Source organism: Brassica napus, chromosome C9, assembly GCF_020379485.1.
Source record: "Brassica napus cultivar Da-Ae chromosome C9, Da-Ae, whole genome shotgun sequence".
NCBI classification, from domain to species: Eukaryota; Viridiplantae; Streptophyta; class Magnoliopsida; order Brassicales; family Brassicaceae; genus Brassica; species Brassica napus.
In genome coordinates, this window is record NC_063452.1 from 24,061,625 (window position 1) to 24,133,713 (window position 72,089).

At 33.2% G+C, this 72,089-nt stretch overlaps 4 protein-coding genes and 1 long non-coding RNA gene across 6 annotated transcripts; 3 read left to right on the forward strand and 2 right to left on the reverse strand.

Moving 5' to 3' along the window:
* Positions 1–5,306: 5,306 nt before the first annotated feature.
* Positions 5,307–6,638, reverse strand: LOC106345212 (protein C2-DOMAIN ABA-RELATED 10). Its single transcript, XM_013784443.3, has 3 exons — positions 6,191–6,638; positions 5,895–5,990; positions 5,307–5,776 (listed from the first exon to the last, which is right to left on the reverse strand). Exons 1-3 carry the CDS (start codon positions 6,302–6,304, stop codon positions 5,444–5,446), a joined length of 543 nt encoding a protein of 180 aa, XP_013639897.1. The 5' UTR covers positions 6,305–6,638; the 3' UTR covers positions 5,307–5,443.
* A 10,170-nt stretch (positions 6,639–16,808) lies between these two features.
* LOC111207065 lies at positions 16,809–23,839 on the reverse strand. Its single transcript, XR_007328627.1, has 5 exons — positions 23,463–23,839; positions 23,257–23,316; positions 22,805–22,901; positions 18,661–19,099; positions 16,809–18,561 (listed from the first exon to the last, which is right to left on the reverse strand). It is a non-coding gene; the product is annotated as an uncharacterized LOC111207065 (long non-coding RNA).
* A 12,173-nt stretch (positions 23,840–36,012) lies between these two features.
* On the forward strand, positions 36,013–38,937 carry LOC111212366 (calmodulin-1-like). 2 transcript variants are annotated; one of them, XM_048768505.1, is made up of 4 exons: positions 36,013–36,644; positions 36,967–37,532; positions 37,711–37,779; positions 38,171–38,937. In XM_048768505.1, exon 4 carries the CDS (start codon positions 38,278–38,280, stop codon positions 38,572–38,574), a length of 297 nt encoding a protein of 98 aa, XP_048624462.1. In that variant the 5' UTR covers positions 36,013–36,644; positions 36,967–37,532; positions 37,711–37,779; positions 38,171–38,277; the 3' UTR covers positions 38,575–38,937. The 2 variants fall into 2 exon arrangements, with proteins under 2 accessions (XP_048624462.1, XP_048624461.1); XM_048768504.1 differs by having other exon boundaries at positions 36,015–36,644; positions 38,164–38,937.
* A 4,338-nt stretch (positions 38,938–43,275) lies between these two features.
* On the forward strand, positions 43,276–49,509 carry LOC106404403 (FBD-associated F-box protein At4g10400-like). The gene is made up of 3 exons (XM_048768506.1): positions 43,276–44,112; positions 44,185–44,325; positions 44,416–49,509. The coding sequence occupies exons 1-3, from the start codon at positions 43,276–43,278 to the stop codon at positions 44,680–44,682; spliced, it is 1,245 nt and encodes a 414-aa protein (XP_048624463.1). The 3' UTR covers positions 44,683–49,509.
* A 6,818-nt stretch (positions 49,510–56,327) lies between these two features.
* LOC111203123 lies at positions 56,328–56,814 on the forward strand. The gene is made up of 2 exons (XM_022696580.2): positions 56,328–56,559; positions 56,642–56,814. The coding sequence occupies exons 1-2, from the start codon at positions 56,328–56,330 to the stop codon at positions 56,812–56,814; spliced, it is 405 nt and encodes a 134-aa protein (XP_022552301.1).
* The last annotated feature ends 15,275 nt before the right edge of the window (positions 56,815–72,089 follow it).

Below are 72,089 nucleotides of genomic sequence, written 5' to 3' on the forward strand. Positions count from 1 at the left end.
TGTTATATCAATAAATGTGAATTAGTATAAATATGTGATAAAATATATTTTAATTTGTTTAAAGCACTCACATAAGTAAACATCCATCCAGTAAATTCTCTCTGCTTCATTTCTTCTAGTTCGTCCTCTGTGGCGTATCTATACTCGAACCGCTTTTCTGCCATGAAAATCCTGTATATGATGACAATAATGTAATTAATTAAGATTTAAATTTCAACTTGTTAAAATAAAAATTTGTAAGCTCATTTATTTACCTCTCATATTGTAGAACGTCTTCGCAGTTGGTGAGCAAATATGTTTGCAAATGACTGCGCTCCTGCTCAGTAAGTCGACGGTCCTTTGGTTTTCCGCTAAGTCGTCCAACGTCTGTGAAAATGTCTGGAACCGTAACATGATATGTTGCCCGTTCGCCTCTATCATCATGCCGAGCAGGTCTTCTGTTTTTGGTCTGAACTTCTGCTGGAAAGTAGTACTCGGCAAAGTTTGAAGTTTCTTCATTGATCATCTGTGCGACTATAGAACCTTCCACCCTACTTAAATTTTTCACCATCTTCTTCAAATGGAACATATACCGCTCATACAGATACATCCATCTATACTGCACAGGACCACCAAGTTCCAATTCTCTTGCCAGGTGAATAACAAGATGCTCCATAACATCAAAAAATGAGGGAGGAAATATCTTCTCAAGGTTGCACTGAATCACGGCTATGTTAGTCTTCAAATTTTCAATACCTTCAAGAGTCACTGATCTCGTGCATAAATCGCGGAAGAAACCACTTATCCCTGCAATTGCTTCATGAACATTTCGTGGTAATAGTTCCTTGAAGGCGAACGGAAGGAGGCGCTGCATCATTACATGGCAATCGTGGCTTTTCAAGCCAGTAAACTTTCCTTCCTTTTTGTCGATACAGTTACGCAAATTTGATGCGTAACCGTCTGGAAATTCCACATCGTTTGAAATCCAATCAAAGAACGCATCTTTTCCCGCTGCATCAAGTCGGTATATGGGAAAAGGAGCCCTACCATTCTCATCAACATGAAGTTCTGAACGAGCACATATATCGACTAAATCCAGTCTTGACTTCAAATTATCCTTTGTTTTACCTTGAACATTAAGGATCGTGTTCATGAGATTGTCAAAAAAGTTCTTCTCAATATGCATGACATCTAAATTATGCCTTAGCAGATGATCCTCCCAGTATGGCAGATCCCAGAAAATACTTTTTTGTGCCAGTTATGTAGTTCTCCAACAGCATCTACCGGAAAACGCTCATGTCCACCGACGTCTGGCGTCCTTTCTGCACCAAAATCTCTTAGTTGTATCTTCAAATCTTTCCCACAAATTTCCGGAGGTGGACTGTCAAACACCCTCTTGTTCTTCGTAAACAAATTCCTACTCCTACGATATGGATGATCAGGTGGTAGGAATCTCCTGTGACAGTCAAACCAACACGTTTTCCTTCCGTGTTTTAGTTGGAAAGCATCAGTGTTATCTTGACAATATGGACATGATAGCCTTCCATGCGTTGTCCATCCAGACAACATACCATATGCTGGAAAATCACTTATTGTCCACATTAGTACTGCCCGCATTTGAAAGTTTTCTTTACACGAAACATCGTATGTTTCAGCACCTTGAGCCCATAGTTGTTGCAACTCATATATTAGTGGCTGAAGAAACACATCAAGTGATCTCTTAGGATGCTCTGGTCCGGGAACGAGAATCGAGAGAAACAAAAACTCTCGTCGCAAGCACAAGTTTGGGGGTAGGTTGTATGGTGTAAGAATGACGGGCCATAGAGAATACTGTCTTCCACTCTTGCCAAACGGACTGAAACCATCAGTACATAATCCAAGGTAGACATTTCTTCTCTCATACGCAAAGTCGGGATACTTTGATTGGAAATGCTTCCACGCTTTTGCATCTGAAGGATGTCTGATCTCACCATCTGTTGAGTGCTCCGCATGCCATCTCATTGGTTGCGCTGTGCGTTCAGACAGATACAACCTCTGCAACCTTTCCGTCAAAGGTAAATACCACATCCTTTTATATGGCACTGGAACTCTTCCACTCGTATCTTTATAACGAGGCTTTCCACAAAATTTGCATGTAACCCGCTGTTCATCCGCCCTCCAATAAATCATGCAGTTGTCGCTGCATACATCTATTACCTGATACGATAAACCAAGACCAGCTACGAGTTTCTGAACCTCGTAGTATGAACCAGGAGCTACATTATCCTCGGGTAGAATACCTTTTACAAAATCAGCAATCGCATCCACACAGTCTTCAGCCAAATTATAATCTGTTTTAATGCCCATCAATCTTGTAGCAGATGATAAAGCTGAATGACCATCTCTGCAACCTTCGTACAATGGTTGCTTTCCAGCATCCAACATATCATAAAATCTCCTAGCTTCTGCATTGGGTAAATCTTCCCCTCTAAAATGATCATTTACCATCTGCTCAGTACCTACACCATAATCTACATCCGTTCTAATTGGTTCTTCTAATCTAACCGCTGGCTGAGGTTCGCTAGTACTACCATGTTCATAATCAGTTTCCCCATGATGATACCAAATTTTGTAACTTCGTGTAAACCCACTCAAATATAGATGAGTCTAAACATCTCACTCTTTAATAACCTTTCTATTTTTACAATTAGAGCAAGGACATCTTAACATACCTGTTTTTTCTTCCGGTTGTCGGTGAACTAACCCCATGAATTCGGTTATACCTCGTTGGTATTCTTCCGTAAGCAATCTCGTGTTCGGATCCAAATGAGGTCGATCGATCCAAGAACGAAAATAATTTGAAGAAGACATATTTTTTATGAATCAAATTCGTGTGTAAATAGAGTAAGAGGGAGGATGAAGATATGGAGTGAATGAAGAGGAAGAGGAGTGTTTGTATTTATAGTTTAAATCATGCCGATAGACCGAGGAAATTCCGACGGAATTCCGACGGAAAAGGCTAGTTCGTCGGAATTTCCTCGGAATTTTGTAAAATCCCCCAACGGCTCTCCAACGGCTATAATATTTCCTCGGAATTCATCGGTTTTTTCCGAGAAACCCATTTTTCCTCGGAATTTCATCGGAATATTCCGACGGATTGATATTTCCTCGAAATTCCGTCGGTATATTCCGAGGAAATTCCGAGGAAACCCAATTTTGTGTTTCCTCGGAATGTCCGTCAGAATACCGCTGTTTTCTTGTAGTGGGATATTTTGCCAGTTTTTATATAATATCTCTATAATATTATTTGAGAAGTCAATTTCCTATGTGTCGCTCTCACGTTGGTTGATTACACTGATACCCTTAATGAATTAATTTACATTTGAAATACTATTATTTATTTTTTTTATTTAGTTTCCTTCAAAAAAAATCCGAAAAACATTTACACATATAATAAAAAAGGAATTTTTTTATAAATTAAAAAAAAAGAATTGAAAAATGAAAATATATGTATATATAATATGATTTCATAAAAAAGGGAAAGTTCACAAAATAGTAATATTACAATCAAAAAAATATTTTTAAATAACATAAATTATAATTTTGAAGTAATAAAATACTTTCTTTATATCTATATAAAAAAAATATATTATTTCAATCACAGATAATCTTGATATTAAAAAAATATATTATTTCTTTTAAAACATAATTTTAAACGATACAAAAAAATTCAAAGTAATAAAAATATTTTTATATATCTATATATTTTCTTAGATGATTACATAAAATAATTAAGTAACATAAACTGATATATGTTTAATTGTCTAAAAATAGTTTATAATTAGTAATATTGAAATGTTTTATTTTTTTCATATATTTAGTTGACTATAATATCTTTCAATTACAGCAAAAAATATCGATAAATTATATTTTACTTATATAATATTATTTTTAAATACAATCACAATTTTGTTTACTGATTATTTTTAAGAGATATTAAAAAAAAACTAAAAAGTAAAATTTTAAAATAAACATCGTTTGATCAAATAGTTACAAAATAGTTTAATGAGGTAGATATATTATATTTTATCATTATTAACGTTATTTTGTTTCTTAATATTAAATTTGCTTTTAAATTTTATGTTTTTATGTTTGTGGCACTTAATAGAACCATAATCAAAATACCAAAACAAATCTGAATTTTCAATTTTTAAGATTATTTAAAATAAATTTTAGTTTCCATTGAATAAATCAAAGGCATAAAGTTATTTAGAATTTATAAAAAAAAATTAATTATTGTAAATATTGATATGTGTTCAAGAGCTTTCAAAAATGTATCAGCTACTTACGCATGTAACTTCCTATTGATCGTTTTCTAATATTTTTTTAAAAAAAAACATCAACATATATTTTATAAATATTATGAAAATACATGCACATTTGACTTAATTATAATAAAAAATAATTATACTTCATTTTGAATTTAAAAGAATATATGTAACTCAATATACTCACAACATGAGTGATTCGACTAATCCAACTTATATCTAAAATCATAGATTTAACTACGATAAGAATATATAATTTTATAAGAATAGTAATTTATTTTATAAATATAAATCATAGGACAACTCAAAACATATTAGAAATGAAAATAAAATATTAACCAACTGTTACAATTTAGTTCTTTTGTAAAATTTATATATATGCATGAGACTTCAGAATATTATCGTTTCATTATATTAATTTATGTAATTTAGAATCAGACACTTTAGTTTATTTTTTTATTTCATTCTAAGCACAATATATCTTAAGTTATACATAATATTTATAAAATATATTTACATATCTAAGACAACAACCACCTAAATGTAAATAAGAAATTAATCAAAATTTTAATATATAGAATAAAAAATACTACAGTTGAATTCATATATGCAATCCAATTTACCTAAATGATAACTAAATCGACTGAAAACCAATAAAACCGATTAGATATAACATATATAAAATCATATGTATAATTAAAGTAATATAATATTATTAATATAAATGATGCATACAAATTATAAATTAATTTAAAATTAAAAGTAAGTAGCAATCAATTATTGTAATATATTTACTTTAGAAATATTTATATATGTGTATGAACACGGAAAAATCACCTAGTATAACATATTACATCACCTAAGATGCTATAACCATTTACTCAATTATATTTTTTTAGGTCATAAGATGTAATTTTCCTAATTTGTAATAGGATAATAAATTAGTCTAAAAACAAAACTAAAAGATACCAAAACAGAATCTAGAAAACTTAAAAGACATTCAAATAAACACATACAAAAAGACTCAATCCTCCAAATTTTCTTATTGAATGAAAAGGTCATAAAAAAACATGCTTTATGTCTCTTATACATATCCAAACAACAACATATCTTTCATCCGGTATACAACAACAACAACAACAACAAACAAACATTTCTTAGGTAGAGGAAGAGACTCCTCCTTGGGAAGAGGAAGTTACACCTCTGCAACCAGCACCTTCATGCCATTCAAGCATGATCTCAATCTCCCCGCACTCGACATTGTTAAGCCTCAGGATCATGTCTTGCGTGATCTTACCATTGTTCCAAACAATACTACTTTCATCTGATAAACAATTCAGCCTCGATGGCTGAACCCTCTTGATAGCACATCCAATAGGAAGCCTAAGAAGCTCCATCCCCATTTTGAGAGCATCTAAGTATGGTTGAATGTCTATGTTTGCATCTCCCATTTTGTCGTCTCCAGTGAACTTGTCCCAGTCAAACACTGTCTGAACAAAATTCAATAACACTAACGCTTTGAACATCAGATGAACAAGAATGATCTTGTGTCTGAATCAAGAATGTGAAAAAGAAGAAGTCAATGAGTTAGGTTTTTTTCAGTATTACCAAGCGGATAGGGACATTGGGATCTTTGATTGCAACACTCATTTCTTCATTCCATACTGGATTGCAGTTTTTCTTTATCACACGTGTTTTCAATGTCTGAAAGATTTCATTTTTACTTTTGTGATGGAAAAAATATCATTTGAGAAAATAACAGGAAATAAACCGAGGCTGATTCATATGGTAGTAACAGAGAATATGTAATGATTATTTGTCTTCAAATTTTATAATGATAATAATGAGAATCTTGGTGACAAAAATGAATTAATGTTTTCGAAACAAGATGGAAGGAAAGGAACCTGATCGGCGACGGTGACGACAACATAAGGATCGCTGCTTCTGTGGTCGCGAATGGCGAGATTGATACCTCTTTTGACGTTAATCGTTAGCAATCCGAGAGGCTTTTGATCCATGGCGATGACAAGATTGGAGAAAGTTGACCGAGTTTGGAGACAACGAGGAAGAATTAATAGAAAAGGAAAGAAAGTGCTTATATTCTCCTCCCCAACTATTCAACACGTTCTCTCCCACCGTTGCTCGGAAATTTAAAAGAACTAAACCAGAGACTTTTTATTTACTTTTTCAACGATATATCAACTTTCATTTGTCAAATGTTGAACCGAATTTCTTGATCCCAAATAATTTTAGCATTTATTTTCTGTACTTTTAAAGAATGTGTGGTTTAACTAACCTTGTATATAATGAATATTTAATGCTAAAAAGAATATTCCATTTTTCTGGGAAACTATAGACAAGTTCACTCTTGTGGATGGAAAGATATTTTAATTCACACTGTTCCAAAATAAAAATTACGACTCCGAAGATTAATCCAATGGATCTACTTTTCATGTTACCTGCCCCATGCTTCTTGCATTCCATCAAAGAATTCCAGTGTATCCCACCTTGTATTATGAAATGAATGAAATTTAGTGATATCGAAGTGATATCAAAAAATTCCACGTTGTATCTTAGGCCTGGGCATAAAATCCGGAACCCGAAATCCGAACCGAATCCGAACCAAAAAACCCAACCCGTTATCCGACCCGAAACGTAAAAATACCCGAACGGGTCTTGTAGGGTGATACAAAAAATATCCGAACCCGAAGTGTTATTAACCGAACCCGAACGGGTAACCCGAAAAATCCGAAATTAATAGTCAATATAAATATTTTGAAATATATATAAGTATTCCAATTATTAAATTCAATATTTGTGGTAATATTATATATAATAATAAATATTAAAATTCTAATAAATGCTTTAAGTACACAATTGGTTATAAATAAGTATTTTATAATTTGCTCATTGAAATAAAAAGTCTACTCTCTATAAGGTAATACATATTTTTTATAAATGATGTTTGTTTTCATGCTTGATTTAACATTTTATTGTTATTTTATCAATTTTATATGTGATAGATTAATTTTTATTTAATTTAGATGTTTTTCTTTATGTTTTACTTCAAAAAATTTATTTTTTACTTTGGTTATATCCGAACCGAATCGATATAACCCGAATCCGTACGATATATGATTACTTTATGGGTTTTATGATGCAATACAATTTTGAACCGAATCCGAAGTGTTATTATCCGAACCCGACCCGTACTAATAAAATTTTAGTATGGGACCTAGAAGCTTAAACCCGAAAATCCGAAAACCCGAAAAACTCGACCCGAATGCCAACGGGTATCCGAATGCCCAGGCCTATTGTATCTCATCTTTTACAGCCCACTTATTATAGAACCATAATAATGGGTTTGGTGATATCGTTAACAGGCTTATTTTTGTCGTGTCCACTAAAATATGTATGTTATAAATCAATTGGTGGATGTCCATAACCGGCCCGGTCCATAATCGGTCCATACATTTAGAGAGAGAGACGGCCCAACCCTAGAGAGAGAGGCGGCCGCGAGACTTGGAGAAGAGAGAGAGGCGGCTACAACTTGCCTATTTCCTAATTCGTTTATGTTTATGATTTGTAATATTTCCTATTATTATATTTCCAATTATCTCTCTTGTAACTCCTATATAAAGGGAACACTTATTCATTAATAATATACAGAAACTTACAGTTCTAAATCCTTAAGTTTACAACATGTTATCAGCACGATAGCCTCTAACACCCTGAGCCTAAAACCAAATCGCTAAAACCCTAAAACCCTAAATGAAAAGGAATCTGCCTCGGAACTTCGAAGAGGCCATTCACCCAAACCGTGAGGACCAAGAAAACGATCAAGATATCAAATCGAAGCCCTGGCCGAGACGAATCAGTCAGTGCAAACCGTTTGTCGATCTGACCACCGACGCGCCCTCACGCACAGATACAGTGCACGCCGATTTGCTTTGGAACCCTAATCCGAACCCGACGATACCGACGAACCCTAATCCGTTCACGACTCCGTTCCAGCTCGTGTTCACCTGATCAACTCCAGCCCCAAGGCGTTCCTGATCCTAGACGAACTCAGCTCCATCCTACATCAAGGACAGCTCGCGATCCGACAGCAACAGCTCCTGTTCGCATCAGAGCCGCTCGCGATCCGCTAGAAGCAGCTCGCGTCCCAGCCAGCTCACGTCCCGATCGTGTCTAAGCTTGAGGTTCATTCTTGGTGGTCCGGTTTCTACAAACAACTAAACTAAAGGTATTTCGAATTCTAAGAACATAATGAATCGAATTTGGTTGATTGTAAAGAATGAAACCCTAAAATATAATCTCTAAGATGAAAGCCATAGGATAATAGATCAATCCCAAAGCGAGTAAATCAAAGCTCTATAAGTTCGATCCCCAAACCCTAAAAATCGAGATTGATCCATTGATCAATTAAAATCAGAACCTTAAAAGGTTTTGAATCTCAAATCAAATCCCTTTGATCTAAGATCAAATTTTCGAAATCCCTAAACCCTAATTTGAAAACTATTGATTAATTAAAACTGATTGATTGATTGATTGATTGAGATTGAATTTGATCATCCTGAAATTGAAATTGCTTGTTAATAAAATCGAAACACTAAAACCCTAATTCTGAAAATCGATTGTTTGAAATTGAACATTGATTGGTTGATTTGATCACCTAGAACTATTGTTAGGATTGTTCAAACTCAAATCTGATTGTTTGGCTTGTTTAAACTAAAACCCTAATGACCTAGTTTAGATTATTTTAAAATCGAAATCTGAAACTACATATTAGGTTAAACTGTTCTAGACTTGATCATACTCGTGGCCGTGTGGCCTTGTTGCATTCACATAACTTAATCACATTGATTGATTGCAATTACACTTAGAATTATTCTAGGAATGGTGTTGAATAGAATCAAATAGCCGTGTGGCTTGATCTTTGCTTAGCCGATAGGTTTGCTTGTTTTGATTGCATCATGAACTGATAGAAACAAACCATGTTAGGATTGCAATTACACGACAAACTAAATGCATAAAAACGAACTATTTTGCATCCATGGTCGTGCGGCTTGCTCATTGGCCGTGAGGCATAGATCTTGGTTGTGAAGGCTTGTTTGATTGTTTGAACATAAAACCCTAATCGTTTAAACATTAAAAACTATTCCTAAAAGATCTAAAAATATTAATCTATAACTTCAGATGTCGAAAATCAACAACTTTGATTTCGCTGCCCTAAATCTATCTGGAGACAATTACCTTCAGTGGGCGCTCGATGCTAAGATCATTCTGAAATCCAAGGGACTCGGTGAGTGTATCACTGAGAACAATAATGCCAATGAAAAAGATTGTTACAGAGCCATCTTGATCATTCGTCATCATCTAGCTGAGAGCCTCAAGGATCAATACCTAACCATTGAGAATCCACTAGATCTTTGGAATGAATTGAAATCGAGATATGATCACCAGAGAACGGTGATCTTATCAAAAGCTCGGTTTTATTGGACGAATCTGAGGATCCAAGACTATAAGTCTGTGGACGAATATAACTCTGCATTGTTTAAGATTGTTTCTAAAATGAAATTGTGTGGTGAAAGTATTACGGAACAGGATATGCTTGAGAAAACATTTTTCACTTTCCATGCAAGCAATGTGATGTTACAACAACAGTACCGAGAGAAAGGTTTCAAAACCTATGCTAATCTTATTTCTTGTCTCTTGCTCGTTGAGCAGAACAATGAATTACTAATGAGAAACAGACCACTTGGATCAGCTCCACTACCTGATGCACACGCTACAGAGGACAATAAAGAGTCCAACCACGTCCAAGGAAACGACCAGCATGGCCGTGGTCGAGACAAATCGAACGGACGTGGCCGCGGTCGAAGATCCTTTGGCCGCGGGCGAGGAAATGGTCGAGACCATGGACGGGACCGTGGCTCATTTGGACGAGCCCATGGTCGTGGATCTTCTTTCAAACCCCGACATTCGACTAAATCAGAGAAATATGTGTGCCATAGATGTGGAATGAGCAATCATTGGGCAAAGACTTGTAGGACTCCCAAGCATCTAGTTGACCTCTATCAAGAGAGCTTGAAAGGGAAGAATCCTGAAGCCCACATGACTTACCAAGATGATGAAAACGACTTCAATCATGAGAAGGACGATCTTATGGATTATGAAACTTCAGATTTTCTATAAAAAAAAACCGAAGATTGATTTCGACATTTGTAATCTAAATTCTATGTTCTTTGTTTTGATGTTTTTTATTTCTATGCTTTTCATTTTTATGAACTTGTTTTATTAAAACTTAATAAAAGGAATGAATGATTTTTGAAAACGCCAATATGATTTGCGGGTATGGTACACATTAAGGGCTATGGCCAGATATGTATAAGGGATATATAGAGATATAAGAATGAATGGTTTCCGTATTGAAACAATGGGCGAAGGAAACAAAGAGTTCCTTCAGATATATGTATAAAATCGCCCAAGGCCATAATGAGTCCTAAAACAAAAAAAAAATTATACATGCATTCTCTATTGATCTAGACTATGCCAAGATCAGTATGATAGAGGCAATAGTCATGGTAACAAGAATGGTTTACCCAAGAAATTAAACACTTTATGGTAAGACCGGATTGGCCATCCTGGTCCAAAACATGATGCGAAATTGATATTGGAAAGGGCACAAAGAATTATCCCATAGAATCTCACGTGTGTAGCATGAACACAAGGGAAGCTCATTAGGCCATGATGTCCCAAAGCACTTAAAGATTATAGTATGTCCATGAGGGGGCAGTGAGGACAAATCCGCACATGTCCATACTATATATAGCTTGGCTGAATCCTTTTATAAATCTGTATTGGCCATTACCCATAGGTCCAAACTCTCAGTCCAAGGCTTGGGGACACACAAATTTACATGCATCTTAACTAATAAGCATCAGACCATTAAGTGAGCATAGATATTCCCATCTCAAATTTATTACGGGTCATGAGCCGGACATATAACATCTTTAGATATTTGGATAAGCCACCACAAATATATGTGCCGTCTAAGATGGATCCTTAGAAGAGGATGAGGATGGGGATATATGTTGGATATGAATCTCCCACAAATAATGAAGTACCTTGAGCCAAATATGGGTGATCAATTTAGTGGCCAAGAACACGGATTGCAAAGTTTAATGGATCCGACTATCCAACATTAGGGGGAGAAAATAATAAGCTGGTAAGAGAAACAGAATGGCATCGACCATCATTGTCTTGGCAAGATCTTCGGACTAAAGAATGTGAAATAGACGATTATACATTTACAAAGCTAGCTAATCAAATGCCAGACACATTTGCTGACCCGAAAAAGAATGACTAAGTCATATATAAACCAGCTTGTAAAGCACCAACTAAATTGATGTCCAAGAGAGACACAGTCAAGTTGCTACAGAGTGTATACAAGATAGACCAATAAGTTCCAAAAGATAAGAATCCTCGGAAACAAAAGAGAAAGGTGCATAGAATGATAAAACAAATCTGAGGTCAAGGAAACCATCCCAGACATAGAGATAAGGCCGGCCGGCTCTAAGGTACAGGTTCCAAACAATGTAGCTTGGGACGCCAAGCTGCAAAGTATTAAAGGTCCTGATAATAATGAATCTCAATCGATTATATCATGTCTGGAACATAATGGAACACAATAAGGAATGTCGGCATAAGATGATACAAGGTAGCACTTGAATTTATGAATATAAGCGAGGATCATGAACCCACGTCAATATAAGAGTGTGCACTCGTAGAACAGATTGAATGGAAACGTGGGGTTAAATAGTTTAAAGAAGAAAGGTGTATTTGGCTATATGATTAAGACGCCATATGATGTTAAAACCAGTGGATATAAATGGGTCTTGTGAAGAATAGAAATCGTGAGATATAAAGCTAATGTTGCACAAGGATTCTCACAAAGACCAGTAATAGATTATGAGGAGATATACTCCCATGTGGTGGATGCAACTACTTTTAAGATTTCTCATAAGTTTGGCAATATAAGAGAGAAAATTAGACTTGCAGCAAACTGATGTAGTGACTGCATATTTATATGGTCCACTGGATAATGAAAGTACTAGAGGGTATTGAGATGAATGTACAGCAAGTTCTCGAGAACAATATTGATAATCATCGAAATATATGATCTGAATATCCTAGGAACCTCTGGATACAATTTCCCAAACGGTTGAATACCTTAAGAAAGAATTCGAGATGAAAGATCTCGAGAAAACAAAATTCTGTTTGGGATTACAACTTGAGTACATAAATGATGGGATCCTTGTGCATCAGATGGCATACACTGAAAAGGTACTCAAGAGATTCAAAATGGCCGATTGCCATTCTCTGACCAGTCCCATGGTCGTGAGGTCCCGGCCTGGACACTGACCCATTCCGTCCCAAGATGGACGATGAAGATGACCTAGGTCCCGAAATGCCATATCTCAGTGCCATAGGAGCTTTAATGTACTTGGCAACTCACACACGGCCTGATATAAGCTTTGCCGTGAACCTACTATCTAGGTTTAGCTTCTGTCCGACCCAGAGGCATTGGAATGGAATCAAACATGTTCTTCGTTACCTGCAAGGAACGAAAGACTTGGGTCTATATTATACTAACCATAACAAAGATGGTTTAGTTGGCTTTGCTGATGCTGGTTATTTATCAGATCCACATCAAGCTCGATCAAAGACAGGATATGTCTTTACACATGGAGGTACGGCCATATCATGGCGTTCCATGAAACAAACCATCGCGGCCACTTCATCTAATCACTCGGAAATCTTGGCCATACATGAGGCCAGCCGCGAGTGTGTTTGGTTGAGGTCGATGACCCAACACGCCCGAGCTGATTGCGGGATGGCCGAGTGCAAAAAGCCAATCGTGATGTATGAGGACAATGCTGCGTGCATTGCTCAGCTCAAGGACGGTTACATAAAAGGTGATAGGACGAAGCACATATTGCATAAGTTCTTCTTTACTCACGAGCTTCAGAAAGCCGGTGAGGTCCATGCCGTCCAAGTACGATCCAGTGACAATTCAGCTGACCTATTCACCAAGGCACTTCCTACCTGCACGTTCAGGAAGCTCACGCATCAGATTGGGATGCGTAGGCTGAAGGACCCCCACTGAGGTTCACATCAGGGGAAGTAGTACGTGTTGTACTCTTTTTCCTTATCATGGTTTTGTCCCACTGGATTTTCCTGATAAGGTTAATTTTAATCTTAATTAGGCAACATTAAGTGTATTACAATCTCTGTATGGTTATGGCATCCAAGGGGGAGTGTTATAAATCAATTGGTGGATATCCATAACCGGTCCGGTCCATAACCGGCCCGGTCCATACACTTAGAGAGAGAGACGGCCCAACCCTAGAGAGAGAGAGGCGGCCGCGAGACTTGGAGAGAAGAGAGAGGCGGCTACAACTTGCCTATTTCCTAATTTGTTTATGTTTATGATTTGTAATCTTTCCTATTATTGTATTTCCATTTATCTCTCTTGTAACCCCTCTATAAAGGGAACACTTCATTAATAATATACAGAAACTTACAGTTCTAAATCCTTAAGTTTACAAAATCTATATTATTATTTGAGAATTTAGTTTTCTACGTGTCATGTTCACATTAATTTTAAAAATAGTTAACTATAATTAACTATAGTGATATTTATGTTTATCAAATATATATAATTATCATTATCAAAAATTCAATTTTTTCTTTTTTTTTTATTTATGTTTCATTTTCTTTATATTTTCAGATCTATATTGTTATTCGCGAAGTGATTTTTCGCAACCGAACTCTCACTTTAAAAGTTAGATTGGTTAATGTCGTTGTTAAACTTAATGATTTTATATATATAAAAAAAATCTAATTAAAACGAATTTATAGTAATAATATTAAATTTCTAAAAAATAATTCTTATACATTTTGTTATTATGTTAAAATAATATTTTAAATTTCTAAAAAATAAAATAAATCTTATGTATTGTGTCGCTATCTTGAAATAATATTTTTATTAATAGTAAAATATTTTAGATTATGCAATACAATATATCAATAAATTAATATAATTTGGCGTTATATATTTTCTAATTTTATAATAATATTTGTGTGGCATATAATATTATTATTATAAAATTTATTTTTTTTTATTTTTTTAACAAAATTTATTTTGAAAACACTATTATGTAACAATACTGATTTACATAATTTTTGTTTTGTTTCTAAATTTAAAATATATGTGGAACCTAAATTAAGTTAAACCTACATAATAGAGAATTTGGTATATAGTTATTAATTAAACCAATTTAGTATATTTTTTTAAATAACAAACCTAATTGTTTTTTTTAACTTAGGGGAATACACAGACGTTAATAATAGTAGAGTATAATTTTATATATACGATATGAAGGTGTAAATTAGTTGTATTACATGGTAAAACATTTAAAGGTGAGAATTCTAAGTGGTCTAAATTAAAAAATCAATGAAATAAATCATAATTTTTTGTGCTAAATAGATAAGAATTTTTATTTTTAAATAAGAAATATAAATGAATATTTCTTTTTAAAAACATCTTTTAAAATACTTCTTAAATTTAATTTTGAAAATTAAATCAATTTAAAATCGTTATTATCATTAAAATGTTATTAAAAGTATTTTATATAATTATTAAAAAAATTACAATCAAAACTAAAATTAAGTTTTTAATTATACTTTGTGATAATTAAAATATTAATTAATTAATTTCGAAAATATATTTTAAAAAGATTCTATAATATATTTGAAATTTTTTGTTAGACATTTCTTTAACATATTTATTAGTATTTCAAATAAAAATAAAGATATTAAAAGATATTATAATTAAGTTATGTAAGATTTAATAAAATTTTCAAAGATGGTCCAAATAAAAAAATCACATATGAAAGAAGTCATGACTTCTATTTGTATAGATATATAAAACAACATATAATTAAGTATTAATCTAGCAAAAACATTTGTACAAAAATGTATTCTAAAATATTTCTAATATATAAAATATATAAATTAGCTAAAAACGAATTTATAATTTATTCGATTAGATAAGTTATTTAAATTAATAACAATAAGAATTATCCAAAATCTAAAAAAATATAGTTTACTTTAAAAAATATAATTCCAATATATATATATAAAGAAAATATTTATAAATTTTAAAAAGAAAAATATTTTTATGCATAATGTAATTTCATACAAAGTAAATTTAAAAAATAATCTTGATATTAAATTAAAGAAATAATCTTCCATTTAAAAATTATCAGTTATTTTTTTTATGAAACTTCATACCGATCACTAATTTGAAAATTAACATATACCAAATTATTTTAAAAAAAAAAACAAAAAATATATTTACAAATCTAAGATGGAGAATCAGATTAATACAAAGAATACAATCCCCTAAACTATATTTACGAAGTGATTTTGCTACATGTCCTTTCTACAATCAATTTTACAAAACAAATATGACATGGCTACTGAAATTGATGACATAACTTCCGAAAAATATGACATGGATAATTTTATTTAATGTTGATTTATATTTTGGCAAACTTATTAGAATATGGTAATAATTCATATATTACATATAATATTGATATTTCTTTTTGGTAAACTTTTTAAAAATATGGTAATAACTCATACATTATCTATAAAATAAATATATTCATATATATCATTTTAAATTTCGAAATATTATTATTTTTGTATAATTATACAATTTGTATTACTAAAACTTTCAAAAATTTCTACAATTTTTTAAAAATTTAAATATCTAATCGTAAGATTATTAGTTTCTTATATATCTGCAAATTTTATAAATATTGTTTAGGCTAATTTTTTTGATAATTATATAATTTTATATTATTTTTATTAGTTTTATACAAATTGATTTAATATATATCAAATCTATAAAATCTATAATATTTAATAAAAATTATTTTTAAATATAAGTTAAGTTTAAAAAGTTACTTACTGCACATGGTGCAGGAAAACGCCTAGTTAATTTGATTTAGCTGAATGACATTAAAAATAGTTGTACTTTAATTTGAAGGAGTATATTTGTAGGGAATTAGATCTTTTCTTTGAATGGACTGGGTTTGCTTTGCCTGCGGATGAAGAATCGGGTCAACCGATCGATTTTGTTTCTCTGATCATCGATTCTTTTTTATCTCTATGTAGGTTATATGACTCGGAGAGTGTCTTGAATGGTAGAAACAACTCCTATTACCAGAGATTTTATGCTCTCCCATTGCACAACCGCAAGGGCGAGCTCTATCTTCCCTGTCTCCACCCCATCTTGGTACTTCTGTTGCATCGGTGTCGACCCTTGAAGAACTAAAAAAAACTCCATCAGAGTGTCTGATTCCTTTGTTTTTTGGTATTTGTGAAATTTTATTACAAAGACTAGGTATAGATTAGGATACACGTACATGAATACTATTCTCAATAAATTTTATATTTTCTTATCACACCAACCATTACAAGAGTTTAAGATGAAAAATGGTTATCATCCGACCACACCGAGGATATCATGATAAAAAATAATCTTAACAGAGAATGACCAAAATGGTCGTATAAGCAAACAAATGTGTTCACATGAAAAAACTTGTAATCTTAACACAAAGCCAAAAAATATATAAATCATTGTTTATTAACAAAACTCATGCTGAGATTAAATTGCCCATTTTGGCAAACAGCAGTAAACATTACTTAAAAAAGATTCAAGTAGAAAAAAACATAGAGACAATGAACTCTGTTTTGAGAAAGAAACCAAGTTCCAATCAACTATATATGTTAAGACAAAGTGAGAGATACTAGTCTAATACCATAACTGAAAATATTTCCAAGCATTATATTATCAAAGTCAAGTCAACGGATACACATTTTAAAGAGAAAAAATTACACAATAATCACAAATGTAAGAATCATGATGCATATTTCTAACATTACTCAAATAACAACCAGTTAGATTTTGAGGATCATGTCATTGTAATATTTTGGAATAATCACCAAGGATTTCAAGCATGACGCAAAGCAAGTACATACCAGATTCAAGGAAAATTCTACCAGAATATACATGAGTCATACTTGCACCCAAAGTAGATATCTGTAAGAGACTCCAAAGATACATCCATTTCATAAATGAACACAAGCACCAAAACATAGATAATAGGTATTGTTAGTCAAAAGAGATAAATATTTATATAAACTCCAAGATATATCTATTTATAAAATGAGAGATGTTATAATGTACAAACATAGAATATATAGATAATAACTACTTTCCAAACGATATTTATTGCTGTCAACATAAGCACAAAATATAAATGTACCAGTATAAAAAATAAAATCAGCTGGTTATCGATGGATATCAGCAATAAGTTTCCACAGAACGACAGACACAAGATCAAAGATGGAAAAAAGAAGAAGCTTGTAAGGAATCGCAAAAGAATATATATAAACAACCAGGTACGCAAAAACACATCCAAATAGGAACAAAAACAAAACATAAGGAAGCAAGGAAGAGAAAACACACAAGGAAGGAAAGAAGCACACAAGGAACAAGGAAGGAAAGAAGCACACAAGGAACAAATAAACAACAAATCAATAAAGCAAGTAAATAAGGCTTTGAATGGTGACCAAGGAACGAAAGGGAACACTGAATTCCTTATCATTCCCAAAAAAAATCACCATTCACAAGGAATAGTTTTTCCTTCTTGTTCCTCCCAATTCCTTTTTTGTAGAGAAATATAGAACAAAAACATTCCTTGTTAAATTTGATAAGGAACAAACATTATTTTTCATTCCTGCAATTTTATTCCTATACGTTCCTTTCCTATTCGTTCCTCGTGTTCCCGAAAAGGTCACCAGTCGGAGCCTAAGTGAAACAATGAATCAGGGAAGTCAATAAAGAAGCAGGACATCAAGAAAGCAAGCAAGCGGAGAAGTATGAATGAAAGGGTAAATAAAGAAGCAAGTAAGTTAGCAGAAGAATCAAACAAAAAATCAAGAAAGCAAATAAACAATGACGTATGGAAGAAATTATGCATGTATACAGTATGAAAGTAGGTATATATGAATGCATGTATGTATTTATGTATGTATGTTTTGTATTTTTAAGTGATTGCGCAGAACCCATGTATGGAGGTTTGAGATACACCACATTAGAATTTGAAATCGGTTGATGCAGAAGAAAATAGACCTACAAGATAAAAATAAATGAGTAAGCCAACACCAAAATCAGACTTGGAACTTGGAGAATCAAAACAGACTAACAGAGACATGAAAGGAAACCACCAACCTGCAGAATTTCAAGTGACCAGTGTTTTCTTCATGAAACAGAGATGTGGTTACTCTGAAACATTGATTCAAATCCAAAGTTATACAATATAAAGAGGGTGATAAATCCATACTTCACCAAAGAATTGTAAACATTAGAAAAATCTTTTTTGGGAATCCATAAGAGAAGCACATACCTGAGAAAATCAATATTGGCATATATACTTCAAGCTCTCACATAAGTATAAAGGCTAAGACATAAATATGTTAAGATTTTGGATGCTTATTCAAGCACGTGTCTAGTGGAAATGAAATTAATCTTGATTTCACATATGTTTGAATTTCAGAAACTAATTACAAGCAAGTTTGAAAAGCACATACCTGCCACAAAAGTCCGCTACACTTGAAATCTCCTCAAAATCTTGAACAATTTGGTTTTGAACACCTTCTGAAGCACATACCTGAAAAACAAAAAAATCAGAATCATAGTTCTCAGTTCAAAGTTCAGAGTATTTATCTTAAGACATCTTTAAGAGTATTTATCTTAAGACATCTTTGTGGTTATCGCGAAGATAATTCTCAGTTCAGAACCTTTTCGTGTCACGACATCTTTTAAGCTGTTGGTCGTTTTTTGTCCGATCCAACAAGTCTAATTTAAGTCATCAGTAATTTTTATCCATCTAAGGACTTTTCGAAGCCTGTCTTAAGACATCGTTAAGCCGTTGGCTGCTTTTTTTCCCCATCCAACAAGCCTTATTTAAGAATCTCTTGATCCTTGTTAAGTATCTTTGTCTTAAGACATCTTTAAGCCATTGGTAGTCTTTGTCGCTGTGTGACTTTCCAAATCCGTGAGTTGTTTTCGTATCGTATTAGCCTATGTCTTAAGAGATTTCAGACATGGTCTTTGTCTTAAGAGCTTTTTCATTCTGTCTTAAGAGCTTTTTCATTCTCTGTCTTAAGTGGTTGGTCGTTTCTTTTTCCCATCCAACAAAACGTAAACCAAACCATGGTCTTTGTCTTAAGAGCTTTTCATTCTCTGTCTTAAGTGGTTGGTCGTTTCTTTTTCCCATCCAACAAAACGTAAACCAAACCATTGTCTTTGTGTAAAAGACTTTTAATTCAGACTTTGTCTTAAGCTTATTTCAGCTGTTGGTCGTTTTTCTTTCCATCCAACAAATCGTAAACCAACTCCATCAAACTCAGTCTTTTTGTAATTTTTGTACTTTTAAGCCTTTGTGTTTGAGAGGGAAAGACATAGTTCTTAAAGCCTTGTGGTTCAGACTCTTTGTCTTAAGACATGTTGGTCGTTTTTTCCAATCCAACGAGTCTTATGTAAGCCATTAGTCGTTTTTCATCTAATGTCTTTTACTAAGCCGTGGGTCTCTTTTTTCCTCATCCCCATAGAGTCTTTGTCTTAAGACTTTTAAGTCATGCACTACAAACCCATCCAACTCAGCCGTAAGCCATTAGTCGTTTTTCATCTAATGTCTTTTACTAAGCCGTGGGTCTCTTTTTTCCTCATCCCCATAGAGTATTTGTCTTAAGACTTTTAAGTCATGCACTACAAACCCATCCAACTCAGTCTTTATACTTTCAAGCCTTGTGGTTTAGAGGCAAAGACATAGTTCTTTTTTCCTCATCCCCATAGAGTATTTGTCTTAAGACTTTTAAGTCATGCACTACAAACCCATCCAACTCAGTCTTTATACTTTCAAGCCTTGTGGTTTAGAGGCAAAGACATAGTTCTTTTTTCCTCATCCCCATAGAGTATTTGTCTTAAGACTTTTAAGTCATGCACTTACAAACCCATCCAACTCAGTCTTTATACTTTCAAGCCTTGTGGTTTAGAGGCAAAGACATAGTTCTTTAAGCCTTGTAGTTCATCTAATGTCTTTTTATAAGCCGTGAGTCTCTTTTCTCCTCATCCCCATATAGTCTTTGTCTGTCTTAAGACTTTTTAAGTCATGCACTACCAACCCATCCAACTCATAGTCTTTTTGTACTTTTAAGCCTTTGTGGTTTAGAGGCAAAGACATAGTTCTTTAAGCCTTGTGGTTCAGACTCTTTGTTTTAAGACATGTTGGTCGTTTTATCCAATCCAACGAGTCTTATTTAAGCCATTAGTCATTGTTTCATCATCTAATGACTTTTTCTAAGATGTGGGTCATTTTTCTCATCCCCATATAGTCTTTGTCTTAAAACTTTTTAAGTCATGCACTACCAACCCATCCAACTCATAGTCTTTTTGTACTTTTAAGCCTTTGTGGGTTAGAGGCAAAGACATAGTTCTTTAAGCCTTGTGGTTCAGACTCTTTGCTTTAAGACATGTTGGTCGTTTTATCCAATCCAACGAGTCTTATTTAAGCCATTAGTCATTGTTTCATCATCTAATGACTTTTTCTAAGCTGTGGGTCATTTTTCTCATCCCCATATAGTCTCTGTCTTAAGACTTTTTAAGTCATGCACTACCAACCCATCAAACTCATAGTCTTTATACTTTCGAGCCTTGTGGGTTAGAGGCAAAGACATAGTTCTTTAAGCCTTGTGGTTCAGACTCTTTGTTTTAAGACATGTTGGTCGTTTTATCCAATCCAACGAGTCTTATTTAAGTCATTAGTCATTGTTTCATCATCTAATGACTTTTCTAAGCTGTGGGTCATTTTTCTCATCCCATATAGTTCTTTAAGCCTTGTGGTTCAGACTCTTTGTTTTAAGACATGTTGGTCGTTTTATCCAATCCAACGAGTCTTATTTAAGCCATTAGTCATTGTTTCATCATCTAATGACTTTTTCTAAGCTGTGGGTCATTTTACTCATCCCCATATAGTCTTTGTCTTGAGACTTTTTAAGTCATGCACTACCAACCCATCCAACTCATAGTCTTTTTGTACTTTTAAGCCTTTGTGGGTTAGAGGCAAAGACATAGTTCTTTAAGCCTTGTGGTTCAGACTCTTTGTTTTAAGACATGTTGGTCGTTTTATCCAATCCAACGAGTCTTATTTAAGCCATTAGTCATTGTTTCATCATCTAATGATTTTTTCTAAGCTGTGGGTCATTTTTCTCATCCCCGTATAGTCTTTGTCTTAAGACTTTTTAAGTCATGCACTACCAACCCATCCAACTCATAGTCTTTTTGTACTTTTAAGCCTTTGTGGGTTAGAGGCAAAGACATAGTTCTTTAAGCCTTGTGGTTCAGAGTCTTTGTCTTAAGACATGGTGGTCGTTTCTTTCCCATCCAAACGAGTCCTATGTAAAAGCCATTAGTCGTTGTTTCATCATCTAATGACTTTTTCTAAGCCGTGGGTCTCTTTTTTCCTCATCCCCATAGAGTCTTTGTCTTAAGACTTTTAAGTCATGCACTACCAACCCATCCAACTCATAGTCTTTTTGTACTTTTAAGCCTGTGGTTTAGAGGCAAAGACATAGTTCTTTAAGCCTTGTGGTTCAGAGTCTTTGTCTTAAGACATGTTGGTCGTTTTATCCAATCCAACGAGTCTTATGTAAAAGCCATTAGTCGTTGTTTCATCATCTAATGACTTTTTCTAAGCCGTGGGTCTCATTTTTTCCTCATCCCCATAGAGTCTTTGTCTTAAGACTTTTTAAGTCATGCACTACCAACCCATCCAACTCATAGTCTTTATACTTTCGAGCCTTATGGGTTTAGAGGCAAAGACATAGTTCTTTAAGCCTTGCGGTTCAGAGTCTTTGTCTTAAGACATGTTGGTCGTTTATTTCCCATCCAACGAGTCTTATGTAAAAGCCATTAGTCGTTGTTTCATCTAATGACTTTTTCTAAGCCGTGGGTCATTGTTTTATCATCCCCTCCAGTTATAGTCTTTGTCTTAAGACACTATTAAGCATGCACTACCAACCAATAGATTCCGAGTCTTATTTTCCATCCCCATAACATACCTCTTTAGACATGCATGCACTACCAACCAAAAGATTTCTTACGGGACCAATGTTACCCAAATAAAAATCTGACAGAACACTATTAAGATTAGTGCTTGCCAATGATCTTTTTGGGATTTCAGAATGCTATAACATCGATTAGAACTGGTCAAATGGGGTTTGACTTTGTCCTCGTTTGAATTCCATCCTCAAAAGACAGAATGTTTTTGTTAAAAAGAAAACTTTCATTTTTAGTTCATAGACAGAGAAATTACCTTGGTGACGATGGTTTCATGCGGAGTAAGCTTCGAGGTATGTAAAGCAGCAACTAAAAGGCCGGTGGGTTTCCTCCTCCAAGCGATAATATATCATCTGTTCAAACAAAAACCGTGTTCAGAGACTAAACCACGCTGACTTATACAAGAGAGAATGAATTTGACAGATTGTACACTCACATTTAAGCCAAACCAACCATTTGGGATTCCTGAAATCTATGATTTAACACACAAAAGTATATGCATGTAGTGAAGATACACGGATCATTTTAGAGACAAGAGAATTAAAAGAGTGTATGCATAAGATGGTTTCTAAACTAATCGCAAATCTCAGAGTGCAAAGATGACTAAACAAAAAGATCATTGTAAAAGTAACAAATTGGTAAATTGAAATCGCGAAATTAACACAAACCTTACAAAACCCTAATTAATTAACATATACAGAGACGTACCTCAACGATGACGAGTGAGAGGAGCCCAAACAATCACATCGGGTTTTAGGCGGAATCAACCTTCAAAATAAAACCAAAAACAAAATCTAATCAACAAGAAAAGATTGAACAATTCAGAAAATTTGAAACAAAATCGCGATCAAAGAATATTCCAAACTTCGAAATCCTCAAACCAATTCACGATTTACAGAGAGCGAAACACTTACTAATCTAAGATTGCAATCGGATTTTTTTCCAGTTTTGCAAATTTTGGAAGAATCGATCGAGAGAATCCTTCCCAGAAAGAGGAACTGTGAACAATGTGGAAATAAATTGACACGCACACGATTATTCTTAACGCGTCTATACTTGATTAACGGAGGCGTTTACTGAAGACACGTTTTCTAACGGTTATATTTTAAAACTTGGTTCGATTTTTTCGAATTTGAACCGCTCATCCTGCATTTTCTAACGGTTATATTTTTCCACTTAAACCAAACCGGCCTTTAATATTTAACGATGTCTACTACTTATACGGTGTCGTTTGTGTGTCTCTTAAACCAAACCGGTCTTGTATTTCTTTGTCGTTCAAGTAATGAAATTTTCTTGCTTTTCTTTTAGTTTTCACTAGTATTCTCTCCCGTGCTTTGATGTTATGAACCGATCTGTGAATGTCATAACCAAATAGGCATATTTTCTTTCTACTTAGACAGTTTTCTTTTCTTTGTATGCTTAAGATTTCGTTTTCCTAATCACTTTAGGATTTGTATACTTTCCATTTATCTATAACGGTCTATTGTAATCCCCTAGACTATATTTGCGAAGTGATTTTGCCACGTGTACTTTCTACAATCAATTTCACAAAACAAATATGACATGACTACTGAAATTGATGACATGTCTTATAGCTTAATATGACATGGACAATTGCATTTAATGTTAATTTATATTTTTGGTAAACTTTTTAAAATATAGTAATAATTCATATGTTACATTTAATGTCAATTTATATTTTTGGAATTTTTTTTATAATATGGGAATAACTCATAAATCATCATTAAAATAAATATATTCAAATATGGCATTATAAATTTCGAAATATAATATAATTATATATTTTTAAATTATACAATTTTATTACTAAAATTTTTAAAAATGTATACAATTTTTTTAGAAAATTATAAAAATTTAATCGTAAAATCATTATTTTCTTATATATCTACAAATTTTATAAATATTGTTTAATTTTAATTTTTGGTAATTATGCAACTTTTACAAACTTATTTAATATATCTAATTAAAATAAATAGATAGAAAAATATATCTAAGATTATAATTTCAAATATATAATGCATATTCTTAAATATAATTTTTATGTTTAATTAAATCAATTTATATTAAAATATTGATACGAAAAGAAAATTTACAATATTAATAAAATTTTATTTTAAAATATAATTTATATTTATCTGTTAAAAAATATTTTAAATTTTTTTACTCCACATGGTGCAGGAAGACACCTAGTTTCCTATATATATAAATGGTTCCATAATTATGAGATATAGACAAATTTCTTTCTCCCATTAATTTATAACACGTTATCAGCACGAAGCTCCCTAATTCCATGAGTTCTAAAATCGACCAGAAACCCTATTTTCCTTTTCTTTCTCGTTTTGAAACTTTGATAATCATAAACTCTAATTTTTCTTTCTCTCTCGGCGGTTACCCTCTCATCCGATAAAGCCTTTTGATACGACCAGTCAATCCAACGACCCGATAGAAGCTCAGTCGATCCGACGATCCGATAAGTACCCGACTAGACGACATGTACGCATCCTGACGTACCGACGACCAGGCGATCCCGATAGCGCATCCGATAGACGATCCGACTGACGATCCCGACTGCTCTTCGCGACCCGACGATCCGATCCGGCACGTACCAGCTTGCAAAGTTCTTCTCGATTCTCGGTGGTCCGTTCAACCCGTTAGGAGGTTAAGGTAAACATCTAAACCCTAAAACCTTAAAACTCCAAATCGAGAATCCGATAAACCCTAAATCATGTTCCTACATGATTAAAACCCCAAATCGGATTTTACAAGTTAAAATCCGATAAACCCTAACCCTATATCTATAAACACTAAATAATATAAGTATCAGAATTAATTATACTATAATTATCAAATCACATATTAAAACCCTAATCAAATATTTTTGAAATCAAAACTGTTTTCGGTTTTGATCATTGAGGTTTTAAATCTGATTGAATCTGATGCTATGTTGCTAGAATTGTTTAACCGTTAAGTTGCTAGATTTGTTATTCTCATCATGCTAGTTTAATAATTCTGATCTGTTTAAGTCTTGATTAAATCTGACCTGCTTGTTTTTATTAATGCTTTAATCACAGTTAGGATTGATAAATTTATTTTCTCATCCTACTTGGTTAATTGTTCATCTGATTTAAAATTGTTTAAACCGACCAGCCTGTTAAAACATTGATTGAATCCGATAGGTTGATAGATTGATTGAGGTTTACTTGTTTAAAATCTGAATGATCTTATTGCATGATTCTTAAGGTTTAATATCATCTGCTAGGATTGATAGTTTTGTAATCTGATCTGTTATAAATAGAAACCCTAAATAATCCGTATAATAGGTTATATTGATCTGATTTGGATGTCTTTGAAAATAGAGAATCCAAATCCAACACAACACAATTTGCTACCTTATTGTAAATAATTCACAGTAAGTTCATTGTAACATCACTTTTGCAAACAGAGCATACAACACCTTAAAATCCTGAGAAATTGCATCATAGAAGCTTGTTAATGGCACAATGTTATCGAATTGAAGAATTGGAGCAGAGGATGCTAATGCTCCGATTGCTATGTGGGGATACTTGAGCCTGAACCACGCTGCAAGCGCGAAGAACTGTCTTAAGACATAACATACAACAGAACATAGCTTATGAATAATGATTTGTTATTCCATTGAGAGAGGTGGGTGTGAGCTTACTTTCACCATAAGAGCCACCAAATACAACCACAGGTGATGCCTCGGATGATAGATTCTGCTTCAAGCTTCTAATCAGGATTGCACAATCAGCCAATGCCTGCTGAGAGTTCAGGTAACCCAATATCTCAGTCGTCTTATGCGACTTCTTACCAAATGGTGTTGATTCTCCATAGAACCGGCGCTGCAATGATAAGCAACCAACGCACAAAACACTATTATAAATGTTTTGAGTCTCATTCTTGAAACTAGACTTGAGATTATGTGGTCTGCAAAAGTTCTTACTTCAATGAAGAACAGGAACAGTAGACAGAAACAAGCAAACATGTTTTCTCTCTCTCTCAAAACAAGAGTAACTCAAATACAAAGCATGGAGACACAAGAAAAAGTGGCTTTGGTCTTATGCTCATTCGTTCAAGTTTTGGTTTCCAAAGTAAACTGTTTTGGATCCACTACAAGAAAACATATTTTTTACGAGGGCGGTATTCGTTGTAAATTCCTCGTAATAGGGGCTTTACGACGAATTAACATCGATACGCGTTTCGTTGTTAAACGCTCGTCGTAACGGAGGTTTCGTCGTAAAGTCCTAGTTACGTTTACGAGGAAGTCAATTCCTCGTAAAGCGGAAGGAAACTATTTGTCGTAATGCCCTCGTAAACGACGATGTAAATACCTCGTAATAGTTCGTTGTAAAAGCCACGTAAGGCTTCCACGTAAAGTCGATGTAAATTTTACGAGGACTTTACAACGACTTCATGTAAATTCCTCGTAAACGTTACGAGGACTTAACGTGTAATTTTACAACGAATTTACATCTCCATATTTAAAATATTAATTAATTATAATAATTATATAAATTTTATAAAACAATAATTTTAAAATTTAAAATATTTGAAATAAAATTAAATATGAAACCAAATAATTTTTTTTTTAAAACTATAAATTCATTAATTAAATAGAATTTAATTTTTTATACAAAACAAAAGAAATTAAAAAAGGAAACTAAAGGCCAACATCATGGTCATCGAAGTAGTTGGCTGAGGGGTTCGGGTCTGTAGACGTTCCTGCTTCGGGATCCGGCTGGCTCATCCCGAGAGCTGCTCGTCTCTCCGCCAAAGCTCTCTGCAAAGTTGGATTTCCCACCGCCATCACATCCAGCAAACCCTCGAGAGAGTCCAAACGCTGCTGCTGGGTATCCATGCGAGCCTGCATCCGGTCGTTGTCCTGGTCCCGTCTCGAATAGTATGACGAAGTCGCCCTTGCAACTTCGTTAACGGAACCTATTCCAACCGTCCTTCCCTTCTTTCTAGGAGCCACCTATATGTATATATATAAAACCGTATTTAGAGTTAATAATAAAATAAAGAAAAAAAATTAAAATTATTAAATTTTACCTCCTCGAAGATCCGGTCGACCTCTACAGTTGACAACTTGACGGGTAATCCATCTGCAGACTGTTGGGTAAGTTGCGTCTCTTGCTCTTCAACCCGAGACGCCACAGCGTTGAAGAGTTTCTCGGATGCAGGATCCACAAAAACCCCATCTGGTGAGGCGTGAGTCATCTTGAATAAGTCCGAGAGAGATGGCAAAACTCCCGTCTTCTCCAACTAATAAACAACAATAATAAATAAATTAAATATAATTAATAAATACAAGTTTAAAATAATGAAAATTATAAATTTAAATAAAACTTACAGCTTCGAGACGAATTCCGGCATGGGGTTTTTGGCCGGATCTATGAACCATGGGCAAATGGCCATCTTTATCCCTCGTTCTTCGGGAAGCGGAGCAGGAGTTGGCTTTGCGGATGGAGCTGGGTTCGTTCCAATAGGTGATGAGGCCATCCCATGCTTCCTTTGTGACCCCGCTCGGCTTCCCCTCATAGCCGTAAATCTCCCACTTGTCCTTCCAATCGGAGACGGTGTTGCAAAGACGAGTTTTCGCCTTTGCAATAAATTCGCTCTTCACCCTCTCGGTGATTCCTACGGACCAGTTCCACCTTTGCTGAAAAAACAAACATTTTAAAAGATTAGAAAAAAAAAATAATTATTTAATTAACAATATAAATATTAATAATATGTAAATATAATTACCGCAAAACATTTAAACCACGTCGTCTTGACGTGATCGGGAGTCATGGTCCAGTTGGGATAAGGGCCGTCATAATATCCCTTCATCGTCTCTGAAACGCTCCGGCTAACACGGTTGTTAGCCCCAAACCTGCAAATATAACAAATTTGTTAAAAAAATTGATCAAAGATTTTAAATTTAAAATTAATAATTTTATGTACTTACCAATAAGTACCCGGGGGTCTATCGGGGTCCAGAACGTGTAAACCCTCTCGTCCGGGCTGGGCAAGCAAATCCTCGACGGTGTATCTTGCGAATGGTGCATGAGTTGGCACCCGCAAATCGGGATGAACTGCAGCCGGTGGGGCAGGCTGATCCGGGGCGACAGGTGGAGCTCGTGGGGGAGGCATCTGAGATGGAAGAGGAGGAGGGGTCGAAGGAACTCTCCGAGATGTGTGAGAGTCTGGAACTGTCCCGGAAGAAGACGATGGACCGCTAGAGGAAGATCCATCGCCAAACAAATCCGCATACGTAGGTGCAGGAGCTGCTGGTCTCGGTCTAGGAGCCATCTAGAAAATTTAAAAAAATTAAATTAATATATATCCTAAACGAATTGTTTAAAATAATTTTCTAAACTAATCATCTAAACTAATTCCGTTAACTAATCACCTAAACTAATTCCCTAAACTAATCACCTAAACTAACAACCTAAACTATAAAAAAAAAAAAAAAAAGATAGAGAGAGAAAGTTACCTTAGAGGGGGAGAGGAGTTAGGGAGGAAGATACGAGCAGTGCTCGTATCTTCGACTTCTCCCATATATATAAAAACGGTTTCCTCGTAACTTCCTCGTAACATTACGACGAAGTTACCAGGCCCGTGTTTTTCCATTTACGACGAAGTTACCAGGCCCGTGTTTTTCGATTTACGACGAAATTACGTCGAAACATTGGTTTACGACGAATTTACAAGGCCCACGTTTACGACGAAGTTACCAGGCCCGCGTTTTTCCATTTACGACGAAATTACGTCGAAAAATCGGTTTACGACGATTTTACAACGCTTAACCCTAAACACCGAGAATGAAATCCCTAAACCCCAAAGTCACATATCATCTAACATCATATCTCTTCTTCTCTACTACTTTGTGCTCTTTCTCCAACTTAAACTCTAAAACCCTAAAACTCCAAATAATTTTTTTAAAATTAACACAAATACATATTATATAAAACAACATTTGTTACACATACATTAGGATGGTAAAAAAACAATATTTCTTTAAACATACGTTACAATAGAGAAATACAACATCAGAGACATATATTACATCACTCTAAATCGTTTTCGTTCTCATCAATATTACATCACTCTAAATCGTTTTCGTTCTCATCACTATCATTACAATCATCATCGTCGCTTCTCTCGAACTCGTCTTCATGTGCTTCATCTGTCGCATCTTCGGGAATATCTTCATATTGAAAGTTTTGCGGGTCGATCAAAAGGATTTCATCAGTTGGTTGTTCTGGTACCTCAACTTCATTGATAGCGTCTTCTTCTTGCAAGGGCGGTTCTTCTCCAGCGACAATGCGTCCACGAGGTGTAATTTTGATAGCAGCTAACCAGTTTATCCCGGAAGTTCGAAGCCGAGGATAAGGAAGGAAGCTTACTTGCTCGGCTTGTGAAGCTAAAATGAAAGGCTCAAATTTGTTGTATCTTCTCCCAAAATTGACATCCACAACACCAAATTTGTTATACCGAATCCCTCGGTTCACAACAGGATCGAACCATTCACATTTGAAGAGGACGCATTTTAGCTTCAATAACCCCGGAAATTCCACTTCAATAATCTCCTGCAAGATCCCGTAAAAGTCTGTTTCACCTTTCACACATATTCCGTAGTTACTCGTTGCCCGATGTCTCCCATACTCGTATGTGTGAAAGGTAAATCCTCGTGTGAAATACATAGGTGATGTGGTGACCTTTGCAACTGGACCTTGAACCAATTCGTGAAACCATACGGGATAATAAGGATCGTCGTAATCAACCTGCAAAAAGCAGTTATTCTTAATTAATATTGAAGTATCAAAAGACTTACTTAATTAATCAATGTATGAGATATATTACGTACCTGTGATTTTAACCACTTGACAAAGTGCTTATCTTTACGTGTCTCCACATCAGTTGCAGATATTCCTGGTATTGCTTCTTCAACTTGAGATACAAACATGCTGCAAATTAAACAAATAATCAAGTCATACATAATTAACTGCAATTCATATAATTAACATTCACAAAAATATTTACCTTTCAAAGTAACGGGTCATTGCATCCTCGCAGTTGAGCAGAATATAAGTGTCGGCACTATGTTTATCCTCTTCACATGACCACCATACTTCTTTCGTTTTACCACCAAACCTTGCAATTTCGCAGAAAATGTCAGGAACACCATCAATTGGATATGATGTCGGTACTCCACCATCATCATATCTTCTAGGAAATCTTTTCCTCGTACGAACAGTTGGAGCAAAGTAGTATGATGTGAAGTTAGATGTTTCGGCTGTCAAACTTCCCGCAACTATTGAACCTTCCACCTTTGCAATATTTCTTGCTTTCCCCTTCAAATGTTTCATCTGTCGCTCATACGGATACATCCATCCGTTGTGAACAGGTCCACGAAGCAATGCTTCATATGGTAGGTGGACAACTAGATGCTCCATGACGTCAAAAATGAAGGAGGAAATATCTTCTCCAGGTTGCACAATATGATCGGAATGTTATGATGAAGTTGTTCGATGACTTCTTCCTTGAACGTACGTGTGCTGAGATCTCTGAAAAAAGCGCCGATGGCTGTATATTGCAAAAGTAATCAAATTAATAACATTTCATAACATATGTATATATATTAACGTTTTATAATTACCTGCAAGTGCTTCATGGACATTTGCTGGAAGGAGCTCGGCAAAATGATTCGGTTCTTCACTATGATGACCATCCTCAAAATTATGCAAATGATTCGGTTCTTCACTATGATGACCATCCTCAAAATTATTATTACTACTACTAGCTTCATTTCCCCCATAACCCTCTCCATGTTGATACCAAATGTAGTACTGTGGTGTAAATCCTCTGTTTACTAAATGCTTCCATACAGTTTCACTACGTGCAAATTTTGAATTCTTGCATTTCCGACAGGGGCAGAACATCTTACCGCTTTCCTGTGTGATCGGTGTACAGCCCGCCTGGTGCATGAATGTCTCTAGCCCGCTCAGAAATGCGTTTGTCACCCTCCCGTCGGAATCTTTGTGCAAATACATCCAACTCCGTAACTCGTAAATACTACCGCCACCGGCCATTTTTTCTTAGATTTTTTTTTCAAATCTTTTTTTTTCTGATTTTTTTCGGATTTTTTTTCTCCCGTTTGTGTGTTGTGAGGAAGAGAGTTGTGGGAAATGACATATATATAGAGAAATTTTCGAGTTAGGTAGTTGAAAAATAACAACGATTTTACAAGGAATATTTTACATGGATTTTACATGGTTTTAACATATTATTTACAACGAATTTACGACGAAATTAGGTAAGTTAAAGCACATTGAATACACGTTTTCACCTAAATATAACGGTAACATGATTCGTTGTAATGTCGATGTAAAGTTTACTTTTCGACGTACTTGCGTCGTAATATTACATGGCGTTTACGACGAAATTTGGTTTCGTTGGTTTCGTCGTAATTGCGTTGTTAAGCCACCAGTTACTATTTCTAAGACGACGATAAGGAACCTATGTCGTTCGTCTGTCTGCCAATTCAGTGGAATGACAAGGAGAAAGTGGACGGAAGTGCAGCTGGTTTGTACTTGAGAGGAACCTTTGACGATGGTTGGAGGTTCCTTTCAAGTATAAACCAACTGCACTTCCGTCCACTTCTCCTTGTCGCTCCACTGAATTGGCAGACAGACGAATGACTCATGTTCCTTATCGTCATCTTTGAAATAGTAATTGGTGACTGAATGAGGAACATAGTCTAAACGCCATCAGGTTCGAGAGGAAGAGAGTTGTGTGTTGTGAAGAAGAGAGTTGTGGGAAATGACATATATATATAGAGAAATATAACAATGATTTTACAAGAAAAGTTTTACATGGATTTTACATGGAACATTTACAACGACTTTACAACGAATTTAGGTAAGTTAAAGCACATTGAATGCACGTTTTCACCTTTATATAACGGTAACATGATTCGTTGTAATGTCGATGTAACGTTTACAACTATTTCGCATTCCACGTACTTTCGTCGTAAACTTACATTGACTTTACGACGAAATCCTTTCGTCGTAAATTACCATGGAGTTTACGACGAAATAATGTCTCGTCGTAATTGCGTTGTAAAGCCCATGTAAAGTTACGAGGAAATAATTTCGTCGTAAACCGCCGTTGTTACTGCTACGTTTTCTTGTAGTGATCTTGTGGAGGAGAAGCGTGAGTTGAACCAGAAAAAGTTTTGTCCTTTTCAGAACTTGTGATGATGCTGCCTCAACCTCTCTCACTCAAGTCCCAAGCTTGATGATGATGACACAAAAAAAGAGTAACAATCAACTGAACTTCCATACAAGTGGCCATATGATCCAAACAAAATCCAATATTCAGTCTTTTTTCGTAAATATTAGCTTATTTTTGAATTTGAAAAATCTTCAAAATTCCAGAGAAGACTTCTATGGTAGAAGACATGTTGGTTAAAAAAAAACATGTTGGTTTTAAAGTTCTGCATATATTTGTTTTTTCTTAGAAAACTTTCATAACTTCTATAGAAGTTTTCTTATGTTCAAATGAAATCTTCTTACTGTCGCAAGAAGTTTGTGCAGGTTACTTTTGTAATTGATCATATTTGATTTTTTTGGAGAAATCACTTGTAATTGAAATTGACTTTGAGGTACTGTTCTTCGAGTGCCTCATAATCAGTTTCAATGTTTACTAATTTTTTGCTTAAGATCTCAATACGTTTATTATTCTTGTCTTTAGTAATCTAACTGGAAGACCTCTAAGCTTCTTTTTTTGTCACGTTTCTTTCTCCAGTTACTCTATTTAACCATTGAAAAACTGCTCATTATGACGAGGACGCTTACTTGGATTACAGGTATCAACTTTAATTGCCTTTTGTCCTCCTTCTTGCTAAATGTTAATGCACCAAAAGTTGACATTTTTATTTGTTAAAATTGTTATTATGTAAACAGAGTTTTTTCCCATGCAAACTAGAAATATTAAAATTTATTATAATCTATCATAGCTATTAAGTTTTTCATAAAACTTGCACAAAAGAGTGCTAAAAGGTTTAAATTCTAATTTTAGGTAAATCTATTCATACTTAACTAACTAGCTATGTTTCAAAAAAAAAAAAAAAAAAACTAACTAGCTAATAGCTTTGCTGACACTTGGCTAATTTACTGTGAAATATTTTAATTTATTAATGTTTATATTAGACTGTTAAAAAATAAGTTGAGAACAAACTGCTAACAGAACCGACCCTTTTGAGCTGAGAACTCGATATCTAGGACAGTGTTTGAGTAATTTTAGAAGTGTTTTATACCACATTAGGAAGTAATTTTAAAAGTGTTTTATACCACCTTAGGATGCATGAAGAAAGAAAATGCCATGAGGACATAAACCTGTCAATCAAAGCAAATAATTCTGATAATGTAGTGAGACAAAGAAAATCAGACATAGTGTGTGAATGGAGACATTGATAAAAACGCATTTGGTCACCAATCAGAAAATTTCTTATTATACTTTGCGTTTTCCAAAAAATAAGAAAATTACTATTGCGTTTTTAGAGTAGTGTTTTTTAAGTCATGGACCGCATATTTTCACAAATGAATCAAATAGCTAGCGGTTTTGTAACAATACACACTAAACAGAAAAATGTATTTTAAATTATTATTATTATTATTAGAAAATACACTGATAAAATCAACACACAATAGTAACCATCACACTTATCATTATATTTCATCTCTTCATCAGTGATTTACTTTATTAATATGTTTTTACTTTATCAATATATTTCATCTATTCATCAGTGATTTACTTTATTAATATGTTTTTAGCTCTTCCATCATAAATTTCTTCTTATACTTTGCGTTTTTCAAAAAATAAAAAAAGTACTATTGCGTTTCTAGAGTAGTGCTTTTTAAGTCATGGACCGCACATTTTCACAAATGAATAGCTAGCGGGTTTGTAACAATACACACTAAACAGTAAAAAAAGTATTTTAAATTATTATTATTAAAAATACACTGATAAAATCAACACACAATAGTAACCATCACTTATCGTTATATTCCATCTCTTCATCGGTGATTTACTTTATTAATATGTTTTTGTTTTTAAGTATTTTATTTTTGAATATATATAATATATAGTTACTTAATTTAAAATAATATTAAAAGTTAAGATCAGTTGAACTGGTCCGACCATTGACTTAACTACAATGACAAATCAATGTACGATATGGTTTTCAAAACATTAATTTTAACAGTTGTTTCTGAAAATTGGATGGAACCGACCAATCGAACCATGACTCATAGCTTTATTTGATTACAGGTTGTTAGGTTGTATTAAAAACCGCCTTTCGAATTAAATCAGGAAAAATAGTTAAAAATATTTGGTCAAACTTCCAAAAACCGATGAATATACTAAACTTTTATTTGTATTTTTTCAAAAAAAATAGTAGTTAAATTTACATTAACAAGAATATATATATATATATATGAACTTTTATTGCAAACTAATTTCAATATTAAAAATTATATAAAATATTATGACACTTTAAGTCTATAACGAAGAAAATAAATTTAATTTCTAATTGTGTTAATATATTTATTTTATATTATTTTCCTATCAAAACCGAACTACTTTTTTTTAATTAAAACTGCATTATTTTTTTAATCAAATCTGCACTTATCCATAAACCACATGAGCCGCAATTGAACAGTACCGCACTTTAATTTCACATCGATTATATTACAAAAACCGCGGTTACCGTTCAGACCCATAAATTCAAACTTTAAGTATTTAGCAATCTTAAAGTTGAAACATATTACATTATTTGGTCAATGTTCCCGTTGGTTGGAACCTATTGCACAGATTCTCATTTTTATATTTCGCCTAAACAGATTTTTTTTAATTAAAATTAGAAATTTGGGTTTTTGTTAAGATCACGAATATTAATATATTATACATATATACATTTAAATGTGATATTTATGTAATCTTAATATATATATATATATATATATACATATATATATATATACTTAAATGTGATTGTTGTTTAAATACTTTAAAAATTAAGATCATGCGTTTCATTTTTCTCAATATGTTATATCTTGATTAAATCAAAACAGAAATTAACATTTAGTTGTGATATCTGAATGTAAAAACTAAAAGTTAATAGAAAAACCAAATAATTTTCAGATGCAATATCTGTATATATATTTTTATTTTTAATTAATCTAGGATATTTTAAGCTTATAGAAGGGTCACGCTAATCCTCCAGTAAAAGATGCAATCCACGGATGGACGGATGGAACATCTCTCCGATATTCAAATAAGGTTATCTTCTTGGCAAGACATGCAACATTTGAATACAACGGTTAACAGTAAGACCAAATAATGTTAAGATGCAATGTTTATAGATGCAACATCTGAATACACCGGTTAGCTACAAAAACGACCAAGTTAATTTAATGTCTTAGGAAATCATGAGTAGATGAACCTAGTTCTACATTCATTTGATGTCACAAAAGGTAAGGAAGACCATTAGAAAAATTCAATCAAACTGAATACAAACAATTTGACCAAAATATTATGTTGATAACTATTGAACCACGTTAGTAATCTCTTGAAGAGTAGTCATTTATATTCTTTACATCTTTATATATAAAATAGGCTTTTCTTCTCTCCTAGGGGGTCCACCTCAGCTGCCAGCGCATAAATTCGAATTCCCTGGAGTCGACACCTGTCTTCATTAATCAAAACGCTGCGCACCTTTTGTTTCCGTACGGTCTTTTTTTTTTGTTTCGGTAGAGTTGGGCTTCGATCCGATCCTTGCTTCCGATCCTTGCTTCTAACCCTAATACATCTGGAATCTGAGAAACGAAGAAGGTCGTCTCTCCTCTTCCTGCGACGGCGACCGATGCCTTCTGCGATTCTTCTCACCATTTTGAACGGCCTGCGTAAAGGCTTCGTGATTAATCACATTGATTCACTCGCCCACTACATCGTCATCAATGCTTCGTTTTGATCTGATAAACGGTGATTTCTGTATAAATAGAAGTGTAAGTAGTCCTCACCTTGATCTCATCTTATCTAAGTAACGCTTATATCTCATACGTTTTGCTCTTTATACACGTTAGAACGAGGATTTTGTGTCTCTGAGTCAATAATCTCTTTCAATTTTCTGTGTTTGATCCTTGAAAATTTTCTACGCTTCTCAGATCTTCAGCTTTCTTTATTATGGTCACTTATTCATCGAAGATGTACATTTCCTTAAGCTTAATTTTCCACTGTGTGTAGATTTATAACTCTTAAAGAGATAATATAAACAAGTTATTGTGTTATTATTTATCTGTAATGCCTTCTGAATTGTTGTTTACACAGATTGCATCACTACCAAAGAGCTGGGAACAGTTATGCGTTCTCTAGGACAAAACCCAATAGAGGCTGAGCTCCAGGACATCCTAAGAGATGCAACCGATTCTCTTATACAGAGGCTGATGCGGGGCTGATTCTCCTCCTTCTCCTTTGCCGCAAAGTCCATCTCTTTCAATCGCCGTGTCACTATCTCCCATGTTTTCTCCGCCTCGATCGACAACGGCGGCTCTGACAACAACAACAATAACAACAGAGGAAGCGGTGGTGGTGGCAGCTACGACGGAGGTAAGAACGACTGAGATGGTGGAGAGGATAGGGATAGGAACATGAGCGAGGTGATGGTGTTATTGGCTGAGTTGGGGACAGAGTTGGAGAGTCTTCCAAACGATCTAGCAGCTGCCATTGAGTCTGGTCGGATTACTTAATTGTTTATCACCCGGTTCCTTGAGCTTCAGAGATCAGTTGTGATGAGGTGGCTGATGCAGTTCGCTGGGTTTAGGGAAAGGCTTTTGGCTGATGATCTCTTCTTGGCTAAACTCGCCATGGAATGTGGTGTTGGTTTCTTCACTCAGGTGTCTGCCTTTTCTTTCTTATCCACTTCATTAGAAAGTTTGGAACATTTTGGCTATTTCTTAGCGTTTCTAGAGAAGTTCATTGAGAAAGTATTTGAATTGTTCAGGCCAATGTAATCAGTTAGAATTGTTGTCTTATTTTAGCTAATATGTATTGTTTTTTTTTTTGTGTTTACAGACTGCTGCTGAGTATGAACGGCGTAGAGAAAACTTCTTCAATGAACTTGAAGTTGTCTTTGCCGATGTGGTAATCATTTTTCTCTGCCTCTTTTTTTACTGGTGTTGCTTCAGCTGGTCCATGTCTGATAGGAATGATCTAAATCTTACTATTAGGAATTGTGCTATTGTTAGAAGGCAGAGAAGGTTGAAAAAAATTGATCTTTTATATGACCCATTCAGATAGACGAGGTTGGGTAATTTGTGGTTGTGACTTGTGTGTGATGGGGTCTTCAATTTTTCACCGTTAGTTTTTTGCATGAATAGTCTATGGCCAAGTAGTTGGTTGTTTCTTTAAATTATTGAAGTTTTGCTTCGAACATTATATTCTATAGATCGAGAGGCCACTGAATCTTTTGTTATTTTCTCTTATTGTAATAGATAATTGTAGTTATAACGTCTATTTTTTTAAAAGGATGCAGTCCACGCTGATGAGGTAAAAAGTATGGAGAACAGAACACGACCAGGATGTCCTGAGGATATGATCAACGAGTATTTGTGTCATTCACACTATTCTGAGCTCTAGGACATGATCAACGAGGTTGACGCTGATGGAAACGGAACCATCGACTTTCCCGAGTTCCTGATCCTTATGGCTAAGAAGATGAAGGACACTGACTCAGAGGAAGAGCTAAAAGAAGCATTCAGAGTTTTCGAGAAAGACCAGAACGGTTTCATCTCCGCTGCTGAGCTACGCCATGTGATGACCAATCTCAGTGAGAAGCTGACTGATGAGGAAGTCGAAGAGATGATCCGTGAGGCTGATGTTGATGGAGATGGTCAGAAAAACTATGAAGAGTTTGTCAAGATTATGATGGCTAAGTGATGGATGATGATGATGACCTTTTTCTGATGCCTCTTAAGACATTTGCATGATTTGTTTAGATATTGGCTAAATAGACAGAGATTCGAGGAAGGTAGCGTACGCAAGTGTTTTTCTACCGTCCGTTCCATTATTCTATTCATGTACGATTACTTCCAAGCCATCGTACATGAATAGCCGTCTTTAGAGCTGAAACCCTTTCAAGGTTTCTAAAAAAAAATATATATTAATATTTAATTATTTTAGTGTTCTGAAACATTGCAGGAGTGACAACTGTCTCTAAATATGTGGAACCAAAACCTACTAAATAGGAACCTGTGGGCTATTTTTCTCTCATGATTTATTAATTTTCATTTAATTTTAATTCTTAAGAACTCCTTTATATCTTTGCGTTAAAGGTGCTCTTGAAAACACGTCCAATCAAGATATTAGTTTTCGTACGACAAGGTGGCCATGGATTTTTTTTGTTTTATTTTTGGGTACAAAGTGCTTTTGACAATTGACAAAAGAAAAAAAAAAAGATTCGTATAAATTGGAGTTTTATACTCTATATTGGCACTGTGGCATCTGAGGATGAGATAGAAAATGAAAAAAATTAACTTCATCTCATGAAAAGTTTTCATTAGGATTAAGGGTTGGTCCACACTTATTGAAAATTTTTATGTATTTAATTTAACATTTGTTTTCGTTTAAAATGATTTAGTTATGTATTTAGTGTGAACCTTTATTTTCGTTTTATTTTCTTTTCTTTTGGTTAAAATTATTTGATGTTAAAATATTCGACTTCACTCTCATTGTGATAAATAAATTTCATTATTAGATGGTTTAGATTATTTCAATGGAGATTTGTTACATTTATCTTTCATTATATATGTTTAGTAATTTTCGTTTATTTTCTTAATGTCGAATGCTTCTTATGTTATAATCATTTAAGCCCATTAAGATTTTAATTTAATAAATATTTTAGTGTTAAAATTTTATTTTTAAATGCTTATTTATTTTAAATGTCATAATACATAATTTAATCAATACGCATTTTAGAAAAGAATATTTTAAACACTTTAAAATAATAAAAATGAAAACAATATAAATCAAACACTAAGAGATTATAACAACAACAACACTAAGAATTCAGTTTTAATATTTATACAATTTATATTTTATGTAAATAACACAAACACATTTAAACTTAACTTAACAAAATTAAAATCTATATATATATAAAGATGTTGGTGACCCTCCTGTGATGCCACGTGGAAAGTCGTGCATCCTAGAAGCGACACTTGTCCCATTTCACAAAAACGATGCGTTTCATTTATTTTTGTTTATGTTCCGTCTGGGTTTTCGTTTTTTCTGTTGTCATTATTTTAGTTTATAAACTCCAGTCCACTAAGAATTAACTCCAAATGTATATTCGAGACTTATACATATTGGACTACTTTGTTAAATTGGGCCAAATTCTAATCTTAACAAAATAATAAAGTAAAAAATATAAAACGATTTTAAATCATTAAAATATCACAGACGAAAATAAACAGAAATTATAATAAATCTAAATATAGAATACTTATGTCGGTAGAAGAAGATATGACAATAATGGCGATGGTGGAAGAAATGACAACGGTGGTGGCCGGAACAAATGACAGTGCTCAGTTGCAAATATGGTAAATGTAAACAGTGTCGGTGGTGATGTGTAAATGATGTATATTCGAGACTTATACATATTGGACTACTTTGTTAAATTGGGCCAAATTCTAATCTTAACAAAATAATAAAGTAGAAAATATAAACGATTTTAAATCATTAAATTATTACAGACGAAAATAAACAGAAATTATAATAAATCTAAATATAGAATACTTATGTCGGTAGAAGAAGATATGACAATAATGGCGATGGTGGAAGAAATGACAACGGTGGTGGCCGGAACAAATGACAGTGCTTAGTTGCAAATATGGTAAATGTAAACAGCGTCGGTGGTGATGTGTAAATGGTTCTCCACGTTCTTCTCCAAGAAGTCAGATCTGAAACATGCAAATGAAAAGGAAAAAATAAGTCAAGGATAGAAAAAAGGCGAAGACAAGAAAATGAGTGTGTTGGGAAGAAAAGAAGTCAAAGATCCCAGAAGTTAATGCAACTATTGGATTTAAAAGCAAAGGATGTATGATCAATGAAAGAAAAGAAACAATATATTAAAAGAAATTAAAGTAAACGTCAAAGCATAAAGAAAAATCTGAATTTTTTCAAAAAAAAAAATCTGAAGAAGTTAAGAAAAGATCTGAAGAAATTGAAAAAAGAAAATTGCAGGAGTCGAAAAGAAAGCAAAGAAGAAAATAAAAACAAATTAAGGAAGAAGAACGATTTGATGAATACATCTATCTTTTTCTATTCTTTTTTGGTAACTGGAATAAATCTATCATACAATAAAACCACTTTATAACAAATATTTTATAAAACTAATAATATTTTATAAGAAAATATTAAATTGAGTATTTTATGAAACGAACTACGTGTCATCTTTCATAGGTTTTGTATGTCGAGGGATTGGTGAACAAATATCGTCTCAGTGAATATTGTCTTAGTGGCCCAAAAAAAAATCTCTAACTAACACACACAAATAGTAATCTTTGTTAAGAGAATAATATTAACTTTTAAAATGAATTAGTAGTATAACACATAATATATCTTATAACCGTTATAAATTTTTATATAGCAGTAAAACATAAGATCTATAAATTTATAAATGTTTTCATTATGATTTTATCACACCTAAATAATGAAATGTAATAATATAATCTATACTAATACCAAATATTTTGTAAACCAATTCATTTTATTTTAGTTTGTAGGAAACTCACTATTCGCTAAGGTATGTGGCATACCGAAATCTAACGAGTTATTAAAAACACAAAAGGAATAAAAAGTACTTTAACAAAAAAAAAGTAAGCAGGAAGAAATTTGTTGTGCTATTTAATATATATGTATAATACAAAGTTTGCATGTATACTATATGTTTATATGACAAAAAATATATTATAGATTAAATGGTTTGTTTAAAGTTTAGCACAATGGGATTGGTTAGTTTTGAATCAATCTGTTCAAAAGAAAATCTATACGAGAAACTAAAAGTCTCAATTCATTCAAAAACAAAAGAAAAGACGTAATGGAGTAACAAAGTAGTCAATGTAGTCTAACTTTCATTATAGATATAATAAACTAAACATTTTAAATGTAATTTACGAATTAATTTATTTTTAACAGTTTTTTAATTGGTTACCCAAGGCTTTTGCTTCGGGTACCAGTTTTATAGGATATATGAGCAACATGACACTCATTAGTGAGTTATATTTTTAACTGAGATTTCAAGATTCATCATCTTTAGTGTTTTGTCATCATCTGGTGTAGCTTCTAACTCAATGGAATCAGAGCTTAAATACACTTTAGCATTTGATGGGACTTTGGAGAGGAGATAGGCGTTCACCTCATCCACAATATTATTTGTAGGTGTCAAGACAACTCTCTCTTTTAAGTACTACTTGCTTCGATAGTCCTGGAGGAAATTAGGATATGCAGCATCTGCTAATGCTTCATGCGGAGTTTCAGAGTTAGATATCAGTCATAAATTCACTAAATATCATTCTGATTTCGTTTACAGAAACTAACCACACCATTACTCTGCACTGCTGACTTAGAACACCTCATGACTCACAGTGACAGCAACCAGCGTATATACAGGGCCGCGGAGACACATAGGGTTAATATCAATTTGAATACGTTCTTCTGCTATATCTGGTCCGATTTAAAAAAAAAATACATTGACAAAATCACTTTCATCGTAGGAACAACAGCCAATCTGATGTCCAACCGTTCTGAGCTTTATACGAACACATCGTTTTCAGAAATACAAATACTAATAGTTTGAGACCCTTTACTCTGTTACTTAATAATTGGTTTCAAATACAGAGTCCCTAATATGTATTTAGTGTGTTAATTAGATGTTAATATTTATGTTTAACTAATATTTCATCTTTTTTTTTATAATTTCTAACAATTTTCTCTCAAATTATTTAGATAAATTAAATAATGAAAAAATTCAAATAATTTATAAAAAACGAAAAATACATATAATCTTTTGGATTAAAAGATGACAAATTATGAAACTATAACAATTTAAATCAAATTATATTACATATTGGCCATCTATCGGTTCAATCGATTTAGTTTCGGGTTTTCATGATTTTTTAAATATGGATATTTTTAAAAACCTAAATTGAATTATCGAACCACCGGATTAATCGGTTTGACCGTGGGTTCGGATCAAATTTAAAAACACTGATTTAAATGCAAAAATATTTTAAATACAAAAATTCTTAAAATTAATAAAATATTTATTAAGATGTAGAATTTGTCATCATAAAATATTCAGCGCTTGCAAAACGCGGATCAAAATCTGACTTACATTATTTTCAAATTATCATCCCGCCCGTAGGGCGGGCCGGCCCTATATATATATATATATATATATATATATGATGAAAGAGCAATTAAAAAGACTCATCTCACACCTTTTGCTAATTCAAGCATTTTCTAGCGTTTTGTTGAGTTTCTCCCTTTTTTCTGTTGCTCTGATTTTGTTCGTCATTTTTATTACTTTTGGAGAGAAATTTAAAAGACAAACATATTTGTTGTTTACCTCTGAGAGATATGGACAAGGTTAGTAGGTTGCCTGATGAACTGCTGGAGAAGGTGTTGACATTTCTTCCAACAAAAGAAGCTGTGTCTACTAGCATTTTATCGAAACGATGGGAGCATCTCTGGATGTGGTTGCCAAAACTTGAGTATGATGATCAACATTACTCAGAGTCTGAACGCAAGAGGCTACGGTGTTTCATTGTCAGAAGTTTGCCTCTACATAAAGCCCATGTTATTGAAAGCTTGCGTCTCAAGTTAAGCAATTCACATTATTTTAAACCTCAAGTTATCAAATGGATCGTTGCAACTGCGGTTTCTAGAAACGTACTTGAGCTGGATATCTCTTGTTCTTCTTATCCGGAGAAGTTAAACATATTGCCGAGTAACTTGTATACAAGCAAGTCACTTGTGATTCTGAAACTCGGTGATTGGATTCTCTTGGATGTTCCTCCTATGGTTTCTCTTCCTTCTCTGAAGACTTTGCAACTTCAAGAAGTGGTATACTCCAGTGAAGGATCTCTTCAGCGACTTCTATTTAACTGCCCTGTTCTTGAAGAACTAAAGGTGGATATATGGAAGTATGACAATACGAGAAAGTTCACTATTATTGTCCCATCGTTGCTGAGTTTATCACTCTTTATACCCTTCGAGTATGGTATTGATGGGCTTGTGATAAAAACACCTTCTTTGAAGTATTTCAAACTTCGGGTTCATAGTAGTAGTAGTCACTACTGCTTGGTTGAGCATATGCCTAACTTGATCGAGGCATATATAGATGTTGAGTTCCCTAATATCAAGAGTCTTATTGAATCAATCACATCTGTCAAGCGTCTTGAAATATGCTTAGAGGTAATAATTAAGTTTTCAATTATCAACTCATTTAAAAATATCCTCTGTTTATAATTTTCATTTCGTGTCCAGGTTCTGTATGAAGAAGGAATTGTATTCAGCCAGCTTGAGCATTTGAAGCTATGTCGATGCAAAGACTGTACATCGAATCTACTTGTCAGGCTTCTCAAAGATTCTCCTAACTTGCGAGTACTAGACCTTTATGAAATGATCGTAAGTATCTTTGTTAATTAGTGTTTTTTTTTTTTGGGTTCAAGATGCACATTATGGTTTTGATCTAGTTTCTTTGCTTGATCATCTCAGGATCATTACTATTGTGGCATTATTCCGTGGAATCCACCAAGTACTGTTCCTGCATGCATGTTGTCGAGTCTACAAATTTTTCACTGGTCGGCATTCTCAGGAGTACCAGGAGAGAGAGATCTTGCGATTTACATGTTGAAAAATGCTAGTCACCTAAAGACTGCAACAATCTGGTCTGATGAATGTGATATTCCGGAACTTGAGATGTTAAAGGAGTTGGCATTTTCTTCCAGAGCTTCAACTACATGCGAATTCATGTTTGATTGAGCATACTTCTCGCACTCATATCTTCTTCTTTTTTTATAAACTTGCATCTAAAAAGAACAGTTATACTTGTTTCAATCTATGGTCCAATAAAAACACAAAGTCTATTGTCTGAGTTTAAGTTGTTTGATAAGTTGTAATAGTATTTCAAAGTGTATCTGTACCCTTTAAATATTAATAAAAATATTTATAGTTTTCTCAGATTCAGTCTTGATTCCAGATCCTTAACTCTGAAGGATATACGTCATCATCTAATCTACGGTTTTATCTCGTACTTGCTCCGTTTTTCACTTGTTCCCTCGTTTGCGTGGCTGCAGTGGGTTATCAGACTTGTTCAGTGACTATGAGTTTCGTTCCTGCGAAAGAATCCAGTGATCTTCAAAAGAGGAAAAAAAACAAATAATAACTTTTTAGTCAAGACACGACATTAACAACTCATAACCAATCTATGTATTCGTCACTGCTTCGTCTTCAGTTAATTTTCAGTTTTCGATAATCTCACACTTAGTGGATGTTGTATCTTAATCAGTCTTCCTAAGTCAATGGTTCCTGAGAAAATCAAACTTAATTAGGGTTTCACGTACACTCATTATTCTCCTTAGATCATTGTTTACAAAAGACACAAACACGCACCCAGGTTTTATACTTTTGGTTCTAGTTTTCAGATATCCTGAAGCATTCTAGCTTTAATTTGTTGGAGTTGAAATTAAAGAGTAGTTTCCATGAAGATAGGTGTGTTGCCTGATGCTTTGCTCTTGAGAATATATATTGTCATCACTGCCAGCTAAAGATGTTGTGAACACAATGTTTTTTGTCAAAACGATGGCATGCATCTTTGAATGATTGTGCCAAAAATTTTATACGATGATAGCTATATCTAAACCCTTGGTATGGGAGATTTTTAAGGTTTATAGATAGGTCTTTGTTTCTGCACGAGTCTCCAGTTTTAGAGACTTTTCCATTTCAAGCTTGGTCGAATCTGCGGTACTTGAGATATTCGAGTCTGGATTAAAAGCTGCAGATAAATGTTGTGTGCGTGAGCTGATTAGGAGATTGATACTTCTTCTAGTCCAGTCACACTTCCTAGGAGCTTATATAGTGGGGAATGTAGAAGTTTTTTCGATGATTCTTCCACAATTTTTTTCCCCTCCCTCAAAAAACCGAGTCTTGAGTCGACAACGAACAACCTTCCGACCAAGCTTCAAAGAACAACTTCTTGTATATTTTTTTCTTTGGTCAGTTTTCTCGTATATTGGTAGGTGGTTCCGTCCCTGTGTGAGTTTTAGTTGGCTTTTTGTGGACTTTTGTTTTTGAAAATTTTACTATTCCGTTAGTTTAATCTTGAACTGATAGAATACCGAACGCCCCGGCTTATTTATTACCAGGAAATCTTTTCTTAGCCCAATAAGACGAACAAGAACAAAAAAAAAAAAGTTGCGAGTTGAGAGCACGTGATGCGCATGTGATTTAAAAAGAGGCGCATTTTAGCTTCCCAGCTAAAAATTAGCGGGAACGGTTGGTTCTCTTTGTTCATTGTAATCGAAAAACCATTTCAGGGATTAGGGTTCGTCTCTCTCCGGTGATTACTACTCCGTCACTGGAATCGATTCCACTTCAGGTATTATAACTTTCATTATGATTCTCGTTTGGATTTGATAGCAATAGGCTCGCAAAATCATCCGATCATCTGTGTAAAGTGTAAACGAATCCACTGCTTCTTTCGCATCGATTTCGCTAGTGTTTTGCTTTGTAATCGTGTCGCTTATGTTGTTATTCATACTAGGAAACAAACCCGCGCGTTCGCACGGACATTCAAATTCTTTATTAAAATTAAAATTATTAATATTAATGGAATGTATATACTTATAATTATATTTATTTTTTATTTAATATTAATGGAATGTATAACAATTATGTTTATTTTATTTAATAATTTTGTTTCATTTAAATAACTGATACATTAGTTAAAATAACAAAATATAATAACTTAAGAATGAGAATTTAAATGTATGTAACAAAATAATAAATAATTAACCTTGACTGTTCAGTTTAGAGGAAAATAGATTTACATAGTTATTAAACTATCATAATACATGTTTTTTTAACAAACCTGTTTACTTAAATAATATACAAGTATATAAAAATGAAAGTAACTGTTATAAAAGAATTTGAACATTTGCCAAAAAAGACAAAGAAAATATCATACGTGGTGTTGGAAACTTAATCTTCAAACAAAAATTTTTGCACTTACACAAACAATAAATGAAATTTAAAACATGTAATAAAATATATTTTTTTTCAAAACTAAGATACAAATAATACATATAGAGGTTTTTACTCTTTTTCGGTCAAAATGCATATAAAGGTTGTAATGTAAGTATGCAACTAATGGCGTTATTTGAGATTCTCATTAGTTCTTTTGCATGTCTCAAAATACAATTTACAAAAAAAAGACAGATTATTGAGAAGGTAATATAATCCAGTCTCTGTTTTTACTTTTGGATTTTGAAACAAAAATCATCATCTCATCAAATAACTTCTAGATGAATATAATCAATTAACATAAAACAAATCTGATTGACAATTAAAGTGTTCTAAAGGAGTTGCAAAACATTTATTAAACTTTTAGTAATGATAGAGTTTGACTTATAACACTCATGTTTTCATCCTATAAGATAGTTTGGTTAACCGATATAACTTTGATTTAAAATATTTGACTGAGAGAAACTAAGGTGATATTATTAGAGTATAATCATTATTCCTAAACACGTATTTTATATTCCCTCTGTTTTATTATAAGTGTCGTTTTAGGTTTCGACACACGGATTAAGAAAACAATTAATTTTGTACATTTCCTATAAAAAAAACACTATTACCTATACACCTAACCATATTTCAACCAATAGAAAAATAAATTTTGCATAAAATTAATAAATTTTGCATTGGAAATCGAAAACGACACTTATTTTGTAACGAAAAAAATTCTCTTAAACGACACTTAATATGAAACGGAGGGAGTACTTAGTATAATTAAATTTGATGTACTATGAATTTGATAGTTGTTTTTGTTTACATGGTTTACTACAAACTGTAGTATCATACCTAGTCAATCACCAACACAAAACACAGTGGATAATACTCATGGTTCGAATGGTAACATACGAACACCTACGAACAATTGCAGTTTGGTCTTAATAATAACAAACACATATAAATACATATATAGATTCTTATTATTATTAATTATCCCATAATTCGAAGTTATGAGCTAGAATTGAAGTCTTAAGACATAAATAAAATAAAATAATTTATCCGTAAAATACAAAAAAAAAATATTGTCCGAAGATGTTTTTATCATATAAATCTTTAAATTATGATTAGTAAATTCTAAATTTATATAAAGTCCTGAGACAAATAAAATAAAATTCTTCATCAGCTTTAAAATGATCTATCTTATAGAAAATAAAATTTTAAAGATACCTTTTTATTTTAATATATTTTTATTAGATAACAAAGGTAAATTGTAAATTTCAAAAAATATAATAAGATATTTATTAAATTTTTATTAGTTAATTTTTTTGAAAAAGTTAAATATAAAATAATATATTTTTAATATATTTTATTAACATGTGTGACTGTAAATATGGATCATTTCCAAATGGATGAAACAAAGGATAAGAATACATTTTTTGTCTAGAAGTTTCTTTTTGTTAGTTATATGAACGGATAGTTATAAACTTTTAAAATATCAGTATATACCGTACAATAGAGAGTAGCTTTCCACAATCTTCTATGCTGGCAAATGTTCTTATGTTCTTTATGTTGGGACTTACTCAAGTAGCTGATGGTCTTGACAATGCGATTCACTATTTGAATAGGATTCGTTAACGATTATATATTTTAAGCTATCTTAAACAATGTAGAACCCAAACCAGAGTAAAATTAAATCATATGTAAAGAAATCAAAAGGACAACATCTGAAAATAGCAAAACTCGATTAGCTCAATTTGTTGCTTCCCAAACAAAAGCTCTTCAGATTTTCATCACAATTTACCATATTCTTGTTAGTAGGATTCTTAAAAAAAAACAATCAGTCAGTAATACGAACGTTCTTAGCCAATAACTAAATGATTACTTGTTCCAATTCGATTTTTTGTCTTTATATACAATCATACACGCATTTGATGTACATTTTCTCTTTTTGTTACCACACAGTGGTTCAAAGGAAGAATGATATATTTGTGAACTTTGTGCATATGGAACACAGAAGACTCTTGCAGTTTCATAAAATTTATGAATTAATTTAAAAAAATGATTTGTTTATTTTTTTCATTATGTGATGGTAACATGTTCAATCCATTCATTTTTCTACGCCGTGAAGACGCCAACAACATTAATATGCAATTATTTCAAAAATCTATTTATCACACATAACAATAATAGTATTTTCAGATTTACATTTTAGTTATTAATTTTAATTTTAATTTAAATAAGGATAAGTGTCTTATTACACATAATAAAGTGTAGTTTTCAAAAAAGAAAAAAAAAAGAAATGTATTTTTCAAAATTTAAATCAAAAATATATTTATCACAATTTATTTTAATAAATTTTGATTTTTATCAAGTATTAGATAACACAAAATCTATTTTTATGATAAGACAACTAAAGTTTCTCTTTTATCAAAACTAAGATACAAATAGAATTTCTAATGTTTGTATACGACACTTCAAAATTTTCATATGATTATTTAGATTAAACCTTTCTTTCCTTTTTTTTCTTTATTTCATTTTTTATTGTTGTTGCTCTTTTCAATGCTCACAACTCTTTATATAGAAACCAAATATTGTATCAATTTACAACTAATAATATTATGCTTAACAAAAATTATTGTTATTTTTACTTTTGGATGTATGATTTTGGATGTATGAGAAGGAATCTAGCTAACTTTCTAACATATTTGGTGATGATGGTGAAATTTTATGGAGATAAGGAATTTGAATTTTTCATATATATTTATTAGATGCAAATGAGATGTTGACTCCAAAAGGGTGTCTCCTAGAGGATGTAAAATCTGAACCAAATCCTTCATCTGTAAGTTAATTAGAGATGGCGTCAAATCTTTTGTTCTCATTTGTGTTTGCGGTTGGCTGTTGATGGAAAATCCAATTGCAAATCAAAGTTGAACATGGAACACAACTTACACGTAGTTTCTCCATTAGCGTCTTTACGTATTATAGTCACATTTATCTTTCGAATGGTAAAATACAAAATCAAAAGGCGTGAAAGGAGAGTGGAACTCGCTCACAACACTTCAAATCTAATATTATTAATATTTTTGCAGTAGTCAGATTGTCTAAAATTTTGAGCTACTATCAAAAAGATAATGGAAACTTTTTGTTTTGCGGATGATCTGATGATATTCGTGGAAGGATCAAAGGAGTCAGTCCAGGGAGCCTTATCTGTCTTTGATCAGTTTTCTGAGTGGTCGAGTTTGAAGATTAGCATTGAGAAGTCTACGTTGTATCTTTCTGGGGTCTCTGAAGGGGAAGAGAGTAGAATATTATCAAATTTTCCTTTTGCGAAGGGTGAGCTCCCAGTCCGTTATCTGGGACTGCCTTTGACAACCAAAGCTATGCGACAGCAAGATTACTTTCCTTTGGTGGAGAAGATTAGATGTCGGATTAGCACATGGACGAGTAGGTTTCTCTCTTATGCCGGGCGCTTGCAGTTGATCAAAGCTGTGATAATGAGTTTGGTAAATTTTTGGGCTTCAGTCTATCTACTTCCTAGTAAATGTATTCGGGATATTGAGCGAATCTGTGGAGCATTTTTGTGGTCGGGTCCAGAACTGAAGTCTACCGGGGCTAAAGTGGCTTGGTCAACGGTTTGTTGGGAAAAAGAGGAGGGAGGTCTGGGCATAAGAGATCTTAAGGTGGTGAATAGAGTAAATGTTTTAAAAATCATTTGGAGGCTACTCATGGGATCATCTCTTTGGGGGAAATGGATAAGGAGTAACCTATTAAAGCAAAAGAATTTCTGGGAGATCAAGGAGGATACGCAGATGGGGTCTTGGGTGTGGAGAAAGATGATCAAAATGAGAGGAGTTGCAAGGAGTTTTCATAAAAAAGACTTGGGGAATGGAAGGAATACTTCTTTCTGGTTTGATCATTGGTCTGAGAAGGGAGTTCTAATTACACTGTTGGGGGGAAGAGGTATAGTAGATATGGGCATTAAACGTGAAGCCACAGTAGCAGAAGCTATTATGAGAGATAAAAGGAGGAGAAGTTATCGTTCTTTGGCTCTTAGGGAAATTGAGGCAGAAATGGAGATTGTTCGGAGGAAGCTACGAGTGGAGAATGAGGATGTAAATATGTGGAGGGATGGGTCGGGGTATAGACAAAAATTCTCAACACATGCTACTTGGATGTTGCTTCGTTCGCAAAAGGAGAGGTGTAGTTGGGCTAGGAGTATTTGGTTCTCAAAGGCGACTCCTAAGTATGCGTTTGTTTCATGGCTGGCTGCTCGGAACAGACTCTCAACAATGGACAGAATCGTTCAGTGGGATCCTGGTGCGGACACAACTTGTGTGCTTTGTAAAAGGGATTTGGAATCTAGGAACCATTTATTTTTTGAATGTTCCTTCTCTAGTCGGCTGTGGGAGCAGTTAACTAAGGGGATTCTGGCTGGTGATTACACAAATGTTTGGTCGAGCATTTTTGAGATCATATCGGATGAGGGAATGGAAAGGAAGAAGAGGTTTTGTCTGTGCTATGCTTTGCAAATTGCTGTGCATACTTTGTGGAGGGAGAGAAATAGGATCAAACATGAAGAGAAGCCTACTCCTATTGCAGCTATTATAAAAATGGTGGACAAAAGTATAAGAAACAAGCTGAGCATTATGAGGTCCAAAAGAGTAAAAAGGTGGGAAAGTGGTTTGCAGTTTTGGTTTAGTACTAGAATTTAAAATTTTTCTAAGGTTGGAGGTTTTAGAAGGTTTATCTCAAATTTAAAGGTATACACTTGATGTAAGAAGGGTTTTTTTGATGAATAAATTTAGCATTCATTCAAAAAAAAAAAAGATAATGGAAACTTCTGGTTTACCGAGTTTTGACTCTCTCTATCTCTCTGTTCTCTCACTTAAATATTTCACACAGAGAGAAGAGAAAAAATCAAAAGTTTTTCTTTTGGTCTTCTGATCATTAGATCAGATATTTACTTCGGCTTTGTCCATTAGCTTTTCCGGTTGCGGATATAAGTTCGGCTTGTCCAATTTTGTTGTGTTTTTAGCTCTTCTTTTGTTCTTCACTCATAATCCTCTTGATCTAAAAATTTGATTTTCATCTCATTAGATAAGCCAAACTCTTGATACTGAGTTGGAATCAACCTTGCGTATGTGAAGAAGCGAAGTATCCATGACGGTCAAGATTAGAGAGTCAGAATAAACTGGTGAGATTCGATGCATGGATAGAAGAGTCGGAGCTGCCGTATCGGCTTGCGTTCTGACAAATTTCTGTCTCGGTTCTTATTGAAGCTCTTCGCCGGAATAACTCTAGAGGATGGAGAATAATATCTTGTTGATTGGGCGGTGACTGAAGGAGAGTGGAGCGAACAAGCAACTCAAGCGAGCCGGATATGGTGAGCTATGTTCGACCGGCGTGAAGTTTCCGGCCTGGGCTGAATGTATTTTAAGTTTAACTTGAATTGCTTGTACTGTTTAGCATGTGGGCTTAATATAAATGGGTTGACAAAAAAACTCCTGGTCTACGCCGATGATTTTGTTTGGACGCCTCGTGTACCCATCAGTGGCAATCTGCTTACTTGCAATATAACTATAGTTTCATATCTATTGAAAAATATTAGTTAAACACTAATATTAATATAAGACTAGACTTTGATCTATACCTCTGCGCGAGTGTTTAGTTATTTTGTAAGGAATATTATTTACGATTGTGGCCAATTTTTAATACTCTATATTATGGGTGGGTAAATAAAACGAATTCAAAAAACATGTATAGAATCTGACCCAATAAAAATAAATTGAACTAAACTGAATCCAACATAAATATCAAATGGATATAGTTTTATTATATTTTGGATTATGAGTTTTATCTAAACTAAATCTCAATCTGAATAAATATCTTGAAAAACTTAAAAAAAAAGAATCTCAATAGATACTTGTACCATACCTTAATTTAGTCTCCAATAAGTATCTAAAATACTTTAAAATAATAGACAAGTAGTATTGAAGTTGAGTTGCAATATGTATTACAATTTGACGTAACTTGCAATAAAAATTATGAGATAAAAACTATAAATTTATGTGGTAAATTTTGCAGTAGAAATCACACTTACCATTTTAATAAAACTGATGACTGGTAATCTTTTTGATGTATAAGTTGCAGTATAGCTTTTAATAAAATAAATATAAATGTAAATATAAAAATATAATAATGAATTATTCTTATTAATAACAAAAAACTATTAACCTATTTAAAAATAAAAAAAATATTTTTAATATGTATAAAAATAAATTTTAACAAAAAAATGAGTTGCAATATATATTTATCTAAGAACTGTACTTACTAATGATATTTTTTATCCGATGTCAATAACAAAATAATTTATAAATTTCCAATCCAAATAAAATTTACAACTAATAAGATTATGTATAATAATAATGTAAAAATTAATAATTCAAAAATAGGAACAAGAAAGAGAATACAAACATTTGACTAACACAAAATTAAGAGAAGTTGTATAATATTGTTAAAAATATTTCCAGAAATAAGAATAGGATATTGCTATGATGGTTTTGGAAATATAAATAATAGTTTATTTACAAACAAAAAAATTCCATAACGTATAACATAAAGCGTTTCGTCCGTGGAGTGTTTAGGATTTTATTATTTTCACTTGTATTTTTGATAGAAACTTTAATTATAACTATAACTCAAATCTTAAAACATAGGATTGGTCATTATGTTGCTATAAGTTTTGATCTAACAATTTTATAAAGAACGTAAATCAAAATTGTAACTCAACCATAATACATGATAACTCAAACTTAAGATCAAAAAATTAAATTTAATGCATGATTGGTAACATTTTTGAATTATATATGAGTAACACCTTTAACTCAAACTAAATCAATGTTACTACATCTTACCAATCAATGCCTAAAGTATTTATTACATAAATAATTAACACATATACTTAATTTAATATATATTTTTTGGTATTTGGTCAAAGATTAAAGTTTATATATTTTGACATGTTTATAGTTTCATTAAAGGTATTTTCATCCTATTAAGTATTAATTGGTCTCAAAATAATAAACCTTTAACTATTACTTAAGTAAAAAGATAGTCTTATTAAAATTAAGTAATGAAATAATTTCATAAATATTATTGAATTCTATTATAAATTAGTATTAATTTAATTTTTATTGATATTAAAAAGAAATATTATAATAAATATTATCGTACATAGTAATTAATATTGTTAATAACTTAATATTTTTTGGGGAAGTTTACTTTTGCTGTCAACTTGAAGAGGTGAGAAGGCTCTCTACACCCATTCGATCTCATAAAACATATTTGCAAAGGAATTTTTGTGGCTTCTTCTCCTCTCTATGGCGTCGAGAATCTTTCTTCACCTTCATGGTACCTTTTCTTCAAACATAAAGGCTCCACCATTCGCACTCTTCTCTCTTGCCCATTTTTTTACTTGAGTTTCCATAATCAATTTGTTTATTTACTATTGGTTTCTCAGGCCCACAACAATGTCTTCCTAGGGTTCCCCAAGTTTCTTCTCTTACTCGTCTTTCTCCAGGTTATGTTATTTCTCAATAAACTCTTCTTTGAGTTAACTCGTGTACACTTATGAAGTTTCAGTAGAAGGAAACAATGATACCATCGCTCCTTTTGTTAGAAAAATAACAAAGAGAGTGACTTTGGGGGTTAATATGTTTTTTACTCTGCAAATTTCTCGCCTTTACTATAGGGGGTTTGCTTGTGTTCTTCCGGATGGCTCTTAGTTCTTGTGGGTTTTCTTATGTTAATCCGGAGGGCTAAAGCAGTAATTAATTGTATTGTGTTGGTGGGTGCATGCAGGTGTGTATGTTGTGAGAACGATTGATCTTCTATTAAAAGGAAGACGCATAGAAGGAGAACGTTCTTGGTTCCTGCAAAAAAAGGTTTGGATGTATTAAAACAGTGGCTGTTCCAGCCCACACCCCTTTCAGTTGACAGTGTAGAAAACAGAGAACAGTTAACATAAAGCTATGGATTCAAACGAATTGGACAAGATCTTCCTGATAATGCCCCTTTAATGGATACACTACCCAAAGAGGTATATAGATTTTCAATAAGTATTGACATTTAACTTCTTCTTTTTGTTACTCACTATTTTAAACATGATTCTTCTTCAGGTGTTTGAGATTGGATGATGTTAAAGCTGAAAGTCTGTGTTGATATATGTGATTTCCTACACTTTGGCGCACTTCATGATTGTAAAAGTGCCATGGTATTTGCTGCCGTTGGCTTGCCATGGTATCTACAATCTGGACATTTCAAGCAAAACCCTCCAACACTTGTTCTTCCCTTCTAAACTTGTGCAGAGGTCTCTCTCTCATTTTCACTTCAAACAGAGTGATCAAAGCAATTTGGGGAAGAAAGGAGCATCTGCCACAAATGGAAGGTGTGTGTGTGTCTGTGTCTTCAAAAAACCATGAGCAGCTCAAAGTTTCTAACTTGTATACTGTAAACACATTAGTCTAACCCTTTTGGCTACACAATGTTTCTCCCAACACTTTGATCTACTTCACAGAATTGCAATATAGATGACTGAATCTGCTACAAAACCCCACGATGGATATGTACATTAGTATACAAAAGTTACTCATCTCCTACATGCATATTTAACAATGAACATGACAATAACACTATTTAAAACCAAGATTGCAGAAACGAAAAAGTTCCACGAATGTATTACAGAACCTATTACAGTTCCACAAGTTCCGTAATCAACAGTCAAGACAAGAGATTCAAATTCTGAACTTCCAAATCCATACCTTGTCATCCCCACGAAACTCAACCTCGTTCTCAACAGCGACACAATCTCCGGAGTCTAGAACAAAGACATGGAATACCGTTTGTGAACAACTCGGACACCAAAGTATATAACGCCGGAGTATACATGGATCCCTTTAACTGGAAAAAAGAGAGTATCCGATGTACTCGATAAACCACTGATGCTTCCGTAGCCTATCGATACTGTCCGTAATGTTGGTTTCGTTATACATAAATCTGCAAGCTTGTACAAATCTCTTCAATATATATTCTTCTGAAAAGATACAACTTTTAAGATGATGACGGTTCCATTGAAACACGTTGAATGTGAAAAGATATAATTTTTAAAGGGTACGACGGTTCTGCAATTTGTTTTAGGGATGCTTTTGAGGAGGTACGAAGAAGGCGTCGATAGCTAATGTGAATCATGACATCATACCCTTCATTTTAAACAAAATTCTATCCCTTACATTATATTTTCAGAGCCATCCTTACCGTTAGATTTTTTTTTTTTTCCTATAATAAAAAGATGATATCAGCAGTTAAAAAAAAAACAGGTTTGCTATTATTATATATAGATGGTGTACAACAAGCAGAAGAAAACCCATAAATCTAAGATAAACAAATTCCTCGTTAGCATCAGTTTCATAGGAAGTGCTGGACCCATTCGTTTTGTTGTCAAAGAAGATGAAACTGTTTCACACGTGATTGAGTATGCTCTCAAATGCTACGCCGGTGAAGGCAGGCTTCCACTTCTCGGATCAGATTCCAGTTATTTCCTACTTTACTGTCCTTACTGTGCAGCTGAAGGTGAGATCAAAAGTATTTCACCAAAACCCATTTGAGTTTTTTACTATGTGTTTTGAACATCAATGTACATTTGATTATTCAGCATTCAATCCATGTGGTAAAATCGGGTCAATCGGATCGAGGAACTTCGTTTTGTCTAAGAAGTCAGATGCTCAAACCCTTGGGGACTCCGTAGGCACAACAACTAGGAAGATCTCTGGGAGGTGGAAGGCTTGGCTCAACAAGTCTCTTGGCCTTATGGATCCTTCTCACTAATTAGATCATGCTTTTTGAAGCTTCTTTTTGATTTTTACAGTTTTGTTTTTGGTTCTTGTTTTCAGTGGAATAACCATCACAACACTTGTGCTTTCTTTCTTTTGCCACAAAATAATGGATTGAGACTTGATAGAGTATATGTTCTTAACTTGTTACATGTTTATATCTTCTCAAGAGTTTCAGGTTTGGGACCAACAATATAAAGCCTCTCAAGAAAACAGAAAATTTAACCGTCCCCAATGTTTAACTGCTTAGGCTAGTAATGAGTGCATCATAGCTACATATATATCTCTGCAATATTTTTTTTGGTCATCATCACAAACTATGGTTATGCGAGAATTTCATCTCTCTCTTAATCATCTATTGAATCTTGTGGAAGTTGATTCCTACCCTACAGGTCCTCTGCTTCTTCATTATCATCTCTTACGTGCACCTGCTCAACTCGCTGTCTCTTGAGGCACTTGTGATGATGGACCAGTATCCATTACCCCATTGCGAGATCGTTTGCTCGTTCGATTGATTATTTATGGACTTTAAATTATTAATCTGTTGATTGTAATGTAGGGGCTTTTAAGTGTCGGCCCATAAGTCTTATTGGGCTGACATAAAATGAAAACTCTAAATTTACCGTAACTGCAAGGAAACGAAGTTCTTTTTATTGGGCACAATGAAAGAGAAACGAAGAACTTCGGCAAAACTGCAAGGAGTTTTTTTTTGGTCTAATAAGGAGTTGCTAAATGACTAGGTACAATCAGAAGATTTCGAGCTAGATTGTTTCTAGTTTTTGGAATAGTTTTTAGTTTTTGTTTTTTGAAAAACCATTTTTCATCTAATCAAGCTTTTTGAGAAATAGTTTTCCTAAAATTTAGGGAAACTAGTTTTTAGAATAACTCTCAATTTGTAAACAAAAACCAAAAACCAGTTTTTTCTAGTTTTTTGCTTGAAATTTTTGTTACATTTATTTATTATCACAAAATGTAAAACGTACGTAATGCATTTGTTTTGGTAAAGGCACGTGAGACATATTTAACGAAACCTCACAAATATTTCATCTATTTTAATTATAACACAGCATGACGATATTTAAATATTACTACTCAACAAAACACACTTAACGAAACCTCACAAATAATAGCTTTCTCTACAAATCAAGCAATTGGAGTTGAGTTAACGTATGTTAATTCTGTAATGTTTTGTGTTAATGTATACCTATTACTTTTGGTACCCAGATTAATAGTAAATAATTTTTATGTACTATAAACCTTATAGTAAATAATTTTTGTGTACTATACTTAACATAATTTTATAAATATAGTTAAATTTTATTCAGCTTTTAAAATTTTAACTTTAAATTGATTTTTTATTCTATATATAAAATTATATTTATTTTAAATTTCATCTGTTAATATTTATTTATAAATAAATGTTTAACAAACGACATTCTTCGCTACGATCTATTATTGAAAAGACTTTTAGTGTGTGGAAAGGAAAATGACGGGTTTTAAGAAAGAAGCCAAGATACAACATACAAGTTCAAAGAAGAGTTATTGCAACTACAATGGCGCTACATAATTTTAATAGACTATCAAATTTAAGAGATGTTGATTTTGATGCTGACTATACAAATGGTGGTAATGGACCAACTGAAGACGAAGATCACAATAACACTCATATGCACTATATGGAAGGCATTCGAGATCAAATTCTGCATCTTTGTGGGATTCAAGATAGTTTTTTATTTTATGTTTGATATTTTTGTTTTAAAATATTTTTTTAATAAGTTTGGAGAGTGTTTTGATAATAGTATCTTCTTTCTTATTTTTCCATAATAAACATTTTATTATTATTAATATTTTATTATTTTATTATTTTTAAAAGCAAAAACCAAAAACTAAAAACTAAAATCTAAAATCACCAATCAAGTTTTTCAAAAAACTAAAATCTAGTGCAAAACCAAAAACTAAAAGCCAAAAACCAAAAACCAAAAACCAAAAAGCAACAAAACAATTATCACCTTCAACTCCTCCATTGGTCGTTTGATTTCTTTCTTTCTTTCGTATGATTAAAAGTTATCAATTCTATTTAAAACACTATTAAAAACTCAACGCAAAGATTTATCTACAATCATGGTTTGAATTTTGTATTGATTTTTTATTTATGTATATTATATTTATTTATCTGATATGTAAAATAGTGATGTATGGACGTGATCTTTAAATTTCTCAAGTTACCTCAAATGTTCAAGAAAGCTATTTAATGTTGACTAACAACTTGAACATGTACACTGATTTCCTGTCAAAAATAACGTGTAGATTGACTGAATGGAAGGTTGTGTACACATATCAGTGATTTTTAACCTATTCAATGATTGATTTATGTTGTTAATAATAATAGTGTATACATCTCTAATGTTTTTGGATGATAAATTTTCAAAACAATTGTATATAACACAACTACGCCGACACTAGGTGTGGTCACCTGAATTGGATATATTGTATATCTTACAGTGTGTGATTCAGATTGATATGTGTATTATGGTTTTATCGGGAGTCAGTTCAGTTAATTTACATGATTTGAGCTTAATCATGACAATAAACTCAAACCATATTTAACTAGTCATTCATTCCAAATTCATGACATAACTATTTGGAAACAAATCTTTGATTAACCAAAAGATGCAAGTCCATTAAAAGGAAAATCCTTCTATCATTAAGTTACAAAAAAAAAAATCCTTCTATCATTTTATATTTTTATTGTATGTGGCATGGCAATTTTCCTTACTATTTTTTCAGTCGTTATTTTTTACGTTGTTAACTTGAAACAAATGTTATATTGTTATCTACAAAACATATGGATACAACCAATATATTATCAACACTTTTTATATAATCAAACTATTTTAGTTTCTAACACGATATTAATTTTCTTATGAATGAATGAATGTATTCGTTCAGTAGTTAAATTATCGAATAATTTAGTGGATGTAAAGCATAACACAGTTTTGAATGTCAAATGAAAACTGTTAATCTCATATATATTAAAAGAAAAGCATTATTAAGTTGTAACATTCTAATTAGTGCTGATGTGTCATTCTCACGGGTAGAGATGTCAAATTAGGTACTGGCCCGTGGGCCTGGCCCGTTAGGGATTGATTTAGGGCGGGTTTGGACCGGTGATTTCATGTCCTGCAAAAAAGCGGGCCTGGCGGGAGAGGCTTTTCGTGGAACCGGACCCAAAGCGGGCAAGCCCATAGTAATCTGCGGGTTTCTCCATGTCCCGCAACCCTAGTCTCTAGACTCTTCATTTGCTCTTCACCTGAAAAAAAAAACGTGAGAGAGATAGAGTGAAAGGCGATGTGGTTGCGACTTCCGCCGTGGAAAGAAACAGAGCTCCGACGGCGGTTCGCTCTCCCGACACTGCTTCTGCTCACTACTTCGTCTTCCAACTGCAGTCTGCAGCAGAGGAGCTAAAACGACAAGGGTCTGACAAAGTAGATTCTTCTTCTTCGATGTGTCTTCCGTTCTTCCCTATGAGCTTCCAAACTCCTCAGATCGGACATGCATGTACAGAGTTATGTATTTCAGACAAAAAATTGAAGTTCTTTTGGACTTATAATCTCTGCTGTAACTCTTTGTTTTTTTTCAGGTTGTTAGATAAGAAGACCAACAAGATCCGAGGTAGTGATCTAGCTTAGCGATCTATAGTTTGTGTTATGTCTTATCTAGGTTAGCGATCCATGTAAACAATTGAACAACAAGATCTGAAAGCGTACTGTTAGATCCTAGTATTGAAAAGACCAACAAGCGTGTCTTTGTTTCATCGTTTGTTTTTGTATATTTTGTGTTATGTCTTTGACTCATTGTAGCTTTGGTTTCAGGTAACAACAGTGTTGATCGAGAATGCTTATTGTCTGAGGTAACCTTTCTTTTATTTAGTGATAAAACTTCTATCTAATAGAACAAAAATAAATTGTGTTCAGTCTCTGATATGTTTGTTTGGCACGTTGTATTTGTTTTGTGTAATATTTTGAGGCGATGAAGTGATGAAGAACAAGGAGACGACTGGTTCATCCTAACAGCTTCAGTACCTCAGGTTAGTCAGTCTCTTATGCATAACTAGTAATCATTGATAGGAGAGCTCGATGTCTATTGTCTTGTGTTGACTAGTTCGGTGAATCTTTGCTGCGTAGCTTATGAAAAATCATTCTGAGGATTTTAAGGGTGATTGTTCTTAAGCTATGCTTGTAGATTCACTGCAAAGTTAAGACAAGAGTATTGTCTTACTGTCTTCTGTTCAGTAGTGTAGCGACTTGTTTCACTTGTTTGCATTATAGTCTCATGTAAACTCTCTGATATGTTTTTCTGTGTCACGCATTTGAATATGTGTTGCCTCGAGCTCGTGGAGTGATCGTGACCAAGGAGACATCAGCACGTCAGCCTACCATTGCTATGACCAGCTTTATGACCTCAGGTTAGTCGCAGTCTTCCGTAGAACTAATAAGCATTGATAGGAGAACTCACTGGTTAGATAGCACTCCCTGTTTAGATAGGTTAACTCACTGTCTTGCTTAAGAACCACTGTATTGATATGAGAGCTCATTGTCTTGCTTAGAACTAGCTTTATTGATATGAGAACTTGCTGTTTGATGTTGATCTGTTGTTAGATGCTTGTATACGCTGCTTGTCCTCAAGCTAATAAAAATTTGTGAATGTTTATGTGAATGTTTACGTAGCTTACTAGCTTGTCCTCAAGCTAGTATAAAATTTAAATTATCAATTTTTAACTTAATTAAAATTTTAAAATATTTTAAAAATCCTAAAACCACTAACACACGTAGCTTAGGTTAAGGGAGCCGTAACTTAGCTTAGAATAGAATTTTCTAAACCAACCGAGACCTGAGAGACCATGGGATCAAGAAGCGACTCAGAAGAGCAGTTCACTTTGGATACTAACTACGTTCCACCAGATACAACGGACTTTGAGACTCAACAAGTCATGGCAATACTTACGGCAATTGATGAGAACGATGATCAGCGTGATGGTAGTGATGAGGGAAACAAGCAAGGTTTCAAAAGAAAGCTGATCAGTCTGGTCGATTCAGAAGAGGATGTTGATGTTGAAATAACTCCAACAACCCAACCGAGGAAGCCTCCTAGAAAAACCAGCTTTGGAACAGCCTCGCAAAAACCCATGTACCAATCCACTCTGGATGGAGGTAGTGGCTCTTCTGCACAGGCCAGTAGTCAGAAGAAGACTGTTCCTCTGAAATCTGTGATTCGTGGAGGGAGGAGAAAGCCAGCACATCGGGGGTCGTCTACTCAGTCGCGGAAAAACAAAGGACCGAGTACTCAGTCCCGGAAAAACAAAGGACCGAGTACTCAGTCGCTGAAGAAGAAGAGCAAGATCCAAGAGGAGATACCAGATTTTGATGAGGAACTAGTAGAAGATGAGTTGGACGAGGATGAAGCCGGTTTGGATGAAGCCAGATTGGATGAAGCCGGTTTGGATGATATGGAGAATAGGCAACGATCAGATGTGTGGAAGGATTTCACGGTGGTTGAAAAACACAATGGAGATTTGAAAGCTGTGTGCAATCATTGCAGGAATGAGTATGCATGGTATTCTCACTCGCATGGAACAAGTGGGCTGAGAAGGCATCGGGGGAGATGTAAAATGTATCCAAGGAATACTGGGAGGCAGCAACAACTCAATACTGAAGGGAAAGTAGTATCTCGCAAGTATGATCATACTGTGTTCAGACAGATGGTAGCTAAGACTATAGTCCAGCATGATCTACCTTACGCGTACGTTGAGTATCAAAAAGTTAGAGACACATGGGCGTATTTGAATGCTGATGTCCAAACAATTTGTCGAAACACAGCGAGAGCAGATGTGTATCGATTATATGAAAGTGAGAGAGACACACTCAAGAGGGAATTAGGGAGTCTTCTTGGACGAGTGTCCTTCACATCCGACTTGTGGACATCAGTGAAACGAGAAGGATACATGTGTGTGACAGCACATTACATTGATCGGAATTGGAAGTTGAACAGCAAGATCTTGACGTTTTGTGCTCTACCACCACCACATACTGGTATGAATGTTGCGGTTCAGCTCCTTGAATCACTGAAAGAGTGGGGAATTGAAAAGAAGGTGTTCTCGGTCACATTAGATAATGCTACAAGTAATGACTCGATGCAGGATATTGTGAAATCGCAGCTGAATTTGAATGATGATTTGTTGTGTGGAGGAGAGTTTTTTCATGTCAGATGTGCAGCTCACATACTTAACCTCATTGTGCAAGATGGGTTGAAGGTTATTGGAGACTCTTTTCAGAAAGTAAGAGACAGTGTTAAGTATGTTTTAGGATCGGAAACGCGTGAACAGCTGTTCCACAAATGTGTGGATGCTGCCGGTGTAGTAGAAGGTGGATGGCTTATACTGGACGTGCCGACAAGATGGAACTCAACTTACTATATGCTTGAAAGAGCCATCAAGTACCGTAAAGCATTTGTTAAGTTTGAGGCATTTGATAAGAAGGGTTATAAAACGGCGCCCACGGCTGAGGAATGGACTAGAGCAGCCAATATTTGCGATTTTTTGGGTCCTTTTGCTGTGATCACAAGCTTGATGTCTGGTTCGAATTACCCAACTGCAAACTTGTTTTTCTATCAGGTTTGGTTGATCCATGATTGACTTCGGAGAAATGAGGAAAGCCAAGACGAGATTGTCAGATACATGGTGCCACCGATGAAGGAGAAGTTCAACAAATATTGGGACGAAGTCAGTGGTGTTTTTGCAATGGCAGCAGTCTTCGATCCACGGTTTAAGCTTTCTATTGTCAAATGTTGTTAAGGGAAGCTTGACATGAGTACTCGTGATGCAAAGGTGAAGAATCTGCGTGAGAAGCTGAGTATTCTGTTTGAGTCATACGACAAAAAATCCAAGAATAACTCGCCTTCCACTGAGCCTCGCGAGACTGCTTCGCAAAAAGCATCCAACTCAGGGTCAATGGGGCTGTTTATGAACTACAATGTGAGTGTTTTTCATTTTTTAATCTTCTGTTTTTTTTTCCTCTCTAATATTTTTTTTCAATCTAGGATTTCTTTGCATTTCGCCAAACGAGTGGCATTGTGAGTGGAAAGACACCTCTAGATGCTTATCTTGAAGAACCACCTTTGGACTTTACTAATTTCCAGAGCTTGGACATCCTCGATTGGTGGAAAGATAATGCGCATTGGTATGGTGACTTGGCTGCAATGGCATGTGATCTGCTAAGTATTCCAATCACAACAGTGGCTTCGGAGTCTTCCTTCAGTATTGGATCGTGAGTTCTGAATAAATATAGAAGCCGTCTACTCCCAAAAAATGTGCAAGCTCTCATATGCACTAGGAATTGGATCAAGGGATACGAATCTTATGCACATGGTAAATAACACTCATTTTAATTTTATTAAGAGTTCCATTATCCTTTATCCTAAGTAAATGAAATTTATGATATTTTCAGATGAAGAAGTCGATGGTGATGGTGAAGAAGAGAATTTACCATCATTTGAGTCCATTGTTGATGGGGAAGGTGAAGATGAGTAGATCGCAAGTTTGAAATGTTATTTTGATTTGGTGTTTTGCTTCAATTACAATTTAAGATTTTTTGTTTAAGGTGCTTGGTTTTGTTTTGAGTAGTGATTTGGATCATTTGGTGTTTCTATGAAATTTACTTTGGTTGAGACTTGGTTTTTCATCTTTAACATGCTGTTGATACCAATTCTCATTTCACAAGTGAGTATATCTGAATTACGGTGTTTAAGATGTACGTTGATGAACTTCATGAACTTCAAAAACCAAAAAAAAATCAAGAACAATAACAATATATGTAAAATTTTGTTTTGAGCTCCAATAATAGATTCATATCTTCACGTATTTTCACATAGTGGAGCAGCATGCAGTGTCGAAAGACATCCTTATGCACTCCTTTTACGTTCAGCCCGCGGGACGGCTTGTAAGGGACTGTGGACATCGGCGGTACGGGATTGGAACGGCTTTTTGTAGACGACAGCACGCGCGGGACGGGCCCACCTGAACCCGCGAGATGACGATCCCGCCGCGATACGGGACGGGACGGGACGGGACTACCTGTTTGACATCACTACTCACGGGTCTTCTCGCAGCTTATATTTTATAAGACTTTAATTACTAGAGAAATTACAAACCAATGCCATTATTGACCGACACAAGCGACGAACATTATATTATAATGTTTCCAAAAGATTTCTTAACCGGGCTACTAATTATTTGTTCTAAACCGACGAAACATTGATGATTTAAAAAAATCCTTCTTCTAACTTCATCACGAAATTTTTGCTTCAACCATTTACATATTTGTTTGACAATTGCAATAATAAGATAAGCATAACCATTATCATTATATAATTTTTTGTTCGATATATATTACAAAGCTTTCAGTCCTAATTGACAAAACCTTATCAACTCAATATGAAAAATGCTGCAGGCGCCATGTTACATAGGTTAAATAACTAACGACTATGGACATGTGTTAAATCAACTCAATATGAAAAATGTTCCTTACGTAATCTGATCACGCCAACTAACTCAAGAGAATGCAATTCCATATATCAATAAACTCAAAACATTTGAAGTATAAGTATGTGTTCCCAATGACAGAGTAGTCTGGTCACTTTAATTAACTCACATCTTATGTTGAATTCAATGTAGTTCATTTTTTGACTATTTTGATACTGCTCAGCATATAGTTACACTAAAATATGATGTGAATCAGGTTCACATACCTATATGTTGAGTTGAAACGTCAGATAGTACAAATTTCAGTCCAAATGAAAGCTAACGAGTAACGAGTTTTGATAAAGATCAAAGGTATATACATGATCAAACATTTGGTGTGAACAGATTGAAGTGGGTCTGTTATTATACCACATAAGGATAAAGTTTATGATTTCGGTTTGGTTAACTTTGTGTTTTGTATGATACGACAATTTGGACTCTATTTGGTTAACACAGTTTTCGAATTGATTGGTTCTCTTTGAATATAACTAACTGAATTAATGACATATATACTGTGTGTGTACCTAAAGCCAAACTATTTACTTGCTAAGAGCAAATTTATAGGTTTTTGGTAACAAATTATGTACAGGAAACCAAGCGCTCGTGGCTTGGTGGTAAAGGAGGTACAGTTGTACTCTCCGCCACCTTGGTTCGAGCCTTGGCCACAACGGATTTAATATCCCTTCCGTTGGGGCGCTGGATCCCCTACGGAGGATAGTTGGGAATGTGGCTGCCCAGATACCAGAGTTACCAAAAAAAAAAAAAAAAAAAAATTGTACAGAATAACGCAGTTAATGTCATTTCGTGAATGTATTTTGAAGCAACCTAATATACACTTAATTTTAACATCCGCGGAAATATATAGAGGATTTTATTTGATGAAGTCATTTGGAAACAATCTAATATACAGTTAATATTAACAAGCATAGGATGAACATGGTTACAATGTTGTGGCTACAAAAACATGTAAATATGAACATGGTTACAATGTTGTGGCTACAATTGCTGATTTCAATTTACAAAGTTGTAACCAAAAAAAAAAAGTGTGAATTAGATGTTTAGATTAACAAAAACATGTAAATATGAATAAATATTAGGAAACGAGAAGTTAGAAAGAGTCAAATCACCTTGCTGAACCTTATGTGGAATGAAATCGGCGAGGGAGCAAACACTAACCTCCTATTCCCCTTTCGTTTTCGTGAAAGTTTTTTTCGCATGAGGAAATTATTTTTTTGTTGTCGGTAAGAAAAAAAGGGTCAATTTTACTCCGAAATAAACATAAGGTAAGTAAATTGAGCTCCAGTTTAACACACGGCTAGACCATGGCGCACGGATATGAATTTTCAATTTTTAATTATTTATTTTATTAAATGATGTATTTGTAATATTCGTTCATATTATATTCATTAAGTAAATATTTTTTTTGCATCTTAAACTATCTATTTTTTACGAATGTGTGATATCATATAAAAAATATAAAAAAAATTAGTATAGAGTTAATTAGATAATTTTAAAAACATAATTTTTTCTTTCGTGTGCGATATCATGATTATTTTATGTGTAATTTTTTTTTATTTTGACCATTTCCTTAAAACTATATTAAATTTTACATATTTTAATTAGAATATTTTAATATATTTACCTTTTTATTTGAAATGCAACTCAATATTTTTTAAAAAATTATAACAAAATATTTAAAAAATATTTTTAGAATTTGTTTGAAAAATATGAAAATTACATTTTAAATTAAAATTATCCTAAAATATGATAAGTTTTGATGTAAACGAAAACTCAAATTATGTCAAAAATAATGATATTCAATGATAATAACAATTTTAATTGATTATTTTTTTAAAAATACATTTACAAAAATATTGTTTGAAAGAAAATTCATTTATCTTTCAAATATAAAATGAAAATATTATAATTAAATAATAAAAATATAAATAAAAACCATAAATTTAGCAAATGACAACTGAGTTATATTATGCTAAAATTTTATTTCTAACAATTTATCAAATGACAAATGAGTTATGAGCAAATAATACCATATAATTTTTTTAAAAATAGCTATTCTTAAATATTTTTTGAATAAATAATTATTTTTAAATTTAATCAACTGAAAATAATATTCGTACCATTGTGTGAGTCAAATTCTAGTTTTATTGATGCATGTTATATATTAGTACTGCATGTTTTAGGTAACATTTTAATGATGCACGTTTTTAAAAATCTCTATTATTAAAATTATGCACGTAAGGATAACTCATGAGTTTTTTTTTTGTTGATTAAATGACATTATGTCCAAATTTATTTAAGGATATTTCATTAAGGTAACTGAAAAAGACAAACAATAAAATAGGAAGTTTAAATTCATTTAAGCATATTTCATTAATGTAACTGAAAAGACAAGTAATAAATTAGACAGTTTTATTCGTTTTAGGATATTTCATAAATGCAACTGAAAGAGACAAGCAAAAAAAAAAAGGAGTTTAATTAATGAAGTAGGAACATTTTCAAATGGGTACTTCTCTTTTAATAATATAGATGGATAATATATTTTCAGCCTCATACATCAAAAACCATTTGCATATAAAACAAGCTCACTTATTGTTTGCAATATGTATTGATGTATCATATCATACTGGAGACTTTGATTTTTTTTAATTAATAGCTCTGTAATTTAATAAAAGAATATATTGCATTGTGACACAAATATTTTTAAAAATTTAACATGTGACAACATTAACATAAATTTAACATTTAATTTATAAATAACCTTTAAAAGTCTAAACAAATAATCAAGCTATATGAGCTTTAAAATAATATAGCTCTAAATATTTTTAAAACAAAGAAAAAGTTCTTCCGTCAAAGTGTCTATATAAAAACGCATTATAGATTATATATATTAAGATATAGGTGATGTAAAAAAAAGATAAACCAAAAGAACTTTAAAAGATACATGGTAAATAATGTTTTATTGGAAATAGGGATGGGGTTCGAGTACCCACTCGGGTTTGATTCGGGTCTATTCGGATTTTAAGAATTAAAGATTTCAGCCCCCATTATGGTATTTATATAAATTTCGGTTTGGGTTCGGTTCGGATCTTTGTTGGTTCGGATCCGGATAACCCGTATAATATATAACTTATAAATTTGAATAATGTATACCGAAATACCTAAACTAAATGAATATTTGGATGGAAAATTTTGAGAATTGCATGTTTAGCTATTTTAGATATTTATTTTAAACTATTAGGATATATTTCAAGTATTTAAGAAAATTTCAAAATATCTTAATTTTTTGGATATTTTTTTAGATATTAAATCTAAAAGTAACTATTATATTTAAGTATATAAATTTGATTCGGATACATTCGGATATTCAAAATATTCTGGTTCGATTCGGGTTTGGGCTTGGTTCTGGTTTTTTAAATACCAAAATTTTGAATTCATTTGGATATTTAACAGTTTCAGTTTGGATTTGATATTAATTTTTCGGATAGGTTTCAGTTTGGTTCTTCGGATTCGGAGATTTTTTTACCTTTATTGGAAACATCAGTGAACACACATTCATCTTCTCTATTTAAAATGAAAAAAAAATTATATTATTATTAGTCTCACGTTGTATTTTTATGTAATGCAAAAAAAACGAATATTACCAGCGGACGAATAGAATTAACTTAATTTGAAAATAGTAACAATTGTAATTATACGTTTTACTCTGCAAATAACGCAAATTATCACCTAGTCCTTCGCTAAAAGTAATCCATGCGACATGATTTATACGGAAAGTTATCCTTTATATACTAAATCACAAGTCATCTAACCAATCAAATTTTGCCACATAATTTATGTTTTAAAAAAATTAAAAAACAATTAAAACAAGATAATGATTATAAAAAAAACTTATCAACCGTTTCTAAAAGAGTTATTCTAGGTTCACCAGCCAATAGGATTTCATTATTTCAATTTCGATATCTTTTAAAAAAAGAAACAAAATATTATCAAGTTATATTATGTTTTTAAAAATTAAAAAGTTAAAAAAAAATAGCAGCTACAGAAAAAAGAATTAAAAAAATCTTGAGGTTCACCAGCCAATAGGATTTCATTATTTCAATTTCGATATCTTTTGAAAAAGGAAACAAAATATTATCAAGTTATATTATGTTTTTAAAATTAAAAAGGTTAAAAAAAAATAGCAGCTACAGAAAAAAAAATTAAAAAAATCTTTTTAACGTCGTCAGCAAAACAGTAAACCCTAAATCCTAATCCCTAAACCCTAAATCCAAAACCCTAAACCCTTGGGTAAACCTAAACCCTTGGGTAAACCCTAAACCGTTGGATAAACTCTAAACCCTTGGGTAAACCCTAAACTCTTGGATAAATCCTAAACTCTAAATAAAAACACTAAACCCTAAAACTCTAAACCCTAAATCCTAAACCCTAAACCCTTGAGTGTTTTAGTGTTTAGTGATTTTGATTTAGAGTTTAAGATTTATCCTGGAATTTAAGATTTATCCGAAAGTTTAGGGTTTACCCAATGGTTTACGGTTTAGGATTTAGGGTTTAGGGATTAGGATTTAGAGTTTAATGTTTTGCTGACGACGTTAAAAATATTTTTTTTTGTAATTACTACTATTTTTTATTTATTTCTTTTTACTTTTTAATTTTTAAAAAAATAATATAATTTGGTAATATTTTATTTTCTTTTTTAAAAGATATCAAATATAAAATAACACAATCTTATTGGTTGGTGAACATAGAGGTTCACGTTAGGGGGTGAACCCAAGAATAAGTCTTTCTAAAAAAGAGCGCCCACTACCCATGATCCTACTTCTTCATCCACGATCTTTTCTTTTTCTTATTTTTATATCTCTAAAATTTTGATAAACGAACAACGACATTAAACTACCTATCGATTGAGAATATAATAGGAAAGGTTTATACTCTTGCTTCATCAATGTTTTGAGCAGTGTTGAGTTTTTTTTTCTAAATAAACGGATCTCTGCAACCAAATTCTCCAATTACACTATTTTACTATTCAGTACAGTTTTGTTGGCTTAGCGCCTTAGCGAAACACCAAATTGCTTAATCAAAACCTGTTTAAGGCCAAGAAGTTTCGAGAAATAATGGATATAGTGGATCCTAGCTGCTAAAGATTCGACAAGTGCAAAGAGACTTCAAGGTAGGAAAAAGAGAAAGAAAGGGGGAGGAAGAAAGAAAGCAAACGTAGACATGGTACAATAGGAGGAACTCAATTTCATAAAAGGTAAAATCAATTATACTAATTCACCACTTTAAGGATCTGGATTGTTTAAATTCTACTGCGAATACTTTGATATTCGGTGAGAAATTTTGGTCTGTTTACGGTTGTATGGGATAGGAACTTCAAATGTTGCTGCCATGGAAAATTAAGAGAGGTATATTAGCTATATGTCTGTATTTTTTTTTTAATTTCTCTAGAAATTGGTCGGCAATCTTTGCAATACATAATTTTTAGATGTTTGATATACCAATACACAACGAAAAATAATTTCTTTCAACTTTGCATTCTCTTGACTGCAGGGAATATTAGGAACTCAGACATTCAGATTCTTCAATGTTTTTATTCTCTAAGGTAACGTTCTCAAAAAAATATATCTAAGAATGGTTAAATATCAAATTGGAAACATGATATATATATTTAACTGAAATATGGTCTTCTTTGTAACAAAAAAATATCTCATGCGTAGCATGGGGTCAAAACTAGTCATTTATATATTAAAGCGCAAGTCGCCTAACAAATAAAAATCTGACACATGGCATATATTTTACAAATTTTAAAAACATAAATGCAAAAAAAAATACAAAACAGTTTCGTATGCTTATCTCAACTAATATTTTCTATAAAAATTTAAAAGTTCCTAATATTCCTCACACTGCACCATCATCTCACGATCTTTGGAAACGGTAATCTTTCTTTTAGATAAAAATTTGACTCACAGAGCTTTAACTCAAATTCATCTCTCCTTGCTTAAATTCCTAAATTCTTTGTAACAGCTTCTAACTCTCTGTCTAAAGTGTGAAATTGCAATTTTAAATAGATAGATTGAAAATTTTATTAACCGTATCCATAGTATCGAATGGTGGATCAATATCAACGAAATCTCTCGCAAACCCACGGTGGCACAACAATAGGCTTCAAACGGGTAGGCCAATCGTACTCCAAAATTAGTAGTGTCCAGGTTATTAACTCTAAAAACACTTAAACTCTTCCTGCTCAAATCCTAAAGTGCGTCATGCTGAAATTTATTTTTCATCGACCTTTTCTTTTCTAATCTACTGATAGCTTTTTATATAAACATTTTGCTACATGCTGGGTGAAAGTGATAACGCAAGTAAACGAAGTCAATATCATTTTCAAAATAGATTAAATCAATTCTGGATTTGTTGGAAGTTATTATTTTGTGTGGTGGTGGTGGTAATTTAGAGAAGGAGAATAATGTGCACAAAAAAAAAAGAGAAGGAGAATAATAGAGACTCGCCGTAAAGCACACGTACAAAATCTTTCAGAAATTTGAGAAGTGCCACAAGAGAAAAAATGATAATCATTAGAAGACAACAAATGGAGCTGGAGAAATTCAGGTGATAGGAGAAATGAAAAAGACTCATATATCACCTACTAATCTGATCAGTGATCAGGTTGGTCTTCC

Coding starts and splice junctions, on each gene's coding strand:
- LOC106404403 (XM_048768506.1), top strand. CDS start 43,276: ATGGACAAGGTTAGTAGGTTGCCTGATGAACTGCTGGAGAAGGTGTTG. Junction 44,113..44,184: donor GTCTTGAAATATGCTTAGAG/GTAATAATTAAG, acceptor TTTCGTGTCCAG/GTTCTGTATGAAGAAGGAAT. Junction 44,326..44,415: donor TAGACCTTTATGAAATGATC/GTAAGTATCTTT, acceptor TGATCATCTCAG/GATCATTACTATTGTGGCAT.
- LOC106345212 (XM_013784443.3), bottom strand. CDS start 6,304: ATGGATCAAAAGCCTCTCGGATTGCTAACGATTAACGTCAAAAGAGGT. Junction 5,991..6,190: donor TCGTCACCGTCGCCGATCAG/GTTCCTTTCCTT, acceptor GAAATCTTTCAG/ACATTGAAAACACGTGTGAT. Junction 5,777..5,894: donor CCAATGTCCCTATCCGCTTG/GTAATACTGAAA, acceptor AATTTTGTTCAG/ACAGTGTTTGACTGGGACAA.
- LOC111212366 (XM_048768505.1), top strand. CDS start 38,278: ATGATCAACGAGGTTGACGCTGATGGAAACGGAACCATCGACTTTCCC.
- LOC111203123 (XM_022696580.2), top strand. CDS start 56,328: ATGGTGTACAACAAGCAGAAGAAAACCCATAAATCTAAGATAAACAAA. Junction 56,560..56,641: donor TCCTTACTGTGCAGCTGAAG/GTGAGATCAAAA, acceptor TTGATTATTCAG/CATTCAATCCATGTGGTAAA.